The sequence below is a fragment of the Muscardinus avellanarius genome (assembly GCF_963383645.1).
Source record: "Muscardinus avellanarius genome assembly, chromosome: 18".
Lineage (NCBI taxonomy): Eukaryota > Metazoa > Chordata > Mammalia > Rodentia > Gliridae > Muscardinus > Muscardinus avellanarius.
In genome coordinates this window covers 44,143,131-44,211,293 of record NC_137804.1, presented here as the reverse complement: position 1 = coordinate 44,211,293, position 68,163 = coordinate 44,143,131, and the positions used below count along the sequence as shown (strand labels likewise).

General features: G+C 57.5%; 4 protein-coding genes across 4 annotated transcripts in view; 2 read left to right on the top strand and 2 right to left on the bottom strand.

The window, feature by feature from the left end:
• RPS28 (ribosomal protein S28) overlaps positions 1-553 on the bottom strand; it is a 990-nt gene extending 437 nt beyond the window's left edge. The window contains exons 1-2 of the mRNA XM_080715287.1: positions 497-553; positions 357-404 (exon numbers count right to left, since the gene is read on the bottom strand). Of these exons, the coding sequence (XP_080571413.1) occupies positions 357-404; positions 497-535 (87 nt within the window). The 5' untranslated portion in view covers positions 536-553. The remainder of the gene's footprint in view (positions 1-356; positions 405-496) is intronic.
• Positions 554-693: 140 nt separating this feature from the next.
• Positions 694-6,491, top strand: NDUFA7 (NADH:ubiquinone oxidoreductase subunit A7; the record flags this gene model as incomplete). Its single annotated transcript, XM_080715845.1, has 4 exons — positions 694-756; positions 1,118-1,167; positions 3,974-4,123; positions 6,395-6,491. The coding sequence occupies exons 1-4, from the start codon at positions 706-708 to the stop codon at positions 6,489-6,491; spliced, it is 348 nt and encodes a 115-aa protein (XP_080571971.1). The 5' UTR covers positions 694-705.
• A 4,448-nt stretch (positions 6,492-10,939) lies between these two features.
• Positions 10,940-17,118, top strand: CD320 (CD320 molecule; the record flags this gene model as incomplete). The annotated part of the gene is made up of 5 exons (XM_080715456.1): positions 10,940-11,066; positions 14,517-14,642; positions 15,640-15,867; positions 16,744-16,893; positions 16,979-17,118. 5 exons carry the CDS (start codon positions 10,940-10,942, stop codon positions 17,116-17,118), a joined length of 771 nt encoding a protein of 256 aa, XP_080571582.1.
• A 4,546-nt stretch (positions 17,119-21,664) lies between these two features.
• On the bottom strand, positions 21,665-28,472 carry CERS4 (ceramide synthase 4; the record flags this gene model as incomplete). Its single annotated transcript, XM_080716004.1, has 10 exons — positions 21,665-21,817; positions 22,516-22,672; positions 24,247-24,353; positions 24,947-25,075; positions 25,237-25,329; positions 25,556-25,606; positions 25,953-26,010; positions 26,078-26,196; positions 27,333-27,450; positions 28,300-28,472. 10 exons carry the CDS (start codon positions 28,470-28,472, stop codon positions 21,665-21,667), a joined length of 1,158 nt encoding a protein of 385 aa, XP_080572130.1.
• Between the last annotated feature and the right edge of the window lie 39,691 nt (positions 28,473-68,163).

Genomic DNA, 68,163 nt, shown 5'->3' with positions numbered 1-68,163 from the left:
GTTCACTTCACGCCGCGTGCCAGGGCGCACGCCTGGAATCCCAGTACTTGGGTTGCTGAGACCGGAGGGTCCCTAGCCTCGGCAACTTCGCCAGACTCTCGGCAACCTAACAAGACTCTATTTCTGGGCAAAAGAAGTAAAAAATAAGGGGGTAAAGCTCTCCATGGAGTTTAATTCCCAGTACCGAAAAAGACAAGTGGATAACACCGGATCCCAACGATACCCTGGCAGGGTGTTGGAGCCCCGGGGCAAAGGGGAAGTGGGTCCCAGATCCCACCTGGTGGGCCCGGGCCACCTAGGGGCCCACATTCGAGCGCAGGCCCCAGGAAGTGGTCCCAGCGCCCCCGCCCGCTCACCTGCGTGCACTGTCCCTGGGAGCCGGTCCTGCCCAGCACCTTGGTGACCTGGCGGGGAGAGCCCACAGTGAGACCGGCCTTCGGGATCCCCCACGCCCGCCCTCCACTCCCCCGCGCCCGCCTTCGGGCCCCAACCTCACCCTGGCCAGCTTGATGGGCTGCACACGACTCGTGTCCATGATGGCGGCGCGGCGGCGGCGGCGGCGGGGAGAGGAGTCACGTGTTCCGGCCAGGCCTTTTATACCCGCCGGTAGTCCCGCCCACTCGCTCTCTCGCGAGATCGCGCCGCGCGCTTTCCCAGCAGCCCCCGCGCCAGAGACGTCACGGCGTCCTTCAGCGCGGAGTCAAGATGGCGTCCGCCACCCGCCTGATCCAGAAGCTGCGGAACTGGGCGTCCGGGGTGCGCGGGGCCGGACGCGCCGCGCGGAGGGGGCGTGGGCTTCGGGCGCCCCGGCCTGCCCCGCTCCTCGCCCCCCTGCGAAGCGGGGTCTGCGGGCGCCATCGCTGTGTGACCCCGCTAGCCGGGGCGCCCGTCTCCTTCCCGGCATCTTGCCGGGAGACACTGGGGTCTCTGGCCTCGGGTCTCGTGGCCCTAGACTTCCTTGCCGGGCAGGACCCGTCCTCGACTGCTCGGCCCCTGCTGTCCCGGGTCCATTCATGGGGCCGTGCTTTCCTCGTCCTTTCCTTTCTGGGGTGCCCCGCCGGCTGAGCTCCCTGTCTGGGTGCCCCGCCGGCTGATCTCCCCTCTCCTCCTCCCACAGCACGACTTGCAGGCGAAGCTGCAGCTGCGCTACCAGGAGATCGCCAAGCGGTGAGCAGCCCCCTGCGCGCTGCCCGCCTCCACCAAAAGCAAAACCCGTACTCCTTTAGACCCCTGCAGCGCCGGGCCGGGAGCCTGTCCCCAGCCGCCTGCCGGGCCGGGAGGCAGGCGTGCACGTTAAACCTGGCGGGGCCCTGGAGCCGGCTCCTGTGCAACAGCCAGGCTGGGCGTGCGTTCTGGGTCGGAATCCTGAGTGCATTTTTATTCCTCAGTGTGTCTCTGCCGGCTGATCGCAATGACAGATTAAACAACAAGAGACACAAGATGCAGAGGGCTCACATCATCTGTCAGGAGTCACTGAGAAGCTTGAGAAAGCTGGGCACGCTTGTGATCCCAGCATTCGGGAGGCTGAGACTGGAGCATCGCAGTTCAAAGCCAGCCTTAGCCACTTAGTGAGGCCCTCCGCAACTCAATGAGACCCTTTTTCAAAGTAAAGAACAAAAAATAGGGCCGGGGGTGTAGCTCGGAGGTCGAATGCTCCTGGGTTCCATCCCCAGACCCGCAAAAAAAAAAAAAAAAAAAGCTCGAAAAATGACAGCTGGAAGTTTGTGTGTTTGTTTTGGGTGGTACTGGGGTTCCTGGAAACCCTTCTACCTCCGGGCTACACTCTCAGACCTATTTTTATGCTTTTTTAAAAATTGGAAACAGTGTCTCTTAAGCCAGCGCGGCTGGCTTCAAACCTGCGTGATCCTCCTGTCTCCGCCTCCCAAGCGCAGGGATTACAAGTGCCCCACCACGCCTGTCCGGCTTGACAGCTGAAGGTTTGAAAGCCAATGGGTCCTGATTTCAGTTTTTTAGCGGTGCTGAAGATTGAACCCAAAGTGTTTGGCCTCTGAGCTACACCCCCAGCTCTCTCTTTTTTTTTTTTTTTTGCAGTACTGGGGATGAAACTCAGGGGCATTCTACCTCCAAGCCACACCCCCAGCCCCAATTTTTTATTCTTTATTTTGAAACAGGGTCTCACTGAGTTGCAGAGGGCCTCATTAAGTAGTAGCTGAGGCTGTCTGCGAACTCCGTCCTCCCAAACGCTGGGATTACAAGTGTGCAGCACTGCACCCGCCTCCCCCAGCTCTTTTTATTTTGAAGCAGCTCTTGGAGCGTTCCTGAGGCTGGCCCCAACCCTGGGATCCTCCGGTTTCAGCGGCCAAGTACTGGGTTACGTGTTTCTAAGCCCCGGCGGTGTCCTCAGCTTGAGGCTACCTGTGTGAACAAGAAGAACTCGTACATGTCTTTCTTGGTGCTCACCTTCTAGGGAGTCACAGTAGGGAAATAAACACAGAAGGCCCCATTGTTCTGAAATGCCAGGAAGGCAAAAGGCTAGCGGAAGCTGCCCGGCTCGGCAAAGGGCTCTTCCAGGATGGACGCTTGAGTTACGAAAATGAGGGAGGAACCGGATATTAGGGGGAGAACGCACCCAGGGACCACCGCGCCAGGCCGAGGGTGACGGCCGGGAGGGAGGCGCGTGTGCGGGGCAGGCAGGCACACGCCGCGGCCCCAGGGTGGATGTGCAGCCCGAGGGCCAGGCGGTCATGAGGGTTATCGTGAAGGAAAGGAAAGCACATTCAGATAGCCAAATTTATACGAATCCTCATGCGCTGATTGAGTCCACGTAGGCCAGTTTCGCAGAGCTCTTTTGTTAGCAGTTGGTGGTCAGTTAACGGTCTTGGAAAAGTTTAACTTCTTAGGATGGTAGCTCCATCTAGTGATTTACTTGAGTTCTTGCAGTGGGCAAATTATATTTTTTTTCTTGACTTATTCTTTTAGGTTTTGGAGTAGGTAGAGTGAGTTATCTTTGCATTCCTTGAGTGAATTCTGTCCCATAATACATTGCTTATTATATTTTTTAAAAATTTACCTCAAGCCAGGTAATCCTAGTACCTGGGAGGCTAACATAGGAGGATCGCAGGTTTGGGGACAGCTTCAGCAAGTAGTGAGACTTAAATCACCAACCTAGTGAGACTGTTTCAAAATAAAAATAAAATAGGGCTGAAAGTGTAGCGTGGAGGTAGAGTACCCCTGGGTTCAATCGCCAGGGGCATTTGAAGTTTACTTCAGAAGTTTACTTAATGTTAATATTTGTATTTTTCATCTTAAAATACAACCACTTCTTTTTTCCCCTCATTTAAAGGAAAACTTAAATCATGGCAAAACAGTTACCAGACAAAAAAGTTATTTAACAAATGTGGCTAGGTAAACTCCAGATCTTTTACGATTCCTCCCCATCTTTGCCCTCTCCCTCTTTCTCTGGGAAGCTCCCCTTTGTTTGGAATTTAACATTTCCTTTTTAGGGGTCAGGCTTCTGGTAAACTCAGCCCAGAGTTTAGCCCAAGCCAAGGATCGCCCCTCCACAGGGAATGCTGGCGCCAGATCACAGGGCGGCAGGAAACGCAGTGCTGGGTGGGCTCCAGGGGCAAGGTGTGTTTGATCCTAGCAGGGTTCTTCCAAGAGTTCCTGCCCTGGCGGGAACCCAGGTCCTTCAAAGCTGGGCTACTGGCTCAGGGAGCATGGCTGGGACACGGGGCTGCTGGGGTTGTAGCACAAGCGCCAGCTGTCCACCTCACCTGTGTGGAGGAGGCCCCTTACCTGAGAACCTCACAGAGTCCTTCGTACCAGAGGGATCGTGGGTGAGGCCAGCCTTGGCCTGGCCTGCAGCCCCTGCTTCCGGCCTCCAAGCCCCTCCCCAGGCCCCAACAGGCCTGCAGTGTCCCTGCAGCGGGCGAGCCTGCATCTCGAAACTGGGTTGGGGGCAGAGGGAAGGGCTGTGGTTGGCATCAGGGCCAATGTTCTTTTCCCTCAGGACCCAGCCTCCTCCCAAGCTCCCCGTGGGCCCCAGCCACAAGCTCTCCAACAATTACTACTGCACTCGCGACGGCCGCCGGGAAGCCGGGCCCCCCTCCGTGGTCATGTCCTCGCAGAAGGCACTGGTATCCGGCAGGACGGCAGAGAGGTGAGGACCGCCCGCCTCGCCGGCCCAGGACCCCGCAAGGGAGGGCCTTCACGACCGCACCGAGGATGGGGCTGGAGCATCCCAGGTCCCAGAGCAGGCTCAGCCAGGAGTGAGCCTCATCAACCTAGTGCGACCCTGTTTCAAAATAAAATAGAATAGGGCTGGGGGTAGCTCAGCAGTAGAATGCCCCTGGGAGCAATCTCCAGTACCATTTAAAAAAAAAAGAAAAAGAATAAAATAGGCTTGGTTGTAGCTCAGAGGTGAATGCCCCTGGGTTCCGTCCCCAGTAACCTCACACACACACACACACACACACACACTCTCTCTCTCTCTCTCTCTCTCTCTCTCTCTCTCTCTCTCACACACACACACACACACACACACACTGTGAAGAAGCCGTGTGGAGCTGGGGCGGCTCCACAGGGCAGCGCTTGCCTGGTGCGTGAGGCAGGTCCCACCCAGCACTCGGAGCGTCTGCGGCGTGAGGCACCGTGCCAGTGGACTCCCAGAACTCCCCTAATGCGGCCTGGCCCACGGCAGGTGCTGCGCCTTGGTCAGTGGTCGTAGTAGACAAAGTGCAGGGTCCTCATAGGGCCAAGGAGCGGGCGCCGCGGTGCACATCTGTCATCCCAGAACTTGGGAGGCTGAGGCTGGAGGATCGCAGGGTCGCGGCCAGCCTTGGTAACTTAGTGAGACCCTGTTTCAAAATAAAAAACACAATAGGACTGGGGTCGTAGCTCAGAGGTAAAGTGCCCCTGGGTTCCATCCCTAGTATGAGAGAGAGAGAACTGTATAAACTTGAGGTCCCTCAGTGGACGCTCTGCGTGTTGGGTGGACCCGCCTTACGCACCATCAGGCACTGCCAGCTCCACGCGGCTTCTTCACAGTGTGTGTGGGGGTAGCTGGGGATGGAACCCAGGGGCGTTCACCTCTGAGCAGCCCAGCCCTGTCTTATTCTTTTTTCTTTTTTAAGTGGTACTGGGGATTGCATCCAAGGGCATTCTACCTCTGAGCTACCCCCCAGCCCTATTCTTTTTTTATTTTGAAACAAGAGAGAGAGGAGAGGGTATAAACCTACTTGGAGCTGGACGTGGTGGTACCACAAAAATAAATAAGGAGCCAGGTGTGGAGGTGCACACCTGTAATCCCAGTGCTTGGGAGGCTGAGATAGGAGGGTCACAAATTTGAGGGAAGTCTCAGCAATTTAATGAGAACCTGTTTCTCGTTAAATTGGGTGCGGTAGCACAGACCTATAATCCCAGTACTTGGGAAGCTGAGACTGGGGGCTCATAGTTCAAGGCCAGCCTCAGCCATGAAGACCCTCTACAATTTAGTGAGACCTTGTTTCAGAATAATAAAAAATCTGGCACTCAGAAGTAGAAGGCCCCTGGGTTCAATCCCCAGTGCCACAGAGAAGAGAATAATCAGACTTGTAATCCCAGTACTTGGAAGGCTGAGACAGGAGGATTGCAATTTTGAGGGCAGCCTCGGTAACTTAGTGAGGCTCTCAGCAACCTCAAGAGACCCTGTTTCCAAACAAGAAAAATTGATGCCGACCGTGGTAGCACATGCCATAATCCCAGTACCTGGGAGGCTGAGGCAGGAGGATGGCAGGTTCCCCAGCAGCCTCAGCAACTTGTGAGGCTACACCCTCAGCCCGTGTGTGTGTGTGTGTGTGTGTGTGTGTGTGTGTGTGTGTGTGTGAGACTAGGGATTGAACCCAGAGCATTCTGCCTCTGAGCTACGCTGCCAACCTTATTTTATTTCGAAACAGGTCTCACTATTAGCCTCCCAAGTCCTGGGACTACACACATGCCCGGCCGCTTTCTGATTTTGCTTTGGAAACCGGGTCTCACTAGATGCCGAGCGTCTCTGTTTCTGAGGCCGGCCCTGCCCTGCGATCCTCCTGTCACCTGGCTTCTCGCAGCCTTCCTGGGCCTTGCTTTCCTCCTGTCGGATGGGGAGAAAGGCTGGCGGTGGGAGCGGGGCCTGCTGGCACAGCCGCAGAGACAGGCTGCCTGGCTCCTGCCTCCTCTGCTCCTTCCAGGCACCTGAGGGTGGGAAGCCCTACCACCCACCCTCAGCTGGCTCAGAGCCAGAGGGAGGGAGACGCTGTTTCCGGGTGGCATGGCCCTTTTCCAGCACAGCGTGACAGGCCAGGGGCTCCCAGCATCCGCTGCCCCTCGGGCCCAGAGGGGTCTGGCGTGTCAGCCTGATGGCTGGCAGCTGGCAGCCCTGGACGCCGCCCTAACCGAAGCCGCCCCTCCGCAGCTCGGCCACGCCCGCCGCAGCCCTCGAGAAGAGGGCCGTGACGCCCGCGCCCCCCATGAGGAGGTGGGAGCTGTCCCAGGACCAGCCCTACCTGTGACCCGCCCGGCCGTGTCCGCCTGGGCTCCTGGAGGATGTGACCTGACTTATGGAAAATACACCAGTTCACGTAACTTCGTTCTTCCTTCTTCTTAAGTAAGGGGCGGGCTTGCCTCAGGTGATCCTCTCCCGGGCCCTGCTGGAGCTGCCGAGTGATGTCCCAGCACCCCAGCTGGCTCGGGTTTGGGGGTGACGTGCGGCGGGCGCTCCCTAAGCTCGGGGTGCGTGCGTGGTGGGAGTGGGTGGCCCTTCCTGGAGGTTGGCTTCCAGGACCTCGGGGTGATCGTGGCACTGGCCACGAGGCTGGTGGGAGGGAATTGTACAAAGGTGGCAGAGCACAGACCGCTCCCTCCAGAGCACCGGCTGCCGCGCCTGTGGACATTCTCTGGCCTTCCCGGCCACCGCGCACCCAGTGTGAACACGAGGACAGCAAGGGCGGCCTCGAAGTCTCGCCTTGCAGGACGTGGTGGCGCGTGGCTGTCATCCCAACGCTTGGGAGGCTGAGACGGGAGGACCACAGATTTGAGACCAGCATCCGCAACTCGGGGACCCTGTCTAAATAAACACCAGAAAGCTGGGCAGGAGCCCATGTGGTCCCTGTGGGAGGCGGAGACAGGAGGATGGAGGGTTCAAGGACAGCTTCAGCACGTAGTGAGACTCAACCTAGTGAGACCTTGTTTCAAAATAAAAATAAAGCCAGGCGTGGTGGCCCACATTCGTAATCTCAGCATTCGGGAGGCTGAGACCGGAGGATCACAGTTCGCAGGCAGCCTCAGTTACTTAGGCCCTGTGCAACTCAATGAGACCCTGTTTCAAAATAAAGAATAAAAAATAGGTCTGGGATAGCCCGGCGTGGTGGCGCAGCTTGTAATCCCAGCATTTGGGAGCTGAGACCTGAGGATCGCGGTTTGTGGACAGCCTCAGCAACTTAGTGAGGCCCTCTGCAACTCAGTGAGACCCGGTTTCAAAATAAAAAACAGGGCTGGGGTGTAGCTCGGAGGTCGAATGCCCCTGGGTTCCACCCCCCAGTACGGCAAAATAAATAAATAAAATTGGGCTGGGGGTGAGCTTGGAGTTGAATGCCTCTGGGTTCCATTCCCAATACTCCCCTCCTTCCCAAACAGAAAAAAAGGATGCCCCTGGGGGTGGGGGGTTAGGAAATTCCTCTGTGAGCCAGAAACCTTTATGCTAGGGCCTGAGGGGCAAGGCAGAGTTCACCAGAGAGGAAGGCAGCCATCCTGCGTCCTGTGGAGCCTGGAGGAGGCTGCCCAGGAACCGGGCCAAAGCCGCGCTGGCGGGGAGGGCTGGCGGGACGCCCCAATGGCTGCAGAGTCTGGACCTGTGCCCGTGTTGGAACTGTGGGCCCCTGGGAGCTCAATGCAGGGGAGAAAGGCCGCCTTCCCAGGCCAGACCCAGCACGGATGTTACAGATTGACAAGCCCGGAGCTGCGGCTTCCGGGAGGACTGGGCTTCTGCTTGGTGCCAAGGGTGAATCAGAATAAGATCAAAGCCACAATCCCAGCCCCCTCTTCCCTTTCTTTTTCTTTTCTTGATACTGGAGAGTAAACCCAGGGGAGTGTTACATCTGAGCTACACCTCAGCCCTTTGTATTGATTTTTAAATTTTGAAACACGGTTTTATGAGCCGGGCGTAGTAGTGCATGCTTGTAATCCCAGCATTTGGGAGTCTGAGACCGGAGGATCGGGGTTCACAGACAGCCTCAGCTATGTAGTGAGGCCCTGTGCAACTCTGAGACCTGGTTTCAAAATAAAGAATGAAAAATAGGGCAGGGGCTGTAGCTCGGAGGTCGAATGCTCTGGGTTCCATCCCCAGACCCGGGAAAAAAAAAAATGAAACACGGCCTTACTTAGGTTGCTGAGGGCATTGCTAAATTACTGAGACTGACTTCAAACCTGTGGTCCTGCCTTCTCAGCTCCCAAGTACTGGGCTTACAGACTTGGCCGCTGTGTCTGGCTTCTAGATTCTTTATTTTTTTAAATTTATTTTAATTTATTTATTTTTGGTGGTACTGGCATTCCTGGAAACCCTTCTACTTCCAGGCTACACTCCCAGACCCTTTTTTTTTTTTTTTTTTTTTTTTTTTTTTTTTTTTTTTTGGTGGTACTGTGGTTCCTGGAAGCCCTTCTACCTCCGGGCTACACTCCCAGACCTATTTTTACATTTTCATTTTGGAAACAGGGTCTCCTAAGCCAGCGCGCGGCTGGCTTCGAAACTGCGCGATCCTCCTGTCTCCGCCTCCCAAGCGCGGGGATTACAAGCGTGCGCCACCATGCCCGGCTATTTTTTATATTTTTATTTGAAAACAGTCTCTTAAGCCAGGGCGGCTGGCTTCGAACCTATGTGATCCTCCTGTCTCCGTCTCACACGCAGGTGGATTGCAAACTTGCGCCACCACACCCGGTGGATTATTTTTAATGTTTTTTAGTTGTTGGGTTTTTTGTTTTTGTTTTTGTTTTTGTTTTTGTTTTGGTACTGGGGATGGATGGAACCACGGGGCATTCTACCTCCGAGCTACACTCCCATCCCTATTTTTATTCTTTATTTTGAAGCAGGGTCTCACTGAGTTGCAGAGGGCCTCACTAAGTAGCTGAGGCTGTCCACAAACTGGGATCCTCTTTTCTCAGCCTCCTGAACGCTGGGATGACAAGCGTGCGACACTGCGCCCGCTTGGACTCTTTCTTTCCACGATTTCAACTCATTCCTGGAGACATTCTGTGAGATGTCTTGGCAGGCCCAAGAATCCCCTCGGGGTCACCGAGCTGCCCTGCACCTGGGGCACTAATGAATGCGGAGAACACTCCTACAGCCCCTGGGTCCCCAGACACCCCCGCTGCCAAGACCCTGAGCCTCAAAGGCAGGAAGGCCCCCTCCCCGGGCGGGCGCGCTGGGACCCCTCCCATCAGCAGCCTCTGAGTCCTTGCCTACTTCCTCCCCCCCCCCCCCAATCAGGAAGGCTATTACAAAAACCGCACGTCATTAACCTGCAATTAAAACCGCTTCTGGAAAACCAATGCGGATATGGCCTGCAGGGAAACGGGCAGCACACCCACAGTCAGGCCCAAGGGAGTCAGCGCTGTCCTCGAAGGCAGGGCGGAGGGACCCGCCATCACTGTAGGAGAGGAGAGGAAGCACCCTGTCCCAGGGAGAGCCAAGGCTGCCTACCGCCGGTTCTTCCCCCCAGGAGGATGTCAGAATCCCCTTCCCTAGGGTCTAGAAGACTAAACAAGGCAGGGAGGCGGAGCACGGAGTCCAGGACAGAGCCAGGAGCCCCGCTTCAGGCTCTGGTCACTAAGCACTTTACGCTGGGGGCTGAGCCCGGTGTCCCCCACTGGACCGGACCCCCAGTCCTTCTCACTTTGCATTTTGAAGCAGGGTCTCTTGAAGTTGCCAAGGCCAGCCTCCTGCTCAGCCTCCCTAGCAGCTGGGCTTTTGCAGGCAGGCCGCACTCAGCCCAGCTCATTCACCAAAGTTTTATTTATTTAAATACTGGGGATTGAGCTGAAGGACATTCTGTGTCTGAACTACACTCCCAGCCCTCTTAGTCATTAGTAGTATTTGGTACTGGGGGTTGGGATTGGGCATTCTACCTCCAAGCTACACCCCTAGCCTGATTTTATTTCTTTTCTTTTTCACTAAGTTGCAGAGGGCCTCATTAAATAGCTGGGTCTGCCCTCGAACTGCAATCCTCCGGTCTCAGCCTCCCAAATGCTGGGATTACAAGCGTGCGCCACCACGCCCGGCTCCGATTTTATTTCTTAATGGAAATAGGGTCTCATTACGCCTGCGATCCCAAGTACTGGGATTACAAGCGTGCCCCACTACATCCAGCTCAGTTTTTATTTCGAAACAGGGTCTCACTAAGTTGCCGAGGCTGACCTCAAACCTGTGGTCCTTTTGTCTCAGCCTCCCCAGTACTGGGATTACTGGGCTGGACCACCACGCCCACCAAGGTCATCAAATATTACGAGCCTACCACGTGCAGGTATGAAGGGCACAGCAACGAGCAACGCGGCGTCCTTGCCCTCGGGGACTGGCATCCCAGCCAGTAAATCCGACAGTAAACCCAAGTAATGAAGTCAAGCATAACACCCGTTCACTGGCGGCGTGGAGGGAGGCGGCGGAGGATGGGCGGCCGAGGGGAGCGGCTGTCACTCGCTAAGGGCTATCAGGCGATTCCTTTTGCGGCCGCGTGCGTGCGGCGCGGGGCGCTGCGAGTACCCAGGCAGGCGCGCATCCCCTCTCCCCAGAGTTCCTAACTCGGGCTGGGCTCAAGCCATCGCCAGAGCCTGCAGAGGGCAGAACGGGCACGGCCTGCGTGCCCCTCTACTCCGGCACTTACGGCCGGCCCCGCCCCGCCCCGCCCGCCCCGCGTGCGCGTGCGCGTGCGCGGGATAAGAGCGCCGGCGGCGGCCCCAGCGCAGCGGCCGGATGGCGCGGGCCGGAGCGCGGCGCCCCTCGGCCCTGGGCCTGGCGCTGCGGCTGCTGCTGGGCCTGGGCCTCGGCCTGGAGGCCGCCCCGACGCCGGCCGCGCCCCGGAGCTCGGCGCGGGCCCCAGGTGAGCGAGCCCCGCGCCCGCCCCCCGCCGGCGGCGCCCGCCATTGGCTGCGGCGCCCGTCCGTCAGGACACTCCCCCAGCACGTGGTCGGCGCCCCGGAGCGGCCAGCGGCTTGGATGCCCGGCGCCCCCGGCCCGGCGCCCCCGGCCCCGCGCCCGGCCTGCCCCGTCGTGGCCCTCGCACCCCGCGCCGCCCTTGTGCCCGGCGGGGCCGGCTGTCCGGCCTCCAGCCACGCGGGCGGGTCACGGCGAGTCGGCCGTCCAGAAGCCCTCGCCCGGGGCCAGAGGCCTGAGCTGCCTCCCGGGCCACCGAGCCGACCCCCGACGGCCCCTCCGCGGCTCCCCGCCTCCGATCACGGAAGGGGCTCCCCCTCGAGCTGTTTCCCGCGTGGCCCCGACCACTCCATGAGTCCCCGGGGGGCAGGTTCGCGTCGGCTCTACTGATAGTGGGGGGGTCAGGAACGGGCCGCCACCCCCGAGGTTCCCGGGGCATCTGGGAGCGTTGGAGTGGCCTGGCTGGGCACCAGGAACCCCCGGCTGACCTGGGGAGCTCGAGCACTTACCCCCCCCCCCATTTTTCCGGGCCTCTCTCTTGTAGAGGTCTCACCCCAAAGTCCCTGACTTCTCGAGTGAAATAGTCCAGGTTATTTCAACGAGGTGGATTCACTTTAACTAAGCACAGAGCTCTTTACATTCAGGCGGCTTCTTTATCAAGATGTCCAGGTGGCCAGTCCTGACTCCGGTGGGCACTGTCCTGGGTCTGGGCATGAAGTCAGGGCCCTGACCTCCACCGAGTGTCCAGACAGGAGGTCAGACATTAGGGGCTCAGGGACCACTTGATCCAGGGCCAGACACCCCAGCTGTCCAGGGAGGGGAGTTCAGAGGACTCTGGTCTTTTGGTGGCCCCAGGAGGAAGTGGCTCCTGGAGGCTGCCAGACCCCCGTGGGCAGGGAAGGAAGCCAGCTGCCCCGTTCTTCCTGGCTGCAGGTGTGGGCGAGCTGGACACCTGGGGAGGCGGGCTGGACGCGCGCAGTGGAGGGCGTCCAGGCTGGGGGGGGTGACTGCCCCTCCCCTCAAAGGCCACCTCCTGTCTCCAGGCCTTGCCCCCTCCAGCTGGCCTCTGTACCCCTCCAGAGCAGCCAGCAGCCCCAGCCTCCCTGTTCAGAGGCCCCAGCTCCTCTGTTCTCAGTTTGGACCCTTCTGTGACCTGTTAGCCAAGCACTGGCACGGGTCATGCGCTCAGCCTGAGCTGCTCTGGCAGCCCCATGGGTGGGGGGCTGGGGTTGCAGATCTCCATGGGTCTCCGAGAGGGGCATGACTTCCTCCCAGGAAGGAGGCCAAGACCTGAAGGCTGCAGAAGAAATCACAGGTGCAGAGGGAGGGCCTTCTGGGGCGGGGCAGGCGCAAGCTAAGACTCCCCCCGGGGGGGGGGGGGACGAGCCAGGAGGCGCATGCCAAGTGCGGTGGCACAGGCCTGCAATCCCAGGACTAGAGAAGCAGAGACAGGAGGATCACGGGTTCAAGGCCAGCCTCAGCAACTTAGACTCTGTTTCCAAAGAAAACAGTAGCGCTGATGATGTAGCTTGGAGGTAAAATGGCACTGGGGTCCATCCCCAGTCCAAAAAAAGAAAAAAGCTAAGCATGCTGGCACATGCCAATAATCCCAGTACTTGGGAAGCTGAGACAATGGGGTCATAGGTTCAAAGACAGCCTCAGCAATTTAGCAAGACCCTGTTTTATAAAGGAAGCAGGTTCCTCTTTCTTTTTTTTTTCTTTTTTTCTTTTTTTCCCAGCACTGGGGGTGGAACCCAGGGCCATCTACCTCTGAGCTATACTCCCAGCCCTATTTTTTATTTTGAAACAGGGTCTTACTGAGTTGCAAAGGGCCTCACTGTCCTCCCGCCGATCGTCCTGTCTCAGCCTCCCAAATGCTGGGATTCCAAAGGGCCACCACACCTGGCTAAGACCTTGTTTTTAAAGATAAATAAATAAAAAGGGCTGGGAGTGTAGCTTGGAGGTAGAATCCCCTGGGCTCAGCCCTTGCCCACCAAAAAAAAATAAAAGGAGGAAGAAGAACATGGAGAGGAGAGCGTTTGGTTGTGAGAGGGCCTGGGCGGTGGGGCAGGGTGACGAGTGGGCGCTGGTGTCTGCTGCAGTATAGATCAGGGCCCTGCAGCAGCTGACAAGACACAGTCAGGTCAAAGGGTGGTCAGTGGGTGTGGTGGTGCATGCCTGTAATCCCAGTACTTGGGAGGCTGAGACTGGAGGATGGAAAATTTGATGACAGCCAGGCTTGGTGGTGCATGCTTGTAATCCCAGCATTCAGGAGGCCGAGACAGGAGGATCACTGTTCCCCGACAGCCTCGGCTGGGAGTGGTAGTGCATGCTTGTAACCTCAGCATTCTGGAGGCTGAGACAGGAGGATCGCAGTTCACGAACAGCCTCAGCTACTTAGTGAGGCCCTCTGCAACTTAGACCCTGTCTCAAAGAATAAAACATAGGGCTAGGGTGTAATTCAGAGGTTGCATGCCCCAGGGTTCCATCCCCAGACCTGGAAGAAAAAAAAGAAAAAATAGGGCTGGGGGTGTAGCGCAGAGGTAGAATGCTGCTGGGTTTCATCCCCAGTACCAAAAAAAAAAAAAAAAACAAAAACAAAAAACAACTTGAGGCCAACCTCAGCGAGTAGTGACACTCTCAGCCACCTAGGGAGACCCTGTTTTAAAAAAAATGGCTGAGGGTGTAACTTGGAGATAGAATGCCTATGAGTTTAATCCCCAGTACCAAAAATAAAAATATAGCCAAGGGTGGTGGCACACGCTTATAATGCCAGTGCTGGGAGGCTGAGCCAGGAGGAACCACGGGGAGAAGGGAGACTTAGCAACCTGGTGAAATCCTGTTTCCAGGTAAGCACTAAGATCAGGCTGATTGTAAGGCGTGAAGGTAGAAGGCCTCAAAAAATACCATAAAACATAAAATAGGGTTGGGGGTGTAGCTCAGAGGTAGACAGCCCTGGGGTCAGTCCCCGGCACCATACACGCCAGTGAGGTGGGATCTGGGAGAATATGGGGTCAAGGCCCCCAGCCCAGGGCCCAGTTTCCCCCTTGCTAAGCAGTTGGGATGGAGCAGGCCCTGCTGGCCTGGGCCATGAGCCTGGCCCGGAGCATGTTGGAGGGGGCCTCCTCCCCCAGTCCGTCTAACCAGGGAGTTGTCTCGGTGTAGACGTCGAGGATCAGGGCGTCCAGGGTTCGAGTCCCGCCTCTTGCATTTGCGGAGCGGCCTTTTGGAGTAGACTGGGCATCGTGGCGGCGCCCGCCCAGCAGGGCTCTGAACTAACTGCCGCCGCACCCGCTCGCAGTGCTCCCCGAAGGGCAGGGCGGGAGCCGCGCCGGGCCTCCTCCTGGAGGAGGGCCCTGACTCCGAGGCCGCCGGCCTCCCTTGTGCGCTCCCACAGGCCCCAGCGCGGGCTCCTGCCCGCCCGCCAGCTTCGCCTGCCGCACCAGCGGCTACTGCCTGCCGCTCACCTGGCGCTGCGACGGGGACTGGGACTGCGCCGACGGCAGCGACGAGGAGGAGTGCCGTGAGTGGCCACGCCCCGGGGCGGGGCCGGTGGGCGGGGCCTGGACGTGGGCGGGGCGGCCCGCACGGTGATCCCGGCCTTCGGGAGGCTGAGACCGGAGGATCGCGGTTCGCGGACAGCCTCGGCTACTGGGGCCCTTGGCAACTCAGTGAGACCCTGTTTCAAAATAAAGGATAAAAATAGGACTGGGGGTGTAGCTTGGAGGCCCCTGGCTTCCATCCCCCTTAGCAAAGGAAGAAAGAGAAACAAAGAAGAAAGAAAGAAAGAAAAGAAAAGAAAGAGGGCTGGGGTGTAGCTCGGAGGTAGAATGCCCCTGGGTTCTAACTCCCGTACCACAAAAAAAAAAAGAAAATCAAAAGAGTTGGAGCTGGCGTGGTGGGGAACGCTTGTGACCCAATTCTTGGGAGGCTGAGACAGAAGGATCCAGGTTCGCAGCCAGCCGCAGAGGTTTAGACCCTCTGCGATTTCGCAAGACCCAGACTCAAAATAAAAAATAAAGTAGGAGCCAGGTGTGGCGCAAGCTTACAATCCCAGCATTCGGGAGGCCGAGACAGGAGGATCGCGGTTCATCGACAGCCTCGGCTACTTAGGGAGGCCCTTTGCAACTCAGTGAGACCCTGTCCTAAAATAAAGTATAAGAAATAAGGCTGGGAAGCCGGGCAAGGTGGTGCACGCTTGTAATCCCAGTACTTGGGATGCTGAGACAGGAGGATCGCAGGCTCAAGGCCAGCCTCGGCTCCTTAGGCCTCCGCAAGCCAGTGAGACCCTGTTTCAAATTAAACAAAAAATAGGGCTGGGGGTGTAAGTCGGAGGTTAACGCCCCTGGGTTCAATCTCCAGTACTAAAATAAGACGGGCTGGGGGTGTGGCTGGGAGGTAGAAGCCCCTGGTCCAGTCCCCAAGCCCCCCATGCAAAAGTGGGATTCTCAGGGAATCGGGCAGCGGGAGTTCTGGGATTTCCTCGTGGACGTTAGCCTGACTGGCCTGCTGTGCCGCAGGGATCGAGCCGTGTGCCCAGACTGGGCAGTGCCCGCCGCCCCCCAGCGCCCCCTGCGCCTGCGACGGCCCCAGCGAGTGCCCCGGCGCCGGGAACCTGCCCAACTGCGGCCGGCCGCCCTGCCCGGCGGGCGAGGAGCGCTGCACGCAGGGCAGCACCTGCATCCCGCACACCTGGCGCTGCGACGGCCACCGCGACTGCCCCGACGCCAGCGACGAGCTCGGCTGCGGTGGGTGCCAGGGGCCGCCTGCCGTGCGGGGTGGGGTGGGGGCCGGCCGGGAACCACTGACAGACAGGAGGACCGCAGGTTCATGGCCAGCCTCAGCAACTCAGACCCTCAGCGACTGAATGGGACTCTCTTTCAAAATGAGTAAAAAGAGGCCGGGCGTGGGGGCGCACGCTTGTAATCCCAGCATTCGGGAGGCTGAGACAGGAGGATCAGGGTTCGCAGACAGCCTCAGCTACTTAGTGAGGCCCTCTGCAATTCAGTGAGACCCTGTTTCAAAATAAAGAATAAAAAATAGGGCAGGGGGTGTGGCTTGGAGGTCGAATGCCCCTGGGTTCCATCCCCAGACCCACCAAAAAAAAAAAAAAGAAAGAAAAGAAAAAAAATAGCCGGGGCGTGGTGGCGCACACTTGTCATCCCCGCGCTTGGGAGGCGGAGACAGGAGGATCGCGCAGGTTTGTAGTCAGCCGCGCTGGCTTAAGAGACCCTGTCTCCAAATAAATAAAAAAAGGTCTAGGAGTGTAGCCCGGAAGGAGAAGGGCTTCTAGGAACCCCAGTACCACCAAAAAATCATAAATAAAATAAAATAGAAGCCGGGCGTGGTAACGTATGCTTACAATCCCAGCGTTTGGGAGGCTGGGACAGGAGGATCACGGTTCAGCCTCAGCTACTTAGTGAGGCCCTTTTTCAAAATAAAGAATAAAAAACAGGGCTGGGGGTGCAGCTGGTGGGGGGGTAGAATGCCCCCTGGGTTCCATCCCCCATACAGCAAAAATATAATTAAAAAATAAGGGCAAGGGGCCTACTTTGTTGCTAGAACCCAGGTTCAACCCTCAGTACCAAGAGAGAAAAGTTACCCAGTGCCCGGCTTTCTTGCAGACACCAGTGAGCCTTCCCAGGGGGGCAACGGCACGGCCACGGGCACCCCCACGACTCTGCAGAGCGTCACCCCTCTCAGGAATGCCACAGAGGCCTCTGCGGGCGGCCAGCACGGGAACCCCGGCGCCTACGGGGTCATCGCTGCGGCAGGTAAGTAGGGACGCCCAGCGGAGGGGGCGGGCGGGCAGGCAGGCGCCCCCTGCCTTCCTGGACTCACCGCCCCCACCCCCAGCAGTGGTGCTGAGCGCCGGCCTGGCCGCCGTGGTGCTCGGGATGGTCCGGCTGCGCGCACGGGGCCCGCTGCCCGCGCTGGGGCTGCTGGCGGCCCTCAAGGAGTCGCTGCTGCGGTCGGAGCGGAAGAGGTCACTGCTCTGAGGACCGGTCCCCCCACCACGCGGGAGCCAGGCCACGGCGGGACCGAGGCCGGGCCTGGAGGCCAGGCCCTGGCAGGGGCGGCGGAGGCCGGGCACCCCAGACACTCTTCTCCAGCCGGGAGCCTGGATGGGGGACGAGGGCCAGCCCCGGCCACTGCCCGGACAGCCCCGTGTGCACACTCCTCCAGCTCCGCTCCCCGGGCGCCATTAAACCTCGTTCACATCCTCTGCCCGTGTCCTCGCCTCTCCCTGGGCCTGGCTGCGCCCAGCGCAGAGATGGCGGGCTGGAGACCTCGGCTGGGCACCTGCCTCCTGCTTCTGGGAACTCGGGCAGGGCTGGCGGAGCTGCCTGCACCCACAGCAAGCTTCCTGAAGTAGAGGCCACCCGGACAATTCAGAGACTGGCTCCCGGATGGGTCTCCGTCCCAACGTATTTGCTTATTTACTTATTTTTGTATGGGGACGCTGGCTCACTGTGGTTTAAAATGTAGCTTTTAGCCAGGCGTGGTGGCCCACGCTTGTCATCCCAGCGTTTGGGAGGCTGAGACAGGAGGATCGCAGGTTCCAGGCCAGCCTCAGCTACTTAGGCCCTCCGCAACTTAGTAAGACCCTGTTTCAAAATAAAGGATAAAAAGTAGGGGTGGGTGTGTAGCTCGGAGGTAGAATGCCCTGGGTTCCATCTCCAGTACTGTAAAAATAAATAAAATGCAGTTTTTTTCTTTTTTCTTTTTTTTCTTTTTTTTTTTTCGGGTCTGGGGGTGGAACTCAGGGGCATTCGACCTCCGGGCTACACCCCTTCCCTATTTTTTATTCTTTATTTTGAAACCGGGTCTCACCGAGTTGCAGAGGGCCTCACTCAGTAGCCGAGGCTGTGCATGAACCACGATCCTCCGATCTCAGCCTCCCAAATGCTGGGATGGCAAGCGTGCGCCACCACGGCCGGCAAAATGCAGCTTTTAAAGCAGGGCGTGGTGTCCCCACTTGTAATCCCAGTACATGGGAGGCTGAGACAGGAGGATCACAGTTGGTGGCCAGCCTCAGCTACTTAGGCCCTCTGTAACGAAGGGCCTGTCTCAAAGCCGGGCTTGGTGGCGCACGCTTGCAATCCCAGTATTCGGGAGGCTGAGACAGGAGGATTGAGGTTCGCAGACAGCCTCAACTACTTAGGCCCTCTGCAATTCAGTGAGACCTGGTTTCAAAATAAAGAATAAAAGATAAGGCAGCGGGTGTAGCTTAGAGGTCAAACGCCCCAGGGTTCCATCCCCAGTACCGGTACAATAAAAACAAATATAAAAATAAAAATAAAATGTAGTTTTTAAGCCAGGCATGGAGGTGCATGCCTGTAATCCTGGTTCTTGGAAGAAGCCAGCCTCAGCAATTTAGCGAGACCCTGTTTCAATTAAAAAAAAAAAAAAAAAAGCCGGGTGTGGTGGTGCACATTTGTAATCCCAGTACTCGGGAAGCTGAGACAGAAGGAGGGGGACATCCTTAGCAAGTAGTAAGACTTTCTTCAGCCTAGCTACACCGCGTCTCAAAGCAAAAGTAAAATAAGCTGGGTGCGTAACTCCAAGGTCAAAAGCTCCTGGGTTCAACCCTCAGTACCAAAAAAGTCTGTTCCTCCCAGAAGGGAGTGCTGAGGAGGGGCGCCGAGCTGGCCACCTGGAGGAGCGTGGACGGCGGCGCTGGCAGGAGGCAGAGGGAGCAGGAAACGGCCTTGGCTTGGCCTTGTTTGCAGGAGGAAGCGGGCGAGGGGCCGGCCCTGGCCTGCCGGCGGGAGTGTCCCCAGGCTGCGTGTAGGGGCTGTCCTGTGCTGCCTGGCACCGGGCCCAGGGGGGTGAGGGGCTGAGGCATCCATGGGAAGAGCCACAGCGGGGGTACTGTGCCGCAGAGGCGCCCAGGCAGCCAGGTGGGGCACTGCTAGGCGTTTTCCCTGGGATGGAGCCTCCCCTTGACCTCTGCAGGCCAAGGAGACCTGGACGGCTGAGCCCCACAATACAGAGACCAGGGGCGGTGGCGCACACCTGTAATCCCAGTACTCGGGAGGCTAAGACAGGAAGATTGTCAGTTTGAGGCCAGCTTCCGCAACTTAGCAAGACCCTGTTTAAAAAACAAATACTAAGCCGGGCGTGGTGGCGCACGCTTGTAATCCCCGCGCTTGGGAGGCGGAGACAGGAGGATCGCGCAGGTTCGAAGCCAGCCGCGCGTGCTGGCTTAGGAGACCCTGTTTCCAAATAAAAATGTAAAAATAGGTCTGGGAGTGTAGCCCGGAGGTAGAAGGGCTTCCAGGAACCCCAGTACCACCAAAAAAAACCCCCCAAACAAACAAACAAAAAAACCAAATACTAATAAAAATAGAGGGCTGGAGGTGGTTGCTCAGAGGTAGAATTCTGCTCAGAGGTAGAATGCTCCCAGGCTCCATCCCCAGTACCAAAAAAGCTCAGTCTGGCACGGTGGTACACACCTATAATCCCAGTACTCGGGAGGCTGAGACAGATTTACAGGTTTGAGGTTAGCCCCAGCAATTTAGCAAGACCCCGTTTCAAAATTAAGCAAGAAGGGCTATGGGTTATCTCAGAGGTAGAATGTCCCTGGGTTCAATTCTCAATACCAAGTAAGTAAAAAGCGGCTGAGACGGGAGGATCGCAGGTTCCAGGCCAACCTCGGCAACTTAGACCCTCAGCAACTTACACCTCCAGCCCTAGTTTTTTTTTTTTTTTTTTTTTAATTCTTTTTTTTTTTAAGGGTCTCACTGAGTTGAAAAGGACCTCACTAAGTAGCTGAGGCTGCCCGTGATCCTCCGGTCCTAGCCTCCGGAATGCAGGGGTTACCGGCGTGCACCACCAAGCTGGGCCTGGACTTTTGCCAAACACACACACATTACTAACGCACCAGGGACCTAGCTACATGCATATCTACATGTGTCTTTAGAGACCAGAGGAAATGGGTCCCGCTCAGTCCCACCCCTCCGGCCAGTCTCAAGTCTGCAGTCCTGCAAGCCCACCAGCAGAGGGCGCCGTCACCCACACTTTTGCTTGCCCAGGTTAAAGGTCCTTAGCAGAAATGCTTGGAATTAGAATTGTTTCAGGTTTCGGATATTTTGGGATCTGGGAAATATTTGCATGTACTTTTTTTTTTTTTTTGTGGTACTGGGGAGTGAAACCCAGGGGCTTTTTTCTACCTCCGGGCTATACTCCCAGACCTACTTTATACTTTATTTGGAAACAGGGTCTCACTAACTTGCTGAGAGCCTCAGTGAGTAGCTGCGGCTGGCTTTGAACCCGTGCGATCCTCCTGTCTCAGCCTCCCAAGCGCGGGGATTACAAGTGTGCGCCACCACACCAAGCTTACTCTTTGTGTGTGTGTGGGTCTGGGGATGGAACCCAGACATTCGACCTCCAAGATATACTACCCCCTGCCCTATTTTTTATTCTTTATTTTGAAACGGGTCTCACTGAGTTGCAAAGGGCCTAAGTAGCTGAGGCTGTCCTCGAATCGGAATCCTCCTGTCTCTGCCTCCCCAATGCTGGGATTACAAGTGTGCACCATCATGCCTGGATTTATTCTCTTTTTTTAAAAAATTTTTATGGTCCTGGACGGAACCCAGGGGCCTCTACCTCAGGACTACACCCCACCATATATTTTATTTGGAAACAGGGTCTAAGTAGCTGAGGCTGGCTTCGAACCTGTGCGATCCTCCTGTCTCAGCCTCCCAAGCGCAAGGATTACAAGCATGCGCCACCACTCCGGCTCAAACTATTCTTTTTTTTTTTTTTTTTTTTTGGTGGAATCCAGGGACTTTTCTACCTCCAGGCTATACTCCCAGACCTGTTTTATACTTTATTTGGAAACAGGGTCTCACTAAGTTGCTGAGAGCCTCACTAAGTAGCTGAGGCTGGCTTTGAACCTGTGTGATCCTCCTGTCCCAGCCTCCCAAGCGCGGGGGTGTGCCACCACGCCCCACTGCTTTTTTTTTTTAATATCTTATTTGGAAACAGGGTCCCACTGGCTGTGCGCATCTGGGCTGAGGGGTGTGTAAGCAGCTGCCTTAGCTCCCCGGGGGCTCGGGGGCAGCAGAGGGGGCTGTGACAGCGACCCACGTTCCAGGCAGAGACTTCCTGTCCATTCTCGGTTATTATTTATTTGGTTTATTTTTATTTTTTTTATTTTTTATTTTTTTGCGAGTCTGGGGATGGAACCCAGGGGCATTCTACCTCCGAGCTACACCCCCAGCCCGGTTTTTTATTCTTTATTTGGAAACAGGGTCTCACTGAGTTGCAGAGGGCCTCACTACGCAGCTGAGGCTGGCCGCGAACCTGCGATCCTCCCGAGTGCTGGGGTGAGGAGCGTGCGCACCGCGCCCGGCTCCCCCAGACGTACTGGCCCCACCGCGGGCCCGCGCTGCGGCCGGGGTGTGGCCCCCGGTGGCCACGGTGCTGCTGCAGCCCCTCAAGTCCAGGTGCACGGAGGGCAGAGGGCGGGACAGGTCATCAGCCCCCCGCTGGGCCTCCCTGTCTCCGCCGAGCCGGTCCAGCCAGCAGCAGCCCGGCCTATGTGGCGGCCACGTGCCCGTTGGTCAGCCGGGCGGCACGGCTGCGGGGGCCGTCGGCCGAGGCGGCCCCGGGCCCCCGGGCCACGCCGTTCCGCAGCTCCCCGTCGCTGGAGTCCGACTCCTCCGCGTCGCTGCGGATGTCCTTCCCCATCTGCCGGGCGGAGGGGCGGGCGCTCAGGGCCTGCAGGGCTGGGGGCGGGGCTGCAGGGCTGGGGGCGGGGCTGCAGGGCTGGGGCGGGGCTGCAGAGCTGGTGGGGGCTGCAGGGCTGGGGGCGGGGCTGCAAGGCTGGGGCGGGGCTGCAGGGCTGGGGCGGGGCTGCAGGGCTGGGGGCGCAGGGCTGGGGGCGGGGCTGCAGGGCTGGGGCGGGGCTGCAGGGCTGGGGGCGGGGCTGCAGGGCTGGGGCGGGGCTGCAGGGCTGGGGCGGGGCTGCAGGGCTGGGGGCGGGGCTGCAGGGCTGGGGCGGGGCTGCAGGGCTGGGGCGGGGCTGCAGGGCTGGGGGTGGGGCCTGCCGGGCATGGCATGTAGGTATGGGGCCTACGGGGGTGGGGCCTGCCAGGCGGGGCGGGGTCTGCACTGCTGGGGGCGGGGCCTGCCGGGCGCGACATGTAGGGCTGGGGGCCTGCGGGGGCGGGGCCTGCAGGGCTGGGACGGGGCCTGCCTGCCGGGGCGGGGCCTGCCGGACTGGAGGCGGGGTCTGCACTGCTGGGGGCGGGGTCTGCAGAGCTGGGGCGGGGCCTGCCGGGCGCGGCATGTAGGGCTGGGGCCTGTGGGGGCGGGGCCTGCAGGGCTGGGCGGGGTTTGCACTGCCGGGGGCGGGGTCTGCACCGCTGTGGCGGGGCGGCACGCACCTGACCCTTCTTGAGGAAGCTGTAGAGCATGCGCAGGATGAGGCTGAACCAGTACAGGTGCAGCAGCTGCAGCACCATCAGGAGCCCGTTGAAGAGGTAGTAGCCGGGGAAGGGGCTAGAGCCCCGGAGGGACTCGTAGTAGGTGGTGTAGAGGATCCTGGCGGGAGGCAGGCAGGGAGCCAGGGCCTCAGCAGCTGCCCTGGCTCCGCGGGGACACCCACACCCTGCGCTTGGGGACCCGAGTCCCCGCCCCACTCCCTCTGCCACGCGAGATCAACAGGCGTCCGTCACCTGGCCTTGCCCAAACCCCACTGCCCTGCTAGGTGGGCTTTGGTTTGGTTTGGTTGTGTGCCTGGGGATGGAGCTCAGAAATGTTTTGCGGTTAGGCTACTTCCCCAGCTCTATTTACTAAATCTTGACCCAGGGTCTCTGAGTCACCAGGCTGGCCTCCACCCTGCGGTCCTCCCGTCTCAGCCTCCTTATGTACCACCTCACCTGACTCCCTGCCTCTTTTTGTGGCAGCCTCCCAAGTCCGGGGACTGCAGGCGTGCACCCTCTCCTACTTTTCAAAGGCAATTCATGGAGACGAGGCATGAGCCTGGTTCACTGGTACCTGGCCTTAGGAGGCACTGGCTGGCCTCGTCCTGAGAGCTCTCTCCACCCCTCCCAGGCCTGCAGGAAACCAGGCCATTCTACCTCCGAGCTACACCCCCAGCCCTATTTCTTATTCTTTATCTTAAAACAGGGTTGCACTGAGTTGCAAAGGAAGTCACTAAGTAGCTGAGGCTGTCCATGAACCTCCCTCCTCCTGCCTCAGCCTTCACGTGCTGGGATAACAAGATGCTTCCCATGCCCGGCTCCCTGCCTCTTAAGGGCAGGACCCACATCTATCTCCCTGCTGACACTTCACATACAAGAAAGAGAAACGTAACCCTAAAGCTAACCCTAACCCTAACCCAACCCTAACCCTGGCCCTAACCCAACCCTAACCCTAACTGGTAACACTACCCTAACTCTAACCCAAGCCCTAGCCCTAAGGCTAACCCTAGCCCTATAGCCCTAACCCCTAGCCCTAACCCCTAACCCTAGCCCTAACCCTAACCCCTAGCCCTAACATCTAAGCCTAACCCCTAGCCCTAACCCTAACCCCTAACCCTAGCCCTAACCCCTAACCCTAGCCCTAACCCCTAACCCTAACCCCTAGCCCTAACCCTAGCCCTAACCCCTAACCCTAGCCCTAACCCCTAACCCTAACCCCTAGCCCTAACCCTAACCCTAGCCCTAACCCCTAACCCTAGCCCTAACCCCTAACCCTAACCCCTAGCCCTAACCCTAACCCTAGCCCTAACCCCTAACCCTAGCCCTAACCCCTAACCCTAGCCCTAACCCCTAACCCTAGCCCTAACCCCTAACCCTAACCCTAACCCCTAACCGTAGCCCTAACCCCTAACCCTAACCCTAACCCTAGCCCTGCCACCCTGGGACTTGGGAGCGCTGAGGTCTTTTTCCTTCTGGCCCGCCGCCCTCAATGGCTCCCTCCTCCGTCCAGCTCAGCCCCTAAGGCCTCGAAGCCCCAGCCTCCCCGCCCTCCCCGGGCGCTGCCCCTCTGGCCTCGGAGGAGCAGTCCTTCCTGGCCCTCAGCCGGCGTCTCCACTCCCCAAAGCTGGCAGGCCGCAGTGGGGGCCTGAGCCTCAGCCTCCTTGCCCCCCCCCCCGCGGGGCTGCGACTCACTGGGTGGGCAGGAGGACCAGGCGGGTGTAGAAGAAGACGAAGGAGAAGAGGACGAAGAGGGTATTGCAGGCCAGCGACCAGCGCGCGTAGTTGAACACCTTGCAAGCCTGGGAGGGGCGAGAGAGCGCTCAGCACAGGCCGGCACCGGGAACCAGGCCGCCCTCGTCTCCACGAGCCGCCTTCGAAAAGTAGGAGCGGGTGGTGCGCGCCTGCAGTCCCCGGACTTGGGGGGCGGCCACAAGACGATCCCAGGTTCAAGGCCAGCCTCAGCAACTTGGCGAGGCTCTCAGCGACTCGTGGAGACCCTGCTCCCAAAGAATGACATAGGGGCTGGGAGTATAGCTCAGAGGTAGAATGGCCCTGGGTTTGATCCCCAGCGCTACAGAACCAGAGCAAAGGAAGGAAGGAGAAAGGGGTAGAGAGAGCTTACTTCCCAGGGGGGATGCGAGGCCTGGAGCCCCAAGGGGGCTGGGGGCGTGGCCTCAGAGCCTAGGAGGCGGGCGGGGGCGGGGCCTCCGGATCCAGGGGTGCTGGGCGTGGCCTCAGAGCCTAGGAGGCGGGCGGGGGCGGGGCCTCCGGATCCAGGGGTGCTGGGCGTGGCCTCAGAGCCTAGGAGACGGGCGGGGGCGGGGCCTCCGGATCCAGGGGTGCGGGGCGGGGCCTCACTCGGGTCGGGGCCTGGCTCAGGGGCGCCGCCCACCTCCAGCAGGAAGTCCGCCGCATCGTGCAGCAGCAGCACCAGACAGCCGACGCGCAGCAGGTTGGAGCAGTAGGAGGTGGCCATCAGGGTGATGGTCACGAAGTGGTGCGCCACCTGTTCCTTGAAGTCCTGCGGGAGACGGCGGGCCACCGCTGGGACACGGCCCAATGGCCGGGGAGCAGGCCCTGACCCCACACCTCCCTCCCGGGAGGCCCAGAGGCAGCTGGGGGGGGGGGTCTGGGCCGCGTCTCCCAGGGCGCCCCTCCCCTGGCCGGAGCGCCGGGCCTCACCTTGCGCTTGGTGTCGAAGGGCAGCGTGATCAGCAGCGACACGTAGAAACTGAGTTCTAGGAGGTACCACCAGTACAGGCTGGGCTCCAGGACCTGTCACAGGTGGACCGGGTTGGCGCAGCCGGGAGGTGGGCATCTCAGGACCCTCTGCCCCAGCCGGGCGGGCGGATCCCGAGAGCGAGGAAGGCAGGCTGCCCTCTCCTGGAGCCGCCGAGGCCAGCGGCCTGGCAGCAGCCCCTGCTGTTGAATCCCGGCAGTAAAAATAGCCCGGGAGCAGCGCTCGCTCCGGACCGGGAGGGACCGCGGCTCGCGCACCCACCTGGATCGGGTAATTGTCCCAGCACACCGCGGGTGTCCACAGCCAGGGCTTCTGCGGAGACACAGGGCCGTCAAGGTCCAGGAGGGGGCGCCCCCCCCTACCTGGGCCTGGTCATCCTGCCCCCCCTACCTGGGCCTGGTCATCCTGCTCCCCCCCCTGCCCCGCTACCTGGGCCTGGTCATCCTGCTCTCCCCCCCCCCTACCTGGGCCTGGTCATCCTGCCCCCCCCACCTGGGCCTGGTCATCCTGCACCCCCCCCCCTACCTGGGCCTGGTCATCCTGCTCCCCCCCCTGCCCCGCTACCTGGGCCTGGTCATTCTGCTCCCCCCCCCCCGCGCACAGTAGGTCCCCGGCAGGCCCCCGGGGGCTGGGGACGGGCAGGCAGGGGTTGGCTCACGTGGTACAGGACGCAGACGCCCCCGACGAATGAACAGAGGTAGAAGGCCAGCCTCCAGCTGCGGGGAGAGGCCGTGAGGAGGCTGGGGGCCCGCCCCCCGCCCTCCGCCCGCCCGCCCGGCTTACCTGGCCTCGCAGAACTTCTTGGAGAGGTGGGGCCGGTCCAGGTTCCGGCGCCTCCGGAACCAGCGCTGGGTCTGCCGCAGCGTCAGGCCGCACTGCGCGGCCAGGACGGCCATCTGCGCCTGGGGAGGGCGGCGGAGGGCAGCGCCGCGTCTGCCAGAGGCCCTGCCCGCGGGGCGGTGGGGTGGGGGGCCTGGGCGCCCCCCAGCCAGCGCCCCCGGCCCAGGCGGGCCCTGGGGGAGAGACCTCGCCCGGCGCTGCCCGCACACTGACCAGGAGGCGGTCACGGGCCTCCCCCAGGTCTGCGCGGCGGCCACACCGGGGAGCCCCCATTCCTCCCCAGGTGAGAGCTGCGCCCATCCCAGGCCTGACAGTCGCCACGCCCAGGGAGAGGGGGCGGGGCCTCCGCACAGCGAGCTGGGGGCGGAGCTTACCCCAAGCTGGGCGAGGGGCGGGGCCTCACCCCAGAGAGACCGAGGGGGCGGGGCCTCAGTCCCCCCGGGGGCTGAGAAGGTGGGGGGGGGCCTCACTCCCTAAGTGAGGGGGCGGGGCCTCACTTACCAGGGGGCAAAGGGGCGGGGCCACACCCCTAGGGATGAAGGGGATGGGGCCTCACTCCTGAGGAGGCCAAGAGGGCGGAGTCCCATCGCCCAGGGGAGTGTGGGGACCGGGCCTCACAACCAGAGACAGAGGGGGCGGGACCTCGATCCCCGAATGCTAACTGCGGGGTGGAGAAGGCGGGGCCTCATGGCCTAGGGAAGCGGGATGGGCGGGGCCTCGGGTCCCAGGGAGCCTGAGTGGGCGGGGCCTCACTGCTCCAGGAGACTGGGCCCTTATAGCCCAGGGAGGCTGTGGAGGCTGTGCCTCAATCCCAGGAGGCTGACTGGGGCGGAGCCTCACTGCCCAGGGAGGTGGAGAAGGCGGGGCCTCATGGCCTAGGGACGCGGGATGGGCGGGGCCTCGGGTCCCAGGGAGCCTGAGTGGGCGGGGCCTCACTGCTCCAGGAGACTGGGCCCTTATAGCCCAGGGAGGCGGTGGAGGCTGGGCCTCAATCCCAGGAGGCTGACCGGGGCGGAGCCTCGCTGCCCAGGGAGGTGGAGAGGGCGGGGCCTCGTCTTCCAGGGAGGCTGGCGAGGGCCAGGCCTGACCTTGGGAGGCTAGGGATCCCAGGGGAGTGCAACGTGGGGGCATGTGTGGGGGGCCAGCGGCCACCTTGGCTTCGCAGGTCCCCAGGGATGGTGGTGGGTTAGGGACTCACCTCCTGGGGTCTCCGCCCTGTTTTGAAGAAGTACCGCTCCAGCGTGGGCTGGGGCTTCACCTGCCTCCTGGTCGGATCCCGCACACCCAGCCACCGTCCCAGCGGCAGGGCCACGAATCTGGGTGCAGGGGGGAGACATAATAAATGCACCTCCAGGGGCTCCGGGAGGCGGGGGCAGGGCCAGCTCCCGGGGCACAGGGTACCTTTGCCCATCCCAAGCCCGGGGCAGGAGTCGCCATACTGCGCGCCTCCTGGTGGCCTGGGTCCTGGCGCCTGCTCCCAGCATCCCCTGCTCCAGGTGGACCCTGGATGGAGCCCCCGTTGTCCACAAGGGGCCCCACGGATGGCTCCAAACTCTCCATCCTAAAACACTCCTCATTCGGGGAGACCGAGGACCGGAGCGGCCTGGCCGGGAGGACGGCTCACACTCCACTGCCGTGAGGACTGGGCGGCTGGGTTAGGCACTGGCTCGTTTATACCGTGTCTCACGGTCCACATGGTCCTGGCAGGTAAACTGAGGCTTTATACCGTGTCTTCACGGTCCACATGGTCCGGGCAGGTAAACTGAGGCTCGGCGCCGTCTGCCAGCCACAGCGGCACCATGTGGGGGCTTGAACTCACGACTCAACTTTCTTTTCTTCTTTCTTTCCTGCAGGGGCGTTCTACCTCCGAGCTTCCCTCCCAGCCCTATTCTACTTTTATTTGGAAGCAGGGTTTCACTAAGCTACAGAGGGCCTCACTACATTGCAGAGTCTGGCCTCGAATCCGTGATCCTCTTTTCTCAGCCTCTCAAGTGCCCGGCTCCCCCACCCCTGTCCTATAAAGGTGGCATGGCCAGATGTGACCCGTGGCCAGTGTCCCCCATACACCAGGCATCAGTCAGAGGCCGAAGCCCAGCGGCTGAGGGCCACCACAGCACTCAGGACCAGCTAAATGAAGGCCACGGGCTGCGGGGTGCTGCTCTCACCTCTCAAAGGCCATGCGCAGGGCCACCAGGGCCAGTGCCAGGGGCAGGGCTGCCAGCATGTGCCCCGGGTGGGCGAAGACCAGGCCATCCTTGTCCTCCAGCTGGGCCCACGTGTGGTTGGACGGCAGCCAGAACCGGTCCTGCCACAGCCAGGCATTCAGGCCGGACAGCATCCTGCGGGCAGAGCGCGGGTGAGCTGAGCCGCCAGGTGCGGCGGGCGGGCCGCGCTGCAGCCGGGGAAGGGAAGCCGCTTCCCCAGCAGCTCCAACTGGTCCCTCGGCGCCCCACTCACCCGAGCTGCTCTCTGGCCACCGCCAGCCCACCGGCGGCTTCATCACGGCCACTAGTGAGGACAAACAGGGGCTGGGTGTCTTCAGGCAAATGACCCAACCTCTCTGAACCCGGAGTTCATTGGTGAAACAGGGCCAGGAGTACCCAAGTCTCAGCTGGCCAGACCCTAACAAGAAACGCCAGCACAGAACATCACAACAGCTGCTATTCTGCACTGAAATGCTGGCTGGGGTCAGGGGAGCGGCCAAGCAGGGTTCTTAGCCCAGGGCTGCGCTTAGGAGCTTGGACCTCTCTTTTTGCGGTACTGGGGCTGGAACCCAGGGGCATGCTACCTCCGAGCTACACCCCCAGCCCTACGTTTGGTTCTTTATTTTGAAACAGCGGCTCACTGAGTTGCAGAGGACTTCACTAAGTAGCTGAGGCTGGCTGCGAACCGCGATCCTCCAGTGTCAGCCTCCCGGATGCTGGGATGACAAGCGTGGCCCATCACGCCCGGCTAGCCCTCTCGCCCTTTTTATTTTTCACTTTAAAACAGGGTCTCACTAAGTTTCTAAGGCTGCTCTTGAGCCTGCAATCCTCCTGTCTCAGCCTCCCAAGTACTGGGGTGACAGGTGTGCGCCCCCACGCCCACCGAGAGCCTGTGGGTGGGCGGTGGTGGAGGCGGGCCAGCCCTGCACCAGTGGTGCCCCGCCGACTGAGGAACCCCGAGAACTCCTCTCTCCCAGATCTTGAGCCAAGAGCCCAATGGCACCTGTCTCCAGAAGGAAAGTTTGCTTACTCACTCATCTGCCCATCCATCCATCCATCCATCAGTCCATCAGTCTGTCCACCCGTTGAGACAGCTATTAATCCATCATCTATCCAATCATTTTCCATCCATCCATCCATCCATTTGTCCAGCTTCTCAACCATCTTCCATCTGTCCATTTATCTGTCCACCCATTCATCCATCCCTCCAACCACTTTTCATCCATCCATCCATCCATCCGTCCATCAGTCTGTCCACCCGTTGAGACAGCTATTAATCCATCATCTATCCAATCATTTTCCATCCATCCATCCATTTGTCCAGCTTCTCAACCATCTTCCATCTGTCCATTTATCTATCCACCCATTCATCCATCCCTCCAACCACTTTTCATCCATCCATCCATCCGTCCATCCACCTGCCCATCTGCCCAGGCTACGGATGTTCTGGGATTCACTTGTGCCGCCAGTCCCCGGCTGGGGCTGCACACAGACACGGCGGGGAGCCGAGCAGCCCTGGATTTGTAAACAGATTCTGGGGCCAGCGGGGACCGGAGTTTGACGGGGCTTGGCAGAAAACGCGCAGGGTGGGCGGCTCTGAATGTAGCGGTGGAGGAGGCGCCCTGGGAGTGGAGCGCCCCCTCCAGAACAGGCAGCGGGCCTGGGGAGCGTCTGGGGGCAGTGATGGGCGGACCCAGGTACCGGGAGGCTGCGGCCGAGGAGAAAGGTGGCACAGGAAGAATTTGGGTTCCCTGCACTTTTTTTGTTTTGTGGTTCTGGGGATGGAACCCAGGGGCATTCGACCTCCGAGCTACACCCCCAGCCCTATGTTTATTCATTTTGAAACCGGGTCTCACTGAGTTGCGGAGGGCCTCGCTAAGTAGCTGAGGCTGGCCGCGAACCGTGATCCTCCGGTCTCAGCCTCTGGATGCTGGGATGACAAGCGTGCGCCACCACGCCCAGCTTGCTGCTTTTTCTTCATATTATTATTATTATTATTATCCTTTCAAGGTAAAAAAATTTCCTGGCATGAAATACCTGCGTCCCAAGTGTTGGGACGCTAAGTCTGGACAATTCCGTGCCCCTGGGTACCCCAATCTCCTCCTACAAACATTCTTTCCAGAAAGTTCCTTCACGCCCCTTCCTGCTCAGCCTGCACCTCGGTTCCGGTTTCTTTTGTGTTGGCCTGGACCGGCCGGGAAGCGGGTTCCCGCACGGCGCCGGGGTCTGGCGCCGGGGTCTGCGGGCGTGAGGCTCACTGATGCCCGCACACCTGCTGGGGGAGCCCGGCTGGGGCCTGGGGAGCCCTGGGGACCAACAGCAGAGCGCCAGTGAGCTGTCATGGACGCTTGCTTCCTCTAGGCGGCTCCCCAGGGTGGCGTCGTGGGCCAGGGGATTGTAGACTGGGGATGATCACGGTGATAATTACTTGGACTGGGACTGGAACCCAGGGGTGCTCTCCCTCTGGGCTGCACCCCAGCCCTTTTTATTTTATTTTGTGGTGTTGGGGAACCACAAAGGAGTATTCTACCTCCAAGCTACAGCCCCCAGCCCTATTTCTAATTCTTTATTTTGAAACAGGGTCTCATTGAGTAGCTGAGGCTGTCCTCAAACCGTGATCCTCCTGTCTCAGCCTCCCAAATGCTGGGATTACAAGCGTGTGCCACCACGCCCGCTTCCTATTTTATTTTGAAGCAGAGCCCCCACTGAGGTGCTGAGCCTGGCCTCCCTTCAATCTGAGAGCCTCCTGTCTCGGCTTCAGAAGCCCTGGGATTCCAGGCCTGCACCACGGTGCGGGGCTCCTCTTCTTGTTCATCCTGGAAGCTCTGCCGGGCCTCCCTCCCCACATCCGCACGAGCTGGACCAGGCGGCCTTCCGGGTGGCGGGTGGCGGCAGCGGCAGCGTGACCAGCCTCGGCCCTGTCCTGCCCCCGCTGGCCCTGAGCCCTCCCCAGCGTGGCTGCGCTTTGAAGCCTCCCTGGCCCGGCTCCCGGCACAACCCGGCCACCTGGGAAGCAGCTGATAATCCTTCTTAGTGGCTAAAAATATCCTTGGGTGGAGAGAGACAGTCTCTCTCACCGGGGGTTCAGCCTCCCTGAACCCCAGCGCCTCACCCGCCAGGACTGAGCACAGAGGTCTGTTTTGTTTTGTTTTAAACCTAGGCAGGCGGCGGGACTTGGTTGGGGCGTGAGAAGGGGAACGGACTGTGATGCCCCGTCCCCGCCCGGGCTTCCCCAGCCTGGCTGCCCACCAAAGCACCGGACGGCCTGGCCCGAGGCCAGCGAGGACGCGGGTGTGCAGCTCGGGAGGTTGCTGTGGACCAGCCAGCCGCGCCGGGCCCTGGCTGTCCCTGCCGATGACCCTGCGGAGGCCAGTGACCAGGACACCCCCTGGCTGGCCCTCCTTCCCCAACACGAAGCCCAGAGCTCCACCCAGCCACGTCCAGACGCAGTCCTGCGCTCTGCTCCGCCAGCTCAGTGAGTTGACATGGCTGTGCGGCGGGCTCTTCCTCCTGCCTCGGGGCCTTTGCACAGGTGGCACAATTTAAAAGGTTAACTAACACTGGCCAGGCCCAGAGGCACCGCCAGTCATCCAGTGACTTGGGAGGCCGAGACAGGAAGATCGCAGGTGTTAATAAGCCTGGGCAACTTAACAAGACCCTGTCTCAAAATTTAAAAAAAAAAAAAAAAAAAGAGCCAAGCGTGGTGGCGCACGCTTGATATCCCCGCGCTTGGGAAGCTGAGACAGGAGGCTCGCACAGGTTTGAAGCCAGCCTCAGCTACTTTTTTTTTTTTTTTTGCGGGTCTGGGGATGGAACCCAGAGGCATTTGACCTCTGAGCTACACCCCCTGCCCAGTTTTTTATTCTTTATTTTGAAACAGGGTCTCACTGAGTTGCGGAGGGGCTCACTAAGTAGCTGAGGCTGTCCGCGAACCGCGATCCTCCAGTCTCAGCCTCCCGAATGCTGGGATTACAAGCATGTGCCACCACGCCCAGCTCAGCTTCAGCTATTTAGCGAGGCTCTCAGCAACTTAGTGAGACCCTGTTTCCAAATAAAATATAAAATAAGTCTGGGAGTATAGTCCGGAGGTAGAAAGCCCCTGGGTTCTACCCCCAGTACCACAATAAATAAATAAATAAATAAATAAATAAATAAATAAAGCCAGGCATGGTGGCGCATACCTGCAATCCCAGTACTTGGGAGGCTGAGACAGGAGGCTCGCAGGTTCCCAGTTAGCTTCAGTTACTTAGTGAGGTCCTGTGCAACGTAATGAGATCCTGTTTCAAGATAAAGAATTAAAAAGAAATAGGGCTGGGGTGTAGCTCAGAGGTATAATGCCCCTGACTTTAATCCCCAGTACCACCAAAAAAAATTTTTTTTAATTAAAAATTTAAAAAATTTAGCCGGGTGTGGTGGCACACGCTTGTAATCTCTGCACTTGGGAGGCGGAGACAGGAGGATCGCAGGTTCGAAGTCAGCCGTGCTGGTTTAAGAGACCCTGTTTCCAAATGAAAAGTATAAAATAGGTCTGGGAGTGTGTAGCCCAGAGGTAGAAGGGCTTCCAGGAACCCCAGTACCACCAAAAAAAAAATTTTTTTAAATAAAAAGGGCTGTGTGGAGTAGCTCAGTGGTAGAACACCCATGGGTTCAATCCACAATACTGCAAAATAAATAATAATAAGTAAGCCGGGCGCGGTGGCGCACACTTGTAATCGCAGTACTTGGGAGGCTGAGACAGCAGGATCACAGGCTTGCGGCCAGCCTCAGTGAGCCCCTTGGCAAGTTAGTGAGGCCCTGTTTCAAAGGAAAAAATAAGTAAGATAATAAGAGAGAGCTGGGGTTTAGCTCAGAGGTAGAATGCCCCAGGGTTCAACCCTCAGTCCAAAAAAAGAAAAGAAATCGGTAGGCGCCGTGTTGCTGGGTTGCAGGCAGCGCCGCGGTCACTTCCGAGTGCTTTAGGAGCAGGTTTCCCAGGCAGCCTGCGTCTGGTTCTGCCTGTCCATCCGCAGGCACATTTTGCCTCTTCTCAGAAGCCTGGCTTCTCGGGCACCACCCAGAAGCCCCCACCCCGATCTCGGCCCTCCCGCCCGTGTGTGGGTGTGCGCGTCCTCGCAGAGGCAAGGGCCCCTCGCCCGGCCAGCTCCGACAGCCGGCGGCCAGCCCTGCGGTGCCCGGTGCCCGGGGCGAGGTGGGAGGCGGGTGGATGGTGGGCAGGTGGGGCTCCGGGCCTCGAACTTTGCAGAAAAAGAACCCGTCTTCATGAGCCGGCAAGGTGGGCTCAGTCCCCATCAGGCCGCCCTGGTCACCAGAAGCTGGGGAGCCCGAGGGTCAGGGCAAGGAGTGTGTGTGGGACACGGTGGGTGCCAGGAGGGGCGGCGAGGGAGAGACGGCCCTGCAGGCTGCTGGGCGCTCCCACCCAGGCCAGAGGCTTTCAGATGCTGGGCTCCTCCCCCTCGCCGCCCTCCTCCTCCTCCTCCTCGTTCTTTATTTTGTGTTACTGGCATTACCACCACACCCATCTAATTAATATTTAATTAAAAAAATAACTTGCCGGGCATGGTGGTGCACACTTGTAATCCCAGCGCTTGGGAGGCTGAGACAGGAGGATCACAAGTTTGAGGACAGCCTCAGCTACTTAGTGAGGCCCTCTGCAACTCAGCGAGACTCTTTCAAAATAAAGAATAAAAAACAGGGCTGGGGGTGTCACTTGGAGGTAGAATGCCCCTGGGTTCCATCCCCAGTACTGAAAAGAAAAAAGAAAAAATCTGGAATTTAAAATTTGCTGTATGGATTTAACAGCAGATTGGGACTGACAGAGGAAAAAGTAAATAAATTTTGAAACAGATTAATGGCAAATATCCAAACAAGGAGAAAAAGGGTTGAAGGAAAACGTGCCTCTCTGAGCAGCGAGAGGTGGCAGGTGTGACACGGTGGCGTGCATCGCAACTCAGGTGCACGCCAAGTGCAGCCGAAATGGAAACGTGTGCAACGTACAGTTTACCACCATTTCCTTCTTTCTTTTTTTGGTACTGGGGTGGAACCCCGGGGCACTCTACCTCCAAGCGACGCCCCCAGCCCTATTTTTTACTTTTGATTGTGAAGCAGGGCCTCGCTCAGTAGCTGAGGCTGCCCCGACCGACGTGGCTCCTCTGGCGAGACCGCTGCCCACCCTCCAGGGCGCGGGGGGCTGTGTTTTCAGGTTGTGCGCAATGGCGTTATGGTCGGCATCTTTCATCGCCGCACCTGCCGGGAACAACTTGGGGAGAAACGGTGTGGCTCATGGTGTCAGAGGTTTAGTCAAGGCAGAAACGTCACGGCGGCGGGGCGGAGCGGGGCGGAGCGGGGCGGAGGAGAGCTGCTCCGCTCATGGGGCCAGAAAGCAGAGAGGGAGGGAGAGAGACTGACAATCCCACTGCGCTGGGAACGAGGCTCCAACACATGAGCTCTGGGGGACAGTCCAGACTCAAGCCCGAACAGACGGCTCCCCGCTCACTCAGCCTGGCCCGACATCTGCCCGCGCCGTTCTCGCCAGCCGAGGCCGGGCCCCTCTGCCGCCGCGTGGGGTCAGCATGGAGGTGGGTGCAGGCCAGACAAGGCAGGACGTTTTCTGGGCAGGACGGCCTTGCCCGCTCCTCCACGAGGCTTGCTGAAGGCGTCACTGACAGCAGGCCCACGACCGTCCTGGCCCTGCTGAGGGCGGGCCACCTCCTATCCTGGTGCACAATGCTGTTACTGTCCAATTTTATAGGCACACTGGCGCTCCGAGGCACTGAATCATCTGCCCAGGGCACAGAGCAGGGAGTGGGCAGGCTGCGGCCCAACTCAGCGGCAGGTCATTCCAGGAGGACGCGAACTCAGACACTCAGCAGTCAGCACCCCCAGCACACTTTTATTTATCTATTTATTTTTGGGACTGGGGACTGAACAGAGGCAGAGGGGCATTCTATCTCTGAGCTACGCCCCCAGCCCTATTTTATTTTTATTTTTGTGGTGCTGGGGCATTCCTGGGTGTACCACTAAGCTCCAACCCCAGCCCAAATTTTTATTCTTTTTTTTTTCAGCACTGGAGATGAAATCCAGGGGCTTTTCACCTCCAGGCTACACTCCCAGACCTATTTTCTATTTTATTTAGAAACAGGGTCTCACTAAGTTGCTGAGGCTGGCTTAGAACCTGCGCGATCCTCCTGTCTCAGCCTCCCAAGCGCGGGGATTGCAAGCGTGCCCACCACGCCTGACTTCAATTTTCTATTCTTTTATTTTTGAAACTGGGCCTCACTACTTGCTGCGGCTGTTCTCAGACCTGAGATCCTCCGGTCTTAGCCTCCGAGCACTGGGATGACGTGTGTGCCAACACTCCGGTTTAGGGTTGCATCCCTTTTTCCAAGAGCCATAGCCTCCTCACCGGCCTCCTCTCTCCTGTTGCGTCTCCCTTTTGGGCTCCCCTCACCGAGCCCTAAAACCCCGCCGTTGTGGGATCACCTGCCCTGTGGCAGCCTCAGCCCCCGCAGCCGCTTCTGCGGCCCACATCTGTCTCCAAGCCAACCCCCAGAGCCTCACATGAAGTCCCTCCCCCCTGAAATGGCTTTCTTTCCCCTCTCTGTGGCTAATTGGCCAGGAACCTACCATCCACCCCATCTTCAAAGACCTGAGTCACTCCACCAGCCTCCCAACGACCTCTGGGCGCTCCTGCAATTACACCGACCCCTGGGGCTGCCCCCACGCCCACATCCACAGTCACGGCCCTACGCTGCCCTCTCTGCCTCCGATCTTGCCGCTCTGCCTTCTCCCCATTGACACGCACCATCTTTCTATTAAAAAAAAAAGTATGTCGGGCGTGGTGGCGCGCACTTGTGATCCCAGCGTTTGGGAGGCTGAGACCGGAGGATCGTGGTTCGCAGACAACCTCAGCTACTTAGTGAGGCCCTTTGCAACTCAGTGAGACCCTGTTTCAAAATAAAGAATAAAAAATAGGGCTAGGGGTGTATCTTGGAGGTAGAACGCCCCAGGGTTCAATCCTCAGTATCAAAAAAAAAAAAAAAAGAAAGAAAGAAAAGAAGTAAAAAAGAAAAAAGGAAAGAAAGGAAGGAAGAAAGGGAAATAAAAAGAACGAAAATAGGATCTCAGTTACTGTGGTCCTCACTAAATTGCTGAGGCAGGCCTCAACCCTCCAATCCTCCTGTCTTAGCCTCCCGAGTACTGGGATTACAGGCGTGGGCCACTGTGCCTGGCTTATTGTTATTTTTAATACTCCTAATTATAGACAAAAGCGGCTGCAAAACCGTCTGTCACGCTGCCAGCAGCAGCTCACGCTCTGCTGTGTCCCTGGCCGTTCACCGCAGCCTCGGCCGCCCGAGGTTGAGTGAGGTGAGACTCCACCTTGATTTTCTGAAGTCTCCTCCTCCCAGGAGCACGGCAGGGCCCGCATCACATCAGTACAAGGGTCAGAAAGACAAACAGAAAGAGGACAAAATCAAGTTGGGTCCTGGCCAGTATCTGATGGGCGGGGGCGGGGGCGGGTGCTTCCCAGGGATTCTGCTTCTGTTTTTTGGTGGTGCTGGAGATGGAACCCAGGGGCATTCTACCTCTGAGCAATATTCCCAGCCCTATTTTCTTTTTATTCTTTATTTTGAAACAGGGCCTCACTGAGATGCAAAGGGCCTCACTAAGTAGCTGAGGCTGTCCTCAAACGTGTGCGATCCTCCTGTCTCAGCCTCCCGAATGCTGAGATTACAAGCGTGCGCCACCTGCTCCTGTACTGCCAGGTGGCTTGGGACCCGCAAAGCCCTCTGGGAGAGCGGTCACGGTGGTCCCAGCATCCGCCTGGCGGGAAGCCAGCACAGGCCCTGTCTTTTTTGCTGCCCTCCCGCTGGCGCTGCTCCTCCGCCCAGGCCTGTGTCTGCGGCCAGGTCCCAGTGTGCTGTGGGACCCGGTGGGAGGGAGGCGGGACCCAGGGCGCAGCAAAGACTATGGCCTCTCTTTAATTTCCTCTTCTTCTTCTTCTTCTTCTTCTTCTTCTTCTTCTTCTTCTTTTTTTTTTTTGTGGTACTGGAGGTGGAACCAGGGGCTTTCTACCTCTGTGCTATACTCTCAGACCTATTTTCTGTTTTATTTGGAAACAGGGTCTCACTAAGTTGCTGAGAGCCTCACTAAGTAGCTGAGGCTGGCTTTGAACCTGTGCGATCCTCCTGTCTCAGCCTCCCAAACCCAGGGATTACAAAATCATTCACCCCCACCACACCTGGCTCGAAGCCCTATTTTTTATTCTTTATTTTGCAACAAGGTCTCATTAAGTTGGGGAGGGCCTCACTATGTAGCTGAGGCTGTCCAGGAATGGCAATCCTCCGGTCTCAGCCTCCCTAATGCTGGGATTACAAGCGTGCGCCCCCACGCCCGGCTTACTTTTTATTTTTTTAATAGCCTATTTTCCAGGCACTTATTAGCAGCGGCGCTGCGCTGGCTCGGGAAGAGGCAAGCCGCCCTTCTCACTCTGCAAGTAGAGAGACTGAGGTGGGAGGAGGTGCGCTCATGCCCTGGGGCGATGAACTCGGCCCGGAGATGCCCACGTTCCCCGGGCGCCTGCCTCCTGTGGCGCCCCACGGGCATCTCTCTCGGGCTGTCCAGTGCCTCCTGCGCGCCGTGCACACTCCGTACCAGGCAGCGGGCCAAGGGAACGGTCTATTCAACCTGCAACTGGCGGGGGGCCAGAGTGGGCCCTGTCCTGCATGCGCCGAGGGGCAGGAAAGAAAGTGAGGCCTGGGAACCTGGGCTTCCGCCCTGGAGCCCTCCCCACCCTGCAGAGATTTCCAGCCCTCTCCTGACCGCGCGCGGGCCATCCAGTAACTCTCCCAGGGACCGGCACTGTCGACCCATTTACAGGTGGGCAAGCCGTGGCTGGCGCAGAAGCCCAGCCCGGAGACCAGCTTGTGGGCCTCGCTAGCTCCTAGCTGATTTCCACCTCCTCTTCTCTTCTCCCTACAAGATCTAGGCAGGAGGGGGGATGGGGCGGCAAAGAAAATTCCTGGCCTCAGCCGGGCGTGGTGGCGCACGCTTGTCATCCCCTCGCTTGGGAGGCTGAGACAGGAGGATCGCACAGGTTCGAAGCCAGCCTCAGCTACTCAGTGAGGCTCTCGGCAACTTAGTGTGACCCTGTTTCCAAATAAAATATAAAATAGGTCTGGGAGTGTAGCCCGGAGGTAGAAAGCCTCTGGGTTCCACCCCCCCACCACCACCAAAAAAAAAAAAAAAAAAAAATCCTGGCCTCTCCTCCCTGCCTCCTGGCTGTCCCCCAACCCCCTTTATCTTAGTACTGGAGCTTGAGCCCAGGCGCTGTGCCCCACCCCCCGAGACACACTCCCAGCCCCCCCCCTTTTGGTACTGGGGGTGGAACCCATGGTCATTCTACCTCCGAGCTACACCCCCAGCCCTATTTTTTATTCTTTATTTTGAAAAAGGGTGTCACCTAGTTGCAGGAGGGGCCTCACTAAGTAGCTGAGGCTGGCTGGGAACCACGATCCTCCTGTCTCAGCCTCCGAATGCTGGGGTGACAAGCGTGTGTCACCGCGCCTGGCTTTTTTTTTTTTTTTTTTAAGCTTAAAACTAGGTCTCACTGGGTTGCTGAGGCTGGTCCCCACCCAACATCCTGTCTGGGCCTCCCAAGAACCCGGATGGCAGGTGCGTGTCCCCGCACCCGGAGCCCCTTTTTGACTCAGGGCAGCTGCGCCTGGAAAGGGCTCTGCTGCAAAGGCTGCGGTTTCCAAGACAATGCCGCCGACCGGGGGGCCATCTCGGGGAGCCCCCCGTGCCGGGCCCAGGTCCTCCGCTCTCAGACGCTGGGTTCAGAGTGGGGTCTCCGGCCCCTCTGCAGGCTGGGTCGTGACGGCCTCCGGCCACCCCCAGCCCCTCTCCCAGCACACAGGGATCTGGACCAGCTCGCCTGCCTGCTAACGGGCCGCCGCCTCTCGCCCTGCCCGCGCCTCTCCTTCCAGATCTTTCCAGCCCCTGCAGGCGGCGAGGTGCTCCCGCACCGGCCTCCGGCGCGCGGCGGACCCCAGGGGGCGCCCGGGCCTGGCCTTCCCCAGGGGGCTGCCCTCCCCCGCAGCTGGGCGGTGGGCGTCCAGGCGTCGGCCCTCCGGTTCCCGCGTTTTGCAGCCGCGCCCGTGGCCCCGGGAGGTGGCCCGGCCGCGGACCCGATGGGCGCCCGCGGCAGCGGCGGCGCGGGGGTCCGGGCGGCGTGGCCGCGGAGGCGGGGCCGCAGCCGGGGCGGGGTGGCGTGGGGCGACGACCCCCGCCGCCGCCCGGGGCGCGCTTACCTGGGGGCGGACCGAAGAGGAAGCAGACAGGCTGCCCGCGCGCGAGGCGGCCGGACCCGATCGGGGATGGGGCTCAGCCGCCGGCCGGGAAAAGAGGGCCTGAGGGTTCGCGGGGCGGGGCCGGGGCGGGGCGGGCCTCCTCCGCGCCCGCAGCCCTCTTCCCAGGCCCCGCCCCGCCCCGGCCCCGCCCCCGGCCTGGGTCAAGCCCAGCGTCCAGTCTCCGCGCTTATCACCGGCCTTTTTCTTTTTTCAGTACTGGGATGGAACCCAGGGGCATTCTCCCTCCGAGCTACACCCCACCCCTGTTTCTTTTTCTTTTTTTTTTTGTTTTGGTGGCACTGGGTGGGAACCCAGGGACTTTGATACCTCCGGGTCTACTCTCAGACCTATTTTATATCTTATTTGGAAAGCGGGCCTCATTAAGTTGCTGAGAGCCTCACTAAGTAGCTGAGGCTGGCTTCGAACCTGTGCGACCCTCCTGTCTCGGCCTCCCAAGCGCTGGGATCACAAGCGTGCCCGCCACGCCGGGCGTCACTGGCCTTTTTCCTAAGTGTAGCTCTGGGAATTGCTGCACACCCCCGCGGGCCAGCCCCAGGTCCCCTCCTCTGACCACAGGATGCTCTGGCCGGGGCACTCGCCCGCACTCAGGGGGCCGCCCCAAGCCTCTGGGGGCACTGCTGGGGCAGCCCGGACCCTCCTCAGGCCTGGCTGCCTCCCAGTGCCGGGAGTCAGGCCTCGGGAGACAGGCGCACAGGAGCCAGGCTGCAGGGCTCAGCGCCCCAGGGTGTCCTGGCAAGGGCTGCGGTTCCCTGGGTGCAAGGGTTAGACAGCAGAGCTGGGCTGATAAAGCCTGGAGCTAGACCGCCATGGGTGAGTGGGTGATGGTTGCCGTCTTGGGCAATAAGGAAGGAGGCTGGGCCTCTGCTTTGCCAGGAGGGGTCAGGTAAGGGGCAATCCCGGGCGGGCAGGCAGGTGCGGTTGGCGGGAAGGGACTTCCAGCCGCGATATCATTTGTTGGACCATGTAAACCCCTTCTGAGCAGATGAGAGGACCCAGTCCCTGGGCTGGAAGCCAGATCTGGCTGGCCTTGCCCCCTGGGCCACTTGCCCAAAGCCGCTGAGGTCTGGTTTCACATAGGAAGGGGGAGGCCGCAGGCCTGGTCACAAGAGCTGACCCGCGCCCCCTGTTCCGCTTCCTGGCCTCTGGGCTGTTTTCAGGCTGCTAGACCCTAGAGGAGCCACGCACCCAGCACCCTGAGGCTCAGCTCCCGCCCCAGAGGGTGGGGTGTGTGTGTGTGTGTGTGTGTGTGTGTGTGTGTGTGTGTACACGTGTGCTTTACCACGCCTGGCCTGAATTCACCTCTTTTTAAAATTTAATTATTTCTTTATTTTTGTGTGGTGCCGGGGATGGAACCCAGGGGCATTCTACCTCCGAGCTACACCCCCAGCCCTATTTTTTAAATCTTTGCTTTGAAACAGGGTCTCACCGAGTTGCAAAGCGTGTCACTAAGTAGCTGAGGCTGTGTGCATGCGAACCGCAACCCTCCTGCCTCAGCCTCCCAAACGCTGGGATGACAAGCGCGCGCCACCACGCCCGGCCCCTCCTCTTTCCAAAAGTTTGTTTGCACCTCTGGAAAAGAAAAATCATCGGGGACTTTGCTCAGGTGCTCAGATGACCCGAGATACTGTGCAGTGGGGGAGCCCAAGCCCCAGGGCTCTGCAGACATGGAGGACGGCAGGGGCCAGAGTCAGGGGGAGTTCCTCCTCACTGGAGCCCAGGTGTGGTGGCCAGAGGAGGGATCCAGGGTCCGGCCTGAGAGTCAGGGACCTCCATGAAAACAGACTCCCTGGGACCACTCAGAGGACACTGGACAGCCACGCCCGCTCTCAGTCTCTGGGACCATCAGAAGGACAAGCTGAGAGGCGCATCTGCCTTCAAGGCTGTGGCCTGGGAAACCGGCAGTCTTCTGAGATCATGCCCTCAGGGGAAATGGCACCCCTGAGCTGCGCACAGCCGCAGGAGCCGGCAATCCCAGTGCCGAGGAGGCTGAGACAGGAGGATTGAGGTTTCCAGGCCATCCTCGGCAACTTCCAGAGGCTCTCAGCAACCTAGCAAGACCCTGTTTAATCCCAGTACTTGGGAGGCTCACGAACATTTGAAGCCAGCCTCAGCTATTTAGTGAGACCCTGTTTCCAAATAAAGAATAGAGAGCCAGGCATGGTGGTGCATGCCTGTAATCCCAGCAGTCTGGAGGCTGAGACAAGGAGGATCATGGTTCAGCCTCAGCTACTCAGTGAGGCCCTTTGCAATTCAGTGAGACCCTGTTTCAAAATAAAGACTAAAAAACAGGGCTGGGGGTACAGCTCAGAGTTAGAATGCTCCTGGGCCCCATCCCCAGTACTGCAAAAATAATTAATTAACACGTTCACCTGTGAAATGGACGGAAGCCACCTGGTCAGGAGCTGGCGGAGGGGTGGGCACCTGGAGCGGGCGCCCGCCGTCCCCACGGGCCCAGACCGAGCAGTCTGTTTCTGGGGATGTCTGTCTGTGTGTCTCTGTTTCTGTCTGCGTGTCTGCGTGTGTATCTGTGTGTCTGTGTGCTCGTGTCTTTGTGTCTGTATGTGTCTGTGTGTCCATGCCTGTGAGTCCGTGTCTGTGTGTTCGTGTGTCCATGTGTGTCTGTGTGTGTCTGTGTCCGTGTGTGTCTGTGTGTCCGTGTGTGTCTGTGTGTCTATGTCTGTGAGTCTGTGTCTGTGTGTCCATGTGTCCATGTGTGTCCGTGTGTCCATGTGTGTCTGTGTGTCCATGTGTGTGTGTCTATGTCTGTGAGTCTGTGTCTGTGTGTCCATGTGTCCGTGTGTGTCTGTGTCCGTGTGTGTCTGTGTGTCCGTGTGTGTCTGTGTGTCTATGTCTGTGAGTCTGTGTCTGTGTGTCCATGTTTCCATGTGTGTCTGTGTGTCTATGTTTGTGAGTCCGTGTCTGTGTGTCCGTGTGTCCATGTGTGTCTGTGTCCGTGTGTGTCTGTGTCTGTGTGTCCATGCGTGCTTGTTTGTCCATGTGTCTGTGTGTCCGTGTGTGTGTCCGTGTGTGCGTGTCCGTGTGTGTGTGCCGCTGTGCCTGGCGTTGCTGGCCTCTGTCTGTGTGTCTGTCCGGGAGCCTCCTCGCTTTCCTCGCTGTCTCTCCTGTCCTGCTCGGGCCTCTGTCCACGCACCCGGGTGCTGTGCCTCAGTACCCTCTCCTTCCCCGGCGGGCGGGAGCGTGGTGCGGCCTCCCGCCTCCTGGTCGTGCTCCCCCAGGGCACCAGCACCCCAGGTCCGTGGCTGGGGAAGGTGACGGCCCAGGGAGAGAGGGACGGGGAGCCCTGGAGCCGCGGGAGCCCCCCATTTCCCCTCACAGGTGAGCTCAGGACGGGATGGTGGGCAGGCCCAGGCCACACGGCCAGACGCGGGGACCCAGCTCTGTCCAGACTGTCCCTTTTAGCGAATAGAGAAGCAGGGCCAGGAGCTTCCTGCAGCAGCGGCTTCCCAGGCTCACCCAGAGCCACCCAGAGGGACTGGAACAACCGGCCACCCTGCCGCGCTGAGGAGGCCCGGCCAAGAGCACCGGCCAAGCGCACCCTGTCCTAGCTGGCGCCGGGAGCTGTGCAAGTGGAGATCAGCCCTGTCATCCTCACACTTGGGAGGCTGAGACAGGAGGATCACAGGTTTGAGCCCAGCCGCCACACTCAGCAAGACACCAGCTACTAAGCAAGACTGTGTTTCAAAATGAAAATTAAGAGCCGGGTGTGGTGGCCCAGGCTTGGAATCCCAGTACTTGGGAGGCAACAAAATCACACCAGACTGGAAATCACGGCTACATAGTATCCCGTGTTAAGAATCCGCTGTGATTTATCTTTCATGGTATCTTTTTTGATTTTGTAGCACTGGGGATGGAACCTGGGAGTGCCCACCTCCATGGTACACCCCAGCCCTATTTTTTATTTTAAATTTGAAATAGGAGCCGGGCGTGGTGGCGCACGCTTGTAATCCCCGCGCTTGGGAGGCAGAGACAGGAGGATCGCCCAGGTTGGAAGGCAGCCGCGCGCGCTGTCTTAGGAGACCCTGTTTCCAAATAAAAATGTAAAAATAGGTCTGGGAGTGTAGCCCGGAGGTAGAAGGGCTTCCAGGAACCCCAGTACCACCAAAAAAAAATTTTTTTGAAATAGGCTCTCACTGAGTTGCAGAGGCCCTACTAAGTAGCTGAGGCTGGCTGCGAACCTGCAACCTCCTGGTCTCAGCCTCCCGAATGCTGGGATTACAAGCCACCAGCATCTCAGTAAATTGCAGAGGGCTTCACTAAGTAGCGAGGCTGGTCTTGAACGCGCGGTCCTCTGTCTCGGCGCACACCCCACGCCCGGGCCTGGGCCGTTTTGCTGGACACTACGGTTGCTCCGAGTTCCTGGCCGTGATACGCAGAGTTGTTCCAGATGTTCCTTAGGAGGGGCGCCCCTGAGGTGTGCAACCTTTGGGCTCCGCCTAGGAAAGGATCTCTGAATCAGAGAGCCCAGGTATGGCTCAACTTGATGGGTATTTCCAAACGGCTGCCAAGCTCTCGAGCCAGCTCCGGAGGCTCCCACCAGGAGCGTAGGCGTGTAGCCCGGCACCCCCTCTTCACGGCCGCGTGGGGTGGCGCGGTGCTTGGTCTCCATTTGCACAACTCCAGCGACTCCTGACGTCAGGCTTCTCCCCGTTTATTGGCTTTTCGGAGATCGCCTGGTATGAAGAGCCTGCCTTTCCTTTGGGGTTCCGGCTTTATTTTTTTTCTTGGTGGTACTGGGGATGGAACTCAGGGGCCTTCTACCTCCAGGCTACACTCCCTGACCTATTTTATATTTAATTTGGAAACAGGGACTCTTAAGCCAGCTGAGCCTGGCTTTGAACCTGCGTGATCCTCCTGTCTCCGCCTCCCAAGCACGGGGATTACAAGCGTGCGCCACCACGCCTGGCGGGGTTCCTGCTTTTTATATATTCTGGATAGAAGTCCTTTTTTTTTTTTTTTTTCAGTACTGGGGATGGAACCCAGGGGCATTCTACCTCTGAGCTACACCCCTAACCCTATTTTTTATTCTTTACTTTGAAACAGGGTCTCACTGAGTTGCAGAGGGCCTCACTAAGTAGCTGAGGCTGTCCGCGAACCGCGATCCTCCTGTCTCAGCCTCACGAATGCTGGGGCCACCACGCCCGGCTGACAGAAGTCCTTTGGAAGGTGTGTGTGTGTGTGTGTGTGTGTGTGTGTGTGTGGTGTTGTGACAGTGAAAATTCAGGAACAATTGGAATATCTGTCAGTGAGGAGTAGGAAAATATTGGTGTTCAGTGGTACATTATTATACCATTATGCATATTATACAGCCAGAAAAAGGAGTGAGCAGCGGGCTGGGCCTCCCTGTGCCTTCTTGCCTCCCGCCCGCGTCCGCTAGCTCAGTCTCAGCATAAACGTATTCATAAACCCGTGCTCAGTGGAGGAGGACGTGAACTTGTGCGGTCTCCTGTGGAGCGAGGCCGTGGCAGTGCATAGCACACCCAAGAGTGTGCTGACCGTTTCTGGATGCCTTTTGTGTGCAAGTAGATACTGATTATAAAAACAATGGCCCGCGGGAATGGCTGTTATTTTTTTCTAGGCCCTTGTCACTTCCAGGTGTTTCTTCCTGCGGTGGCCAGAGAGAAGGGCTCGCTGCGGTGGGTGGCCAGGGCCCAGGGGCCACAGTGGAACGAGCCCGCATGTTCACAGGTTCAAAACCAACCTCAGCAACTTAGTGAGACCTTGTTTCACAATAAGAAATAAAAAGGGCTGGGGGTGTAGCTTGGAGGAGAACGCCCCTGGGTCTAGGTCTAATCTCCACTATCGCACACAAAAAAGTACTTTTTTTTTTTTTTGCAGACTGGGGATTGAACCCAGGGGCATTCTACCTCTGAGCTACACCCCCAGCCCTATTTATTTTATTTCATTTTTTTATTTTGGGTCTCCGTAGGTTGCTGAGCGTCACAGTTGAAGCACTGGCCTTGAACGCGCGACCCTCCTGTGTCAGCCGCCACCGCGCTGGGCTGAGCGGCACCTTGGCTGCAGGGAAGGAGGCTGGGCAAGGTGTGACCATCACACGGGCGCCGCAGGGCAGGCCAGGCCGGGCTTGGCCGTGGGCCTGGATGGCTCTGCTGTTGCCGCTTCACAGAGCAGAGGGCCTCGCAGCCCTGAACATCCTGCGCTCTGCCCGCTCACCCCGCCTCCCGCCCTTGGTCACCACGCAGCTGTTTACCACCGCCGTAGCTTTGCCCTTTCTAGAATGGTCTTCCTAGAGTGGAACAGTGGAAGCCATTCAAGGTGTAACCCCCCTTCTTTTCTTTTTCCTTTTTTTTTTTTTTTTTTTTTTGCGGTACTGGGGATGGAACCCAGGGGCATTCCGCCTCCGAGCTATACCTCACCCCCCATTTTTTATTCTTTATTTTGAAACAAGGTCTCATTAAGTTGCAGAGGGCCTCGCTAAGTAGCTGAGGCTGGCCGCGAACCGCCATCTTCCTGTCTCAGCCTCCCAAGTACTGGGATTACAAGCGTGCGCCCCCACGCCAGCTCAGTTTTATTTTTAGATTCTTAACTCCTCAGATCTTCCTGCCACTAGCTCTTCTGGCATGAAGGCATGGCGGCGCACACCTCTGATCCCAGCATTTGGGAGGCTGAGACAAGGAAGGAGGACTGCAGTGTTTTTTGTTTGTTTGTTTTTTTTGTTTGTTTTTTGGTGGTACTGGGGTTCCTGGAAGCCCTTCTACCTCCAGGCTACACTCCCAAACCTATTTTATATTTTTATTTGGAAACAGGGTCTCTTAAACCACCGCGGCTGCCTTCGAACCTGTGGGATCCTCCTGTCTCTGCCTCCCAAGCGCGGGGATGACAAGCGTGCGCCACCACGCCCGGCTCTATTTCTATCTTTGTAATAATAAACTACTTTAAGTTTTCGGCAAGAGTTCAGACTAGTGTCTGTTGGTCCTGGTTCAGAACAAGAGCAGCAGCCACGGGAAGTTTCCGGAGCCTAACAGAGGTCCCCGGGAACAGTTCCCCCAAACTGTAACCGTTTGTATGTAGAGTGACCTTGGGTTCGATTCCCAGTGCTAAAAATTAATTAATTAAAAGGGCAGGGATGTAGCTCAGTGGTATAGCCCTCTGGGTTCAATGCCCAGTGCCACAAAGTCAAACAATAAAACTTACTGCGCGGCGGGCACGCTCGTCATCCCAGCACTCGGGAGGCTGAGACAGGAGGATGGCGGTTTGCGGACAGCCTCGGCTACTTACACTCTGCTACTCAGTGAGACCCTGTTTCCAAATAAAAGAATAAAGTAGGGCTGGGGGCGTCGTTCAGAGGCAGAATGCCTCTGGGTTCATTCTCTGGCAACACACACACACACACAGGAAGACAGCCATGCTCACACACCCCCAAAGCAGGCGGGTGGGAGGCAGGCCGTCTGAGACACAGACAGCAAGGGTTCTTCCCGGCGGGTTTCCAGGGGAGGGAGGGCAGCGGAGCCCCGCAAGGATTCGGCTATGGGGATGATTTCAGGCAGTCCCGGGCACGGGGCTGCCTCTGCGTGCCTGGTACCCGGGGCCCTGGGGTAACTGGGACAGAGGAATATTGGCCCGGGGTGTGAGGGGAGGTGATGTAAGCTTCCGGTGAAGGGTTGGTTTGCACATGAAAGGTGTTCTCTTGGGCAATCCCCAGAACTAAACCCTAACCCTAGCTCACCCCTGGGGGGAGGGCTGCACAAAGCCAAGACGTCAGCATCAGGGTCTGTGTGCACTAGTGTGTGTGTGTGAGACACTGGGGATGTCTCCAGCCCTATCTTATTCTTATTTTGAAACAGGGTCTCACTAGGTTGATCCGAGTCTCACTACTTGCTGAGGCTGTCCTCGAACCTGCGATCCTCCTATCTCCGCTTCCTAAATATTGAGATTATCAGCGTGCAGTCATGCCCGGTTGTGTGTGTGTGTATGTGTCTGGGGATGGAACCCAGGGGCATTCAACCTATGAGCTACACCCCCTGGCCTATTTTTTATTCTTTATTTTGAAACAGGGTCTCACTAAGCTATGGAGGGCCTCACTAAGTAGCTGAGGCTGTCTGTGAACTGCGATCCTCTGGTCTCAGCCTCCCAAATCCTGGGATTACAAGCGTGTGCACCATGCCTGGCTTCATGCCCAGTTTAAAACATTAGAAGCCGGGCGTGGGCCGGGCGTGGGGGCGCAGGCTTGTAATCCCTGTGCTTGGGAGGCTGAGACAGGAGATCACACAGGTTCAAAGCCAGCCTCAGCTACTTAGTGAGGCTCTCAGCAACTCAGTGAGACCCGGTTTCAAAACAAAGAATAAAAGTAGGGCTGGGGTTTAATTCGGAGGTAGAATGCCCCTGGGTTCCATCCCCAGATCCGCAAAAAAGAAAAGAAAAAGAAAGAAAGAAAGAAAAAGAAAGAAAGAAAGAAAGAAAGAAAGAAAGAAGGAAGGAAAGAAAGAAAGAATCCTCTTCTTTCCAGGGCACTGGGCCTCAGCGCTCCAACACGGTGGCCCTTAGCTGGAGACACGGCCTGGAGCACTGCGGCCATCTCCTCCAAGCCCGCATTCCTCCTCCACTGCCCCGTCACGGCCTCTCTGCTCTCTCGGGGTGTAGGCGAGCAAGCAAGCACTGCAGGCGTGAGTCAACCCTGCGAGAGGGCAGGGCAGCTGGAAGATACTAGAAAACTGTCGTGTGGCTGGCGAGGGGACGCACACCCCAAATACCAGTACTTGGGAGGCTGAGACGGGAGAATCACAGTTTGAGGACAGCCTCAGCTACTTAGCGAGGCCCTCTGCAACTCAGGGAGACCTGTTTCCAAATAAAGAATAAAAAATAGGTCTGGGGGTGCAGCTTGGAGGTCGAATGCCCCCTGGGTTCCATCCCCAGTGCAGAGAAAGAAAGACAGACAGACAGAAAGACAGAAAGACAGAAAGAAAGAAGAAAAGAAAGAAAGAAAGAAAGAAAGAGAGAGAGAAAGAAAGAAAGAAAGAAAAAGAAAGAAAGAAAGAAAGAAAACAAGAAATAGATAAAAGAAAATCCTGGCGGCCGGGCCTGGCGGTCATGCCTGTGATCCCAGTACTTGGGAGGCTGAGACAGGAGGATCTTCATGGCTCAGCAACTCAGCCAGACCCTCAGGGACAGAGGGAGACTCTACTTCAGAATAAACAATAACGATAGGCCGCAGCACAGAGGCAGCACACTTCTGGGTTTAATTCTTAGTGCCAAGAAGAGGTGGGGGACTAAAATGATACATCTTCTGTTGCAGATTTTAGACAATAGAAGGAAAAATAAGAGAGGAGTGTGCAGAGGGAGGGTTGCGCGCGCGCGCGCGCACACACACACACACACACACACACACACACACACACATCTACCCTAGTCCTGGGGGCAGGATGCTTGCTTTTTTTTTTTTTTTTTTTTTGGTGGTACTAGGAATGGAGCCCAGGGGCATTCTACCTCTGAGCATCACCCCCAGCCCTATTTGTTATTCTTTATTTTGTAACAGGGTCTCACTGAGTTGCAAAGAGCCTCACCAAGTAGCTGAGGCTGGCCGCAAACCGCGATCCTCCGGTCTCAGCCTCCCGAATGCCGGGATGACAAGCGTGCGCCCCACGCCCAGCCTTGGTCCTCCTCCCCTGGCCTCCTTGGTCCTCCTCCAGCCAGGGAAGGAGCTTTCTCTGCCTCTCGCCGGACCCAGGGGTCAGAACCCACCTCAGCCGCCCGCTGTAGTGCCGGGCGGTGGGCACTCGGCAGCACCCAGCCTCACCGGTGTGGGTGAGCCTGCATGCCAGGACCTGTCACCTGCTTGGCACATCCCTGAAGGCAGTGAGGCTGTCCTGCAGACCGTGAAGCAACGCAAAGCCCAGGGCCACCGACGAGGCGGCGGCGGTGTGGGGCCGGGCGCCGGCAAAGAGCATCCCAGATGGCCCCAGCCTAGCCTGGGCCCAGGCCGGGGCAGCCGAGGCCAGGAGAGGGGACAGGCGCAGGAAGAAGGGACAGGGAGGAATGAAGGATCCTAGCGGCGCTGGCCGGGCTAGGACGTGCGCCGGCCAAGGGTGCCACTGGGTAAAGCCTGAGTCTGGAGGGCCCGAGGGGCTGGGCCACCTGGTACGGCGGGGCCCTCAGCTCTGAGCTTAGGGGAGGCCCCAGGGGCTGCGGCTGGAGGCAGGCTCCCTCCAGCCCTGGGCGATGCTTCCTTCCCATCCTGAGGCAGCCCGGACCAGGCGCCCAGAGCCTCGGCTGGTGTCCACCTGCGACATCTTCCAGGTCCTGGGAGGGAGCGGCGCTGGCCGAGGGTTTGGGAATTCTTATCTCTGGGCAGCGGGGGTGGGAGGAGGCACCAGGCCCATTTTCCCCACAACAGACACAGACAGACAAACCTCAGGCCAGCTGGCAACCGAAGGGCAGGAAGAAACAGGTAGCAACCCTTGCCCAAGAGAATCATAAGGTGACGGAGGCAGAGGTGAAGCAGGACCGGCCGGCTGGTGGGGAGAGGGCGAGGGCCAGCTCAGGACGGCGCATCTGGAACCCTTCCAGGGTGGATAAAAAATCACAGGAGGGCCTCGGGTTCACAGCCAGCGCCTCAGGAACTCAGCAAAACCCTGTTCCAAAATTAAAAATAAAAAGCCGGGTGTGGTGGCACATACTTATAATCCCAGGACTTGGGAGGCGGAGACAGGAGGATCGCGCAGGTTCGAAGCCAGCCACGCTGGCTTGAGAGACCCTGTTTCCAAATAAAAATATAAAATTGGTCTGGGAGTGCAGCCCGGAGGTAAAAGGGCTTCCAGGAACCCCAGTACCACCACCAAAAAATAAAAAATAAATAAATACATACATACATAATCTGAAGGTGTTTATTACTGGGAATTGAACCTAGATGCGTTCTACCTCCAAGCTACACCTGCAGACCAATTTTATTTCTTTCTTTGGAAATAGTGTCTCTGAGGCTGGCGGAACCCGCCGCCATAGCCAGCTTTGCTTGTTGTTTAGCCAGGTGCAGTGGCGCAAGCCTGTAATCCCAGAGCGGGGAGGCTGAAGCAGTTACAGGTTCGAGGCCAGCAGCTCATGGTGATTAAATGAGGCCCTGTTTCAAACTAAAAGAATATTGTGTGTGTGTGTGTGTGTGTGTGTGTGTGTGTGTGTGTGTGTGTGTGTTTATGGTGTTACTGGGGATGGAACTCAGGGGCATTCTACCTCTGAGCTATATTCCCAGCCCTATTTTCCCTTATTTGGAAACAGGGTCTCCCTGAGTTGCAGAGGGCCTGAGGAGCTGAGGCTGTCCATGAGCCGCGATCCTCCTGTCTCAGCCTCCCAAATGCCGGGATGACAAGCGTGCGCCACCACACCTGGCTTCGAACCCAAAACAATAATATTCTAAGCGTAACTCTGTAGCTTAGAGGTAAAACGCTGCTGGGTTTGATCTCCAGTCCCACAAACTGAATGGATGAATGCATTCTGAATGTAGCCAACCCAAACCTATAAGCACAGGGACAGGCGAGAAGGGCATGTCAGGCCGCGAGGTGTGGGAGGAAGACCTCCGGCCCCAAGGGAGGCCCTCAGAGACCAGAAACGGGGTCAGCCATGCAAGCTCAGCGTCTGTCCTTATTAGAGACACTGAAAGTTCTCTATGATAGCGATTACCTTTTATCCTACACTAAACAGCCTGTAAGTTACAATGTTGATGTTGTAAACTTACAATCTGTCCAGACTCCTCCATCCAAGGAGCGGGAGGTCCCCAGCTCAGACGCAAGGAGCCTTGGCGCACTATTTGGGCGCGGTGGTGCACGCTTGTGATCCCAGTACTTGGGAGGCTGAGACCGGAGGACTGCAGGTCCAGAATCAGCCTCAGCAATTTAATGAGACCCTCTTACCAAATCAAATAGGGCTGGGGGTGTAGCTCAGAGGTAGAATGCCCCTGGTTTTAATCCCCGGTACTGGCGGGGGTGAGAGCCTTTGTGGACAAACCCTAGGGGCCTCACAGCACCCCCAAGAGGCAGGATGCAGGGTGGTCACAGGTGTGGGCTGGGGAGCCTCAGGCAGAGGTCAAATCTCAATTCTAGCTGGACATGGCAGCTCACACTTATAACCCCCACTACTAGGAGGCTGGACAGGAGGACTGCAGGACTGAGACCAGCATCAGAAACTTAGCAAGGCCCTCAGCAATTTAGTGAGACCTTGTTTCAAAATAAAAAAATAAAATCAGAGCCAGGCGTGGTGGCGCACACTTGTAATCCCGGTACTTGGGAGGCTGAGACAGGAGGATTGCAGGTTCACAGCCAGCCTCAGCTACTTAGTGAGGCCCTCTGCAACTTAGTGAGACCTTGTCTCAAAATAAAGAATAAAAAATAGAACTGGGGGTGTAGCCCAGAGGTAGAATGCCCTGGGTTCCATCCCCAGTATCGCAAAAATAAATAAATAAATAAATAAATAAAATAGATAAAATAAAATAAAATTAGGTTGAGGTTATGGCTCAGAGGTATTAATCTCCAATACCATGCAAACAAAACAAATATCATCTCTGCTTCTTTTAAAAAACTCTCTACTGGGATGTAACCCAAGAGCGTTCTGCCTCTGAGCTGCACCCCCAGTCCTACTTTATTTTTTATTTAGAAGCAGAATCTCGCTCTGTAGCAGAGGGCCTCGCTAAGTTGCTGAGGCTGGTGTCGAACCTGCATTCCTGAAGCATCCTTTCTACCACCCCAGACGCAGGTGTTTCTTCCCCGTGGCAGCACCACCAGGCGCAGGAGGTAGCCACGAGCTTGGACGACAGATGGGGCAGCTCCCAGCCACGCGTGGCCCCAGCACTGCGACCAGGACACTTCGTCTGGGGCCGAGACAGGCGATTCCAGGACCTGGCAGCTCTCCGGCCATCTGCTCACTACAGGTAGGCCGCCCGCCGTGAGCCCTCGTCTGCTGCTCTGGCGTCCACAGGCCTGGGAGCCAAACACCCTGCGTCTCCCACTCGAGGTGGCCATTTCTGGACAGCAACTGGAACACACGTATCAAAAAGTTGGATGAGAGCCGGGCGTGGTGGCGCACGCTTGTAATCCCCGCGCTTGGGAGGCAGAAACAGGAGGATCGCGCAGGTTCGAAGCCAGCCGCGCGCCCTGGCTTAGGAGACCCTGTTTCCAAATAAAAATGTAAAAATAGGTCTGAGAGTGTAGCCCGGAGGTAGAAGGGCTTCCAGGAACCCCAGTACCACCAAAAAAAAAAAAAAAAAAAGTTGGATGAGGCCGGGCGTGGTGGCGCCCGCTTGTCATCCCAGCATTCGGGAGGCTGAGACCGGAGGATCGCGGTTCGCGGCCAGCCTCAGCTACTTAGTGAGGCCCTCTGCAACTCAGTGAGACCCTGTTTCAAAATAAAGAATAAAAAATAGGGCAGGGGGTGTAGCTCGGAGGTCAAATGCCTCTGGGTTCCATCTCCAGACCCGCAAAAAAAAATAAATAAATAAATAAAAATACAAAAACAGAACAATGGCAATAAAACCCTACAGGAACAATAGTATGGCGGTGATTTTAATGATGATTCTGATACAACTATTACTCTGCCAATCACCGTTTTCTTCCAGGGCTGAGCATGGGGCCCAGGCCTCCTGAATGCCAGGCAAGCGCAACCGTGCACTTTGCAACTCCCAGCCCACAACCCTGTTCTTATTAATCTTGGGGGAAAGAGCGTGCCAATCCCACAGGGCAGAGTGCAGTTCAGAGCCGCAGCGAGGAGCCACCGCGCCCGTTGCTTTAGTGATTCTTGGTGGGGATTGGGAGGGGCCTGGAGCCCAGAGCTGGGAGAGCAGATCGCAGAGCTGGGGCTGCGCAGTCAGGGCCTCCCGTGGGCAGCCGCAGGGCACGGGGAGACACGAGAGCCCAATGTCAGCCGGCGAGGCCGCGCCTGCAATCCCAGGACTGGGGAGGCTGAGATAAGAGTGTCCTATGTTCAAGGCCAGTCTCAGCAGTTTAGTGAGAACTTGTTTCAAAATAAAAAGGCTTGGGGTGTAGCTTGGAGGTAGAAAGCCCTTGGCTTCGATCTCAAGTATCACACACACAAAAATGGCAGATCCGCCAGGCGTGGTGGCGCACGCTTGTCATCCCCGCGCTTGGGAGGCGGAGACAGGAGGATCGCGCAGGTTCGAAGCCAGCCGCGCGCGCTGGCTTAGGAGACCCTGTTTCCAAGTAAAAATGTAAAAATAGGTCTGGGAGTGTAGCCTGGAGGTAGAAGGGCTTCCAGGAACCCCAGGACCACCGAAAGAAAGAAAGAAAGAAAGAGAGAAAGAGAGAAAGAAAGAAAGAAAGAAAGAAGCAAAAAGTTGAAGATCTTCCAAAGAAAATGTGAGAATATCTCATACTAGCCAAAAAGTGGAAATAAAATAAAAGTAGAGATAATAAATAGCCAAAAATGTCCGTCAACTGATGAATGCAGAGGACAGGGTCCCCTCCACACAATGGACGATTATCCAGGCGCAAATGAAGCCAAGTGGGGGAACAATGTGGATACACATGAAGACTGGACAAACACTGCCAACATCTGCTTAGGGGAAGACGCCAGATACAAAAGTAACAAGGATGTGACACTTTCTATCCCCAGCACAGGTAGCCAGCAAGACAGAGACGGGGAGGGGAGCAGTGGTTTCCAGTGGGGAAGGGAGGAGGCCGAGGAATAACGCCTGCTTGTCATCCCAGCACTCGGGAGGCTGAGACCGGAGGGTTGCAGTTCGTGGCCAGCCTCTGCTACTCAGTGAGGCCCTCTGCAACTCAGTGAGACCCTGTTTTAAAATAAAGGATAAAAAATAGGGCTGGGGGTGTAGCTCGGAGGTGGAATGCCGCTGGGTTCCATCCCCAGACCCGCAAAAAAAAAAAAAAAAAAAAAAAAAAAATATATATATATATATATATATATATATATATATATATATATATTGTGTGTGGACAAACACAATAGATTGGGGGGTAACCCGGAGGTAGAGGCCCCTGAGTTCCTTCCCCAGGACCACAATAAAAAAAAAAAGAAAGAAAGAAAAAATAGGGCTGGGGTTATAACTCGGAGGTGGAATGACCCTGGGTTCCATCCACAGTACCAAAAATAAATAAATAAATAAATAAATAAATAAATAAATAAATAAATAAATAGGGCTGGCATGTAGCTAAGCTGTAGGGCACCCCTGGGGTTCAATCCCAGGACTACAAAACATTGGGATACATGAAAAAACATGTGTTCATAGCTTGATTTGCCTCTTGAAGAAGCAAGAATATGAAAAAGCAATCCACTGAGCTTTCCAGAAGGGCTGCTGATGGGGGCAGAGAGAAAAAGGGAGTGAACGAGAGCGGCGCTGCCCCACGCCCCACAGCCGTGAGGACAGAGGGTCACGACCGGCCAATGGCCAGAGAGGAGCGGCACCTCGCGAGCCCCCTGAGGACCGGCGGGAGGACAGCTCGCCCGGACATCCTGGAAGCCGGTCAGATGACACTTAAAAAAAGCCGGGCGTGGTGGCGCACGTTGTAATCCCAGGACTTGGGAGACTGAGACGGGAGGATCAAGGTTCGCGGCCAGCCTCAGCTACTTAGGCCCTTTGCAACTCACTGAGGCCTTGTTTCAAAATAAAGAATAAAAAATAGAAGCCGGGCGGGCGTGGGGGCGCACGCTTGTCATCCCAGCATTCGGGAGGCTGAGACAGGAGGCTCCTGGTTCGTGGCCAGCCTCAGCTGCTTAGTGAGGGCCTCTGCAACTCGGTGAGACCGTTTCAAAATAAAGAATAAAAAATGGGGCTGAGGGTGGAGCTCTGAGGTAGAGCGCCCCTGGGCTCCATCTCCAGTACCACATTAAAAAAAGAAAAAAGGAAGGCTCAGAACCTCGATTATTTTATCTGTATCATTATTTTTGGGCACTGGGGATTGAACTCAGAGGCATCCGCCTCAGAGCTACAGCCCCAGCCCTATTCTATTTTTATTTTGAAACAGGGTCTCCCTAGGTTGCTGAGGGCCTCATTACCTGCTGAGGTTGTCCTTGAACCTGTGATCCTCTGGTCTCAGCCTCCCAGGTACTGGAGTGACAAGCCTGTGTCCCCACATCCAGCTGATCATTATTATTATTATTATTATTAGTGGTAGTATTGGGGATGAAACCCAGGGGCATTCTACCTCTGAACTATATCCTTGACTCTATTTTATTTTATCTTTTTCATTATTTTGACCAGGGTCTCACTGAGTTGCAAAGGGCCTCGCTAAGTAGCTGAGGCTGGCCGCAAGCCTGGGGTCCTCCCGACTCAGACCCTCAAGCCCTGGGATTACAAGTGCGCGCCACCATGCCCGGCTTTTCCTTCTTTCTCTATTGACGTGTGTGTGTGTGTGTGTGTGTGTGTGTGTGTGTGTGTGTGTGTGTTTTGTTTTGTGTGTTTGTTTGTTTGTTTGTTGATGGAACCCAGGGGCGTTCTACCTGGAAGCTACACCCCCAGCCCGTTTTCTATTCTTTCTTTCTTCCTTTCTTTCTTTCTTTCTTTCTTTCTTTCCTTTCTTTCTTTCTTTCTTTATTTATTGGTGGTACTGGGGGTGGAACCCAGAGGCTTTCTACCTCTGGGCTATACTCCCAGACCTATTTTATATTTTATTTGGAAACAGGGTCTCACTAAGTTGCTGAGAGCCTCACTAAGTAGCTGAGGCTGGCTTCGAACCTGTGCGATCCTCCTGTCTCAGCCTCCCAAGCGCGGGGATGACAAGCGTGCGCCACCACGCCTGGCTTTTCCTTCTTTCTCTATTGACTTGTGTGGTTTTTTTTGTTTTGTTTTGTTTTGTTTTGTGTGTTTGTTTGTTTGTTGATGGAACCCAGGGGCGTTCTACCTGGAAGCTACACCCCCAGCCCCAGTTTTCTATTCTTTATTTTGACGCGGGTTCTCTGCGTTGTGGAGGGCTTCTGCATCAATATTTTGAAAAATGTTCGCGAAGGCGTGTTAGTGTTCCGCGTACTCTCTGGAGTCTGGGGTCAACCCCCGGGTACCAGCTTTGGGCTGGCCCGGTTCACACGCTCAAAGCTGCCTGGGGCCCTCAGCCGCAGTGACCCGACCGTCTATGCTGAGGTCAGCGCGCCCCCCAGCGTCGACTCCACGAACGCCACCCTTCTGGGCAGCTAGGGCCTGCGGCAGCCGCGCCCTGTCTAGAACCCCCGTGGCTCCTGGCTGCCTGCAGGGCTCCTCCACGCACCTGGCTCTCCAGTTCCTCTTAACCTGACTCCTTCTGAGCCGTCAACAAGCAACTACCACCCCTTCCCCGGCCACACCAGACTTCCCGTCATGCCTCAATTCACCCACTCATTGATTCAGCAAATATTTGCAGAATCAAGTCTGCATTCGTGGGTCTCCTGGGAGGGAGTCGCGCTGGGACTTCTGGGATCTGACCGCTTGCGTTTAAAATGGATGTTATCCTCCAGCCTCGGCCTCACCATCTGACCCTGAGCTTTACGCCTTTCGTATAGATTTATTATTAATTATTATCATCACCATTGTTATTTCGGTGGTGGGGGTTGAACAGAGGCCCCCAGCTGCACCCCCACGTTCTTTTTATTTTTATTTATTTTTGTGGTGCTGAGGATTGAACCCAGGGACTTGTAACTCTGAGCTACAGCCCCGATCCTGTTAGGACAAAACCCTGTGCTACTTACTGTCCCAGGGCAGTGGCCCTTGAGGCGTTATCTCATTTCGTTACAGGTGTGCTGTGCTGAAGATGACTCCCTCCCAGCGGCGCGGTGGCGCCCGCTCGTAATCACAGCATTCGGGAGGCTGAGACCGGAGGATCACAGTGACACCCCCAGCCCTACACACACTCCTTATATAGACACGTGCCTTTGTAGCATGCAGGGCCAGGCCAGCACAGCCCCGCGGCGTGGCCCCCTTGGGGTAGAGCCTCTCAGAGTGGAGGGCCAGGGGTAGCGGGGACTTGGGAGGTCACACCAGCCTTTTCCTAAAAGCTACCCACCCCGCCACCCTGGCCCAGGCACTGCATCGCCGTCTTCAGCTTCGGCCTGACCCCAGGACATGCCAGAGGAGGGGCCGCGGTCACCCAAAGTCGGGGCCACCAGGGGGTGCGGGCAGGGAAGCCAGGGCCCCACTCCCAGCCTGCCCCTATGTCCCGGCCTGCCCAGTCTTCCTCGGCCCCTGGGTTTCCCGGGGGACTCTGGGGCCATATCCCCGGCACGTTGCCCCTCTGGTGAGCCAGGCACCTCCTGCATGGACCCTGGACAGGCTCCGGTTCTCCCCCTGGGTCCCTTCCTTCTATGCTGCTCGGAACAGGAGAAATATGTCAGCCCCAACCCGCTGGTACCTGGCACCTGGCACCCTTGCGCCCCTCCGGGTTAGCAGTGACCGGCTCAGAGCGGGCAGCCAGTAGCCTCTGCCCGGCGCTGAGCTCCTCTGGCCTCCTCAGAGCCCGCAGGGGCAGCCTTGCACCTCTATCGCCCAAGGAACCCAAGAGCTGAGCATTTGCCAAGTGCCTGCTGGAGACGCGTACTGCTCCGAGCGACCGCGTTCAGCCTCTCCACGCTCAGGACAACCTCGGGAATGCTGACACGCCACGTCCCCATTCGACGCATGGGAGCCGGGTGTGGGGACACACGCTTGTAATCCCAGCATTTGGGGGGCCGAGACACGCGGGGTGCTCAGAGGTCACGGGACGAGTTACGGAACTCAAATGCAGCAGCGTGGGGACTCCATTCACAGCCTTCTCCCCTCCCTCCCTTCTTTTCTATCTGTTTTTAACTAAAGATTAAAGCCAGGCGTGGTGGCGCACTCTTGTAATCCCAGCATTCCGGAGGCTGAGACCGGAGGATCGCGGTTCGCGGACAGCCTCAGCTACTCGGTGAGGCCCTCTGCAACTCAGTGAGACCCTGTTTCAAAATAAGAAGAAAAAATAGGGCTGGGGGTGTAGCTCAGAGGTCAAATGCCCCCGGGTTCCACCCCAGACCTTCAAAAAAAAAAAAAAAAAGTAAAAACCAACTAAGGATTGAACCCAGAAGCATTTTACCACTGAACTACACCTTAGCCCCTTTTCTTTCTTCCTTTTTGTGGTACTGGGGATGGAACCCAGGGTCATTCTAGCTCGGAGGTCAAATGCCCTGGGCTCCATTTCCAGACCCCTCCCCCCAAAAAACCATGATAATGTTATAGGGAAAAATAAAACCACAGTGGGATAGGCGCGATGGGTCTGAGGGGCTTTCAATATTTTATTAGTGTGTGTGTGTATATAATTTTTGCGGTACTGGGAATTGAACCCAGGTCATTCTACCCCTGAGCTACACCCCCAGCCCTATTTTTAATTTTTTATTTTGAAACGGGGTCTCATTAAGTTGTGGAGGGCCTCACTCAGTAGCTGAGGCTGGATGCAAACCTTTGATCCTCCTGTTTCAGCCTCCCAAGTATTAGGATTACAAGCAAGCGCCGCCATGCCCAGCTTACCCTTTTTTTCTAATCGGTTTTTCCCTCTTGCTGGCGGAAAACTGTCACTGTATAAATGACCCCAGGGTTACTGATATTTTGCATAAGCTTCAAGAGGGAAGACAGGCCCTGTATCTGTTGGGTTTGCCAGGGTATCACTTAGGGCCAAAGATCGGCTGCACTTTGTGTCTTTGCCTGCAATACCCGGGGTCTACCAGCAGGTGTCAGTAAGCACACACGTATGAGCCACGCTCCCAGGAAAGCCCAGATTCCCAGACCCAGGGGGGCTGGGAGAATCGCTTTGAGGGCCATGAATGTCACAGAACACTCTCCGGGCATGTAAATGAGGTGAAACAAACGTCGGGCACAGCCCAGAGCAAAGGAGGGAAGCCCAGATAACCTCCTGTGGGCCTGGATGTCACCCAGCCCTGAGGGCGCCTGCCATTGAAGATTGCTGGCTTATTGAGGGCACCGTCCAGCTGCCGGGGCCAGGGAGGGACTTCAGAGGAGCTCGAATAAAGAAGGGTTTGTCATCTGCACACAGGGGGCTCTCAACGAGAGCCAGATGCAGGAAGCAGAGCGGAAGCCACAGGCAGCGCCTCTGAGGTCGGCTTTGCTGCAGTTCTGGGTCCTCCTCTGAGCTCCGGTCTGCAGAAAGGACTTGGCTCTAACAACAGCTCCCCGGGCTGCCTCCCGCTGACCCCAGGCTCATCTGGCTGACCCCTGGCTCTGGGCTAGGGCGCATCCTTCCTTCCCTCCGTCCACCCGGGCTGACAGTGTCTGACCAAGGGCCTGCAGCTGGGACCAGGGGTCTGGAGCCTGTATGTGGCAAGGGTTTGCCCACCAGCTGCTCTTGGCACCTGAGAGCCAGCCCCAGCTTCTGCTGACCTTGATTCTGTGAGTGGAGAACGAGGAAGCAGTCAAGGGCCTTCCCTCCACCTTACAGACGAAAATCTCTTTAGCCCAGCATGGTGGCGCATGCCCGTTACCCCAGGACTTGGGAGGCTGAGACAGGAGGATTGTGGGTTTGAGACCAGCCTTAGAAAAATAGTGAGACTCTCAACAGCTTAGTGAGACCCTGCTTCCAAACAAAAACATAAAAGGGACTGGGGAAGCTGGGAGTGGCGGTGCATGCTTGTAATCCCAGTTCTTGGGAGGCTGAGACGGGAGGATAACAGATTCAAGTCCAGCCTCAGGAATTTAGTGAGACCCTCAGTAACTTAGTAAGATCCCATTTCAAAGTAAATAATTAACAATAATAATAATAATAACAATAAGCTGGGCATGGTGGCACACACTTGTAATCCCTGCACTTGGGAGGCTGAGACAGGAGGATCAGGGTTCTTGGCCAGCCTCAGCTACTTAGTGAGTGGCCCTTTGCAACTCAGTGAGACCCTGTTTCAAAATAAGGAATAAAAAATGGGGCTGGAGGTGCAGCTTGGAGGTAGAATACCCCTGGGTTCCATCCCCAGTACTGCAAAAAAACAAAAACCAACAACAACAAAAAACAGGTATTTGGGCCAGCCCGCCTTCCTCTGGGCAAGTCCTTGCACAGACAGGCGCTGTCCTCAGACTCTGCTGGAGGAGCAGGAGGACCCAGGTGAGAACTCTGCAGCGCCCTGGACCTGGGCTTGGGAAGGACGGCTTCATCCCGGGGCTCCAAGGAGGAGTGGTGAGAAACCCTCTCCACCCTCAGGTGGACACGGCTCCACAAGGTTCCGTTGGCACAGACCCAGTGCCAGCTCCTCTGTCCTGGAATCCGGCCGAGTACCAGTGGCCCCCTGCTTTTGCACAAACTAAGAGACCACAGCCCGAGAGCGGGGGGCCAGCCTCAGCAGCTGGAGCAGCCCTGGTTATGAGGGCCGGGGTTATGAGGTATGGGGTCCCCAGGGTGGGACCCCAATGAAAAGACACACCAAAGGCAGGAATTACCTTCTCCCCCAAAGTGTATTCGCAAGCCATATACATCTCCACAGCATGTGAGGGTGGGGATCTCCCTGGACCAGCCTGGCTTTGCAAGGGCCTGGGTGGGCGTGGCGGGTCACCTGGGTGGAGGTCAAGCAGCTGCAGGTGGGCGATGTGGCCCCCCGGAGCTGAGTCCACAGGCTGAGTCACAGGCGCCTCTGCCCAAGGCCGATGCAGACCCTCTCCCTCCCCTCCCTCCTTCCCCAGCAGCAAGGGGCTTGAGATAAGGTCAGATCCCCCTCCCCGCTGCCTGAGGGGCAGGGGGTGGTAGGGAGAGAAAAGGCCAATGCAGACAGACACCGGGGTTAAGTTGGACTGCAAGGCCGGGGGGTGGTGGCGGCTCACGCTTGTCATCCCAGCATTCAGGAGGCCGAGACTGGAGGATTGGGGTTCTCAAGACAGCCTCAGCTACTTAGCGAGGCCCTTTATAACTCAGTGAGACCCTGTTTCAAAATAAAGAATAAGAGCCGGGCGTGGTGGCGCACGCTTGTCATCCCCGTGCTTGGGAGGCGGAGACAGGAGGATCGCGCTGGCTTAAGAGACCCTGTTTCCAAATAAAAAAGTATAAAATAGGTCTGGGAGTGTAGCCTGGAGGTAGAAGGGTTTCCAGGAACCCCAGTACCACCAAAAAAAAAAAAAAATAAAATGAAATGAAAAAAAAATGAAGAATAAAAAGCCGGGCGTGGTGGGCACGCTTGTAATCCCCGCGCTTGGGAGGCGGAGACAGGAGAATGGCGCAGGTTCGAAGCCAGCCGCGTGCGCTGGCTTAGGAGACCCTGTTTCCAAAATGAAAATGTAAAAATAGGTCTGCGAGTGTAGCCCGGAGGTAGAAGGGCTTCCAGGAACCCCAGTACCACCAAAAAAAAAAAAAAAAAAAAAAAAAAAAAAGAATAAAAAACAGGGTTGGGGCTGGAGCTTAGAGATAGAATGCCCCTGTATACTGCAAGAAAAAAAAAAAAAGAAAGAAAGAAGAAAAAAGAAAGAAAGAAAGAGCCAATGCACACAGGAGTTAAGATTCAGGCTGCAGAATGCAGGCGTGGCGACATACACCTGTCATCCCAGTACTTGGGGGGTGAGACAGGAGGGTCACAGGGTCGAGGGCAGCCTCAGCTACTTAGTAAGACACTCGGCATGTCAGAGGGGCTCAGTCTAAGCAGGGCTGGGGTGCAGCTGGGACACACCGACTTGGGCTGCAGAAGAGAGGCGGGCGGGGGGGTAGAGAAAGACCCAGCTCCCAGGTGCCATGGACATAGGGGCGGTGACAGAGGCCGGGCTGTGATGGCATCAGAGTCTGTAAAAAAGAAATAGACATGGTGGTCTCTGTCCCCAGGCCCTGGCACAGAGCTCCTGGAGCCCCTGTGGATGACTTAAGGTAAGCATGTTGGGAGAGCTGGGCGAGGTGGCACGCACCTGCCATCCAGCACCCGGGAGGCTGAGACAGGAGGATCACAGGCTTAAGGACAGCCTCAGCTACTCAGTGAGGCCCTCTGCAACTCAGTGAGACCCTGTTTCAAAATAAACAATAAAAAGTAGGGCTGGGGATGGAGCTCGGAGGTAGAATGCCCCTGGGTTCAAAACCTAGTACCAGAAAAAAAAAAAAAAAAAATCCTTGGTTCTGATATTTGGTCTTTGGGGGCTGACGCTGGCACGGCGCTCCCCATCCCTGGGGAATTCCTGGGGGATGGGACGTGGTCTTTTGTTCTCCTGGATGGGGACTGGTCACGGAAAGACCCCCTCCAGCAGGGGAGGACGCTGGACACAGAGTTAATAATTGATCGGCTTATGTGATAAGCCTCCATAAAATCCCCTGTACTTGGGCTCGGGGAGTTGCCGGCAGCGGGGCGCGTGCACCGCAAGTCCACAGGGGCCAGAGCGCTCGTGTCCGGGACCCTTGTACACTTTGCCCTAACCCTCTGTGTCTCTTCCGTCTACTATTTTTTTTTTTTTCAGTACTGGGGATGGAACCCAGGGGCAGTCTACCTCCAAGTGAAAGCGGTACCCCCAGCCCCATTTCTCTTTTCTTTCTTTCTTTCTTTCTTTCTTTCTTTCTTTCTTTCTTTCTTTTTTCTTTGTGGTACTGGGGTTCCTGGAAACCCTTCTACCTCCGGGCTACACTCCCAGACCTATTTTATATTTTTATTTGCAAACAGGGTCTCTTAAGCCAGCACAGCTGGCTTCGAACCTGCGCGATCCTCCTGTCTCTGCCTCCCAAGCGCGGGGATGACAAGCGTGCTCCACCACGCCCGGCTTATTCTTTATTTTAAAACAGGGTCTCACTGAGTTGCGAGGGCCTCACTTAGCAGTATCTAAGGCTGGCCTCGAACCACGATCATCCTGTCTCAGCCTCCCAGATGCTGGGATGACGAGCGTGTGCCACGACGCTGGCTTGGGGAGCAGCTCTTGGTCGGCCCACCTGCCATGTCCCTGCCGCAGGGGCCTGGGTGGGGGCTGTGGGCGGCCACCGCGGACCCTCCGGGCCCCACCGCCGCCCTCCTGGGTCCTGGACGGGAGCGCCACCCAGGCTGGACATCAGCAGCCAGGGCTGGAGACCGTCCCGTGACCGAGAGTCCTCACCTGCGCTGGCTTAGGGAGCGGTTCTTTTGCTGCTGCTGGGGTCTTTCAGCTTGGACAGCAGTGGCCTGAGTAACCTGTTCCTCCTGGCCGGAGAGCCTACCCGAGGACAGAGAGAACGGTAAGAGCCCCGGGTCCTGCCAAGCCTGAAGCTGCCGGCTGGTTGTGGGGCCCTTGACTGCCCCTTTGCTCCAACTGCCCGTCTGCGTCGACAGAAAGTGCCTTGAGTAAAGGAGCTGGGGAAAAGCCGGGCGCGGTGGCACGCTGGTGATCCCGGCATTCGCGAGGCTGAGACAGGAGGATCGCGGTTCACCGACAGCCTCAGCCACTCCGTGAGGCCCTCTGCTGTACTAGTGTTGGGGAGAGGTTTTAAAATATATTAATGTAAGCCGGGCGTGGTGGCGCACGCTTGTAATCCCTGCGCTTGGGAGGCTGAGACAGGAGGATCGCGCAGGTTCAAAGCCAGCCTCAGCTACTGAGTGAGGCTCTCAACAATTTAGTGAGACCCCATTCCCAAATAAAATATAAAATAGGTCTGGAAGTATAGCCCGGAGGTAGAAAGCCTCTGGGTTCCACCCCCAGTACCGCCAAAAAAAATTTTAATGTATCAGTATTGGGAAAGAGTTCCAATTTTGAAAATATATCGTTTGGCCGGGCGTGGTGGTGCATGCTTGTAATCCCTGCGCTTGGGAGGCGGAGACAGGAGGATGCTTAAGAGACCCTGTTTCCAAACAAAAAACTATATAGAAAAAAAAAGGTCTGGGAGTGTAGCCTGGAGGTAGAAGGGCTTCCAGGAACCCCAGTACCAACAAAAAAAAAAAAAAAAAAAAAGAAAAGAAAAGAAAAGAAAAGATATTGTTTGTACTAAAGAAAGCCAGGACTGGCAGGAAGAAGGGACTTGTCATTTACATTTCTAAAGAGAAGGAAAGAAAGGAGCCTGGGAAGAGGTCTCTTTACATTTCTAAAGAGAGACAGATGGCCTAAGGGATGGGGGGAAATGCCAGGTCCCGGAAAAGCAATTTCACACATCTTGGGAGGGTAGCAAAAGGTGCAGAGGTCTGTGTTGGGAGATGGAGACAGCAGAAAACTGGGCTAAAGATAGGGCAGCATATCTACAGATCAAAGGACCTGCCCAGACTTGACCAGGATAAAAACACTGAGTCTACTGGAGTTCTTTGGTATAGTCATTCAAATTGCTTCCCTGTGCCACTCTCCGATGGCATAGGGCTATAACTATCTTCTGTATTTCTATCTTTCAATAAGCTTCTTTCAATCTTCAGCACCTGTCCAAGCTATGCATATTTATTCTTGGCCTAGGACAAGAACCCGCGGTGTCTCTGTCTTTCTGTTTGTGCGGTTGTGTTGGGGGAATTACTTCTCCCCTCACACACCGGACACATTTCACCGCAACATTTGCAACTCAGTGAGACCCTGTTTCAAAATAAAGAATAAAAAATCAGGGCTGGGGGTGTCGCTAAGAGGTAGAATGCCCCTGGGTCCCAGCCCCCAGTACGACCACCACCACCACCACCACCAACACTAAAAGCGTCCGATGGTGCCCGCTGGCCAGCGAGTGGCCTTCTTTGGGGTTGGGCCTCACCCACCTGGGAAGGTCGCCCGGGGGCGTGCGGACTTCTGCAAGGCCTGTAGCTCCAGGAACTTCACGGCCTTCCGCACGGCAGGATTCTGTGGGTCCCCGCACACCATCTTGCGTGCCCGGGGGAAGTGGAAGCTGTGGCGCGGGGGGGGGGGGGGCGTGCGTCAGGGGTAAGGGGAGCCTGGCGCCCGTGAGTCAGGGGTGAGGGGAGCCTGGCGCCCGTGAGTCAGGGGTGAGGGGAGCCTGGCACCCCCCCCTGCAGCCCAGGCCACTCACATCACGGCGGGCAGGTTGCAGCTGCCGCTCACGTCCTGCATCTGGTAGCTCTTGGCATGCCGCAGGAAGAGCCACTTGGTGTGGGCATCGTAGTTCAGACAGCAGTCCCCAAACGCACCTGCGGCCACACGGCACGGATCTGCACGCGCACTTGCAGGGACCCACGTGCACACCCAGGCACGCACTGTAGGCCCCGCGGAGGCCGAGACCCCAGAGCAAGGCCACTGCCTAGTTCATGCCTAGCTCTCAGTGATCAAGCGGGCAGCCAGAGGTGCGGCCCTAACCTCCAGCTGGGGAGGGCTGCACAGTCAAAGCCCAGCCCAAGTGGGGGCAGGAGGCACCCTCCCCAGCCCAGTTCCTCTGGGCTAAAACCCAGCAGCTGGTCGGCTCTTTGGCCTGGCTCCAGCTTCAGGCTGGCCTCTTCCTACATGGGACAAGCATGGGTGCCCCTTCCTCTCTGTCCCCATCACAGTGACCACTCACTGACCACCCAGACGCTGGAGTTCCAAGTGGCTTACCTGGGGCCCTAACAAAAGCTTTTCTGAGCCGGTCACGGAGGCGCACGCTTGTCTTCCCAGCATTCAGGAGGCTGAGACAGGAGGATCGCGGTTCTCGGACAGCCTCAGCTACTTAGTGAGGCCCTCTGCAACTCAGTGAGACCCAGTTTCAAAATAAAGAATAAGGCTGGGCGTGGTGGCGCACGCTTGTAATCCCCGCGCTTGGGAGGCAGAGACAGGAGGATCGCACAGGTTCGAAGCCAGCCGCGCTGGCTTAAGAGACCCTGTTTCCAAATAAAACTATAAAAAATAGGTCTGGGAGTGTAGCCCGGAGATAGAAGGGCTTCCAGAAACCCCAGTACCACCAAATAAATAAATAAATAAAATAAAATAAAAAATGGGGCTGGGGGTTTATCTTGGAGGTAGAATGCCCCTAGGTTCCATCCCCAGTACCTCAAAACAAAAAAACAAGCAAACAAATAAATAAATATAGTCTCTGTTATGTGTCTCGACAACGCAGAGATAAATCAGACTTAGCACTGTCTGGGGGAGCTCCTGGCCTGGTGAGAATCAAGGAGGTACAGCCACAAACACACCCGTCCCCCTTCCAGAAGCCTTCTGGATGCTGGCAGAAGGATCAGGGAGGAGGACCGCCTGGGATGAACGCTCTGGGCAGGAGTGCTGGTGAGATGGGACCAAGGTGTCCTTCTGCCCGGCCAGCCTCTGGGGTCCTGTGCAATCCAGCTGGCCAGAACCCACGGCCAGAGAGCAGCCTGAGCCCAGCAGCTGCAGAACAGGCGGAGGGAGGGCCGGCCCGCCCTGCACCCCAACCTTGGCCCTGAGGGCAAGGGGCGGTCTGCCCAGACCTGGGGCTCCCTGCTCCTCCGGGTAGGTAGGTCCAAGGCTGCTCGGGCCCCAGGATCAAAGGGCCAGGACCGCCCTGGCTCTGATAGTAAAACAAAGGGAACCAAGCCCGCCTCCCTGCGGGGCAAAGGCTGAGACCCGCCTGGGCCGGCGCAGGAGGGCAGGCTCGGGGATGGAGGAGGATGGAGGGTTTAAGAGAAGCAGCGAGCTCACTAACTAATAGCCAGAGGCGCTATTCTGCGCTCCTGCAGGTGCCTAGGCCGGCAGGTCGGACTTTCTGTGGGGCTGCTTCTTGAGGGCGGGGGAGAGCGGGAGTTGGGGGCTTTCCGGGCAGATAGGCTGTTGATTCTTAAACCGTGGTCTGTATCAGAGTTCTTGGAACTAGGCGAGGCTGTGTCGGGAACCGGGGGACGGCTGTGTTTGTGGCTGTACATCGGCCAGGGCAGAGACGGCCTTGCTGTAGAACTGCAGTTACAAGCATCGGCCAACTCGAGTTTTCAGGGGTGGGGGGCTACCAGCGCCCCCGTTTCGACTTCACAGAGAGGACTGCCCGTTAGTAACAGTAATGGCTACTGCTGGTGGTGTTGGAAACTGGGCTTTCTTTCTTTCTTTCTTTCTCTCTTTCTTATTTCCTTTCTTCTTCTGCGGTATTGGGGATGGAACCCAGGGACATTTTACCTCTAAGCAACACCCCCTATTTTTTGTTCCTTATTTTGAAACAGGGCCTCTCTGAGTTGCAAAGGGCCTCACTAAGTAGCCGAGGCTGTCCGTGAACCGCGATCCTCCTGTCTCAGCCTCCCGAATGCTGGGATGACGAGCGTGCGCCACCACGCCCGGCTTTGGGCTGAGCTTTCTAAGCTGATGGTGCCACTCTGTGCAGCAGGAATTTCAGATTCCCACTTTACAGAAGAGGAACCTGAGGCCTACGAGGATTGGGTGGAGAGGCAGCTCTGAGCTGCACTGGGCCTGGGCAGGCGCCCCTTGGGAAGGCTCTGGTCTCCAGCCCCACCTCTGGCCTTGTGGAGTCTGGCTGCTCCTGGATCTGAATTCCCCATGGTCCCTGGGCCACTGGGGACACCACAGGGGGCTCTGGAAGAGGGATCTGGGGGCCCCCTGTCTCCCCTCACCCCAGGAAGCTGGGAATTCCTGCTGGGACAGGAAGCCTGGGACAGGCAGGGGAGAGGAACCAGGGGAGGCTTCTGGAAGAGGGACCCGACAGATTGCAGAGGACACGGAGGGGGACAGGGAGTGCACCCGCGCTGGATGTGG